The sequence below is a fragment of the Gossypium arboreum genome, chromosome 2, assembly GCF_025698485.1.
Source record: "Gossypium arboreum isolate Shixiya-1 chromosome 2, ASM2569848v2, whole genome shotgun sequence".
NCBI classification, from domain to species: Eukaryota; Viridiplantae; Streptophyta; class Magnoliopsida; order Malvales; family Malvaceae; genus Gossypium; species Gossypium arboreum.
In genome coordinates, this window is record NC_069071.1 from 6186047 (window position 1) to 6258135 (window position 72089).

General features: G+C 34.9%; 3 protein-coding genes and 1 non-coding gene across 5 annotated transcripts; 2 read left to right on the top strand and 2 right to left on the bottom strand.

Annotated features, from left to right (window-relative positions):
- Nucleotides 1-4352: 4352 nt before the first annotated feature.
- On the bottom strand, nucleotides 4353-6384 carry LOC108467258 (homeobox-leucine zipper protein ATHB-6-like). The gene is made up of 3 exons (XM_017767852.2): nucleotides 5780-6384; nucleotides 5312-5685; nucleotides 4353-5235 (listed from the first exon to the last, which is right to left on the bottom strand). The coding sequence occupies exons 1-3, from the start codon at nucleotides 5841-5843 to the stop codon at nucleotides 4723-4725; spliced, it is 951 nt and encodes a 316-aa protein (XP_017623341.1). The 5' UTR covers nucleotides 5844-6384; the 3' UTR covers nucleotides 4353-4722.
- A 20761-nt stretch (nucleotides 6385-27145) lies between these two features.
- LOC108464806 (ATP-dependent RNA helicase DEAH11, chloroplastic-like) lies at nucleotides 27146-34520 on the top strand. Its single transcript, XM_017765082.2, has 3 exons — nucleotides 27146-28170; nucleotides 29308-32446; nucleotides 33115-34520. Exons 1-3 carry the CDS (start codon nucleotides 27271-27273, stop codon nucleotides 34326-34328), a joined length of 5253 nt encoding a protein of 1750 aa, XP_017620571.1. The 5' UTR covers nucleotides 27146-27270; the 3' UTR covers nucleotides 34329-34520.
- Nucleotides 34513-35536, bottom strand: LOC108465592 (uncharacterized). 2 transcript variants are annotated; one of them, XM_017765959.2, is made up of 2 exons: nucleotides 35420-35536; nucleotides 34513-35327 (listed from the first exon to the last, which is right to left on the bottom strand). In XM_017765959.2, the coding sequence occupies exon 2, from the start codon at nucleotides 35259-35261 to the stop codon at nucleotides 34632-34634; it is 630 nt and encodes a 209-aa protein (XP_017621448.1). In that variant the 5' UTR covers nucleotides 35262-35327; nucleotides 35420-35536; the 3' UTR covers nucleotides 34513-34631. The 2 variants fall into 2 exon arrangements, with proteins under 2 accessions (XP_017621448.1, XP_052879939.1); XM_053023979.1 differs by having other exon boundaries at nucleotides 35424-35522.
- A 16784-nt stretch (nucleotides 35537-52320) lies between these two features.
- Nucleotides 52321-52427, top strand: LOC128289751 (small nucleolar RNA R71). Its single transcript, XR_008279395.1, has one exon. It is a non-coding gene; the product is annotated as a small nucleolar RNA R71 (small nucleolar RNA).
- Nucleotides 52428-72089: the final 19662 nt, after the last annotated feature.

Here is a 72089-nt window from a genome sequence, read left to right on the forward strand (position 1 = left end):
ATGTTCCTTTTTTTTACGTGTTGATCAGAGTGTTAAGTTTCTGTGTGGAAATATTTGGTAAGTACAATTGATTTTTAGTTGGTGATTTCTATTTTGACGCGCTTTCTCGTGGATGGTTAGTATTTTGTGTAGTTTTGTAACAACTCGTTTTCAATGGTATCAAAAATAGTGGTTTTAGAACCACGATTCCAATGAGTAGGTTAGTATTTTAATGTTTATTTAATGTCTATAGGGTTATATTAGGATCATATTCAATTTTTGTTAAGAAATTTTTAGGTTTAAATTGAAAAAGGTGAAAAAGTTGATTTTTATTAGTTAAAAGGATCAAATGGATGTGGAATCTTAATCTAATGGACTTATATGGTAAGTATACCATATAATATGTTAGTGGATAGTTATGGACAAGGTTTAGTTGAAATTTTTAATTATTAACAAGGGTAAAATGGTAAGTTAGTAATTAAACATAAAATTTAGTTAACTAAAATCATCTTCCTTATTTTGTTAAGTGAGAACCGAAACACGATTGAAATATAATGAGGAAGCTTCGATCAAGACATATTTCTCATGCATGGTATGTTTCTGAGCTTAGTTTTTAGTAATTTTTATGTTTTTGATATCATATTAGCTTAATCTAGCTAGCCTAGTAATCAATTTGTAAACTGTTAAATTTTTAGAGACTTTTTATGAATGAGTTACACGGTCGTATGTCTTTTTATCTTCTATTGCAAGGTGGTTCACATAGGCACAGTGAATTACACGGCCTTAGGACACGGTCGTGTGACCTTGAAGAACACGGGCATAGTTAGTTACACAGTTTCAACACACGGGCGTGTGGGAGTAGCCACACAGGCATGTGGAGGTAGCCACACACGGGCTAACCTTTTTCACGTAGCTTGGCCATATGGCCGTATGACCCTTGTATTCACTTTTCACTTAAAATTTAGTAAAAGTTTCAATTTAATCTAGATTTAATCCTGGTTTGTTTTAAATGTTCTGCAAGCTCAATTTAGGTCTCAAATTGTTCGAAAAGCATGGAAATGATTGGTGATGAAGTATGTTGATTATTTTTTACTTTAAATTTTGAATTGTGTTAAAGTTTTATAGCTATAGTATCTTATAGCTCGGAACGGTGACCAGACTAGGTATAGGGTGTTATAAGTTTTCGATTGGAGTGATCTAATTATGTCTGTGTTTCTGATAGGAGAAGGTCGTAAGGCGTACCCTCCCTCGGTGAGTTGAGGGCCTTTGAATTGTTTCTTCTGGGGGTAAGCATTCGAATTCTGAATTATGGATTGTTTTTAGCTAGGGCCGAATGCCCTATTGTTTAGGTCGAACAAGTGATGTTTTGGTGGATTGTTACTGATCGATTTGTTCTGGATGATATTCATAGGGTCTAGAAGTGTGTTGTAGTGTCGGTGTTCTAAAAATCATCAAATGTGTGACTCGAACTCGATTAAACTGTGAAACTGCATAAAACTGAATCTACTAATTGATGCCACAAGACCGTGTGTCTGGTTGTGTAGGCCACACAAGCTGGACATTGAGGGCGTGTAGGCCACACGGGCATTGGGCCCATTTCGTGGATTAAGTGGTCATAATGCGTGGTTCGTAAAATTCCATAACGGTTTAGTGGTCATATTGAAAATTGATTAAAACTATTAGGTTATGCATGATGATTAAATGCAAACATTTCGTAAGTACAAGCAATATGTTAAAACTGTATATTTGTTGCATGAGTATTTGGGTAAACATGTCTATATTGTATCTCTTTTTTCGTTGTTGTACATAATTCTGGTCTGTGATGTTGTATGCTTTAAAAGCACATATTTGATCTGATAGGTTAAAAAATGAGCATGTATAGTCTAAATAAATCTGTGCATACAGTATGTCTTTGCATATACATTGGGATAAGATATGATATATGATAGAAGAGGTTCTGGCAGACTATGTTTTGCAATTTCTGGCGGTAACATCGTAAATTTCTTTATTTAGTAGTTAAACACTTTATATATCTGATTCTGGCAATTTCCCATATTATATATCGCAGCTTGACTGCATAATTCTGTATAGTGACATACGATTACTAATTTGGTGTGTAGGGTTTGATAAGTATTAATTACCCTAATTGGTGTGTTGTGTGGGACGGAGATGGTGTGTAACGGATGGGGGTATGGTTTAATTTGGTTGTTATGTTGCATTGCATAAAACGCCAAGTCCTTTGTATCTGATCTGTATGTTATATTGTATCGCATGATATGCCATGTCATCCGTGTCTGCTCGGTTATTGATTTTTGTATGACTATCTGTTATCTAGTTTTGTATATGGGCTGAGTTGCACAATAAGTTTTGAAGATCACCCAATAATTTATCTTCTCAGGTAATTAGCGAACTTAGGATTGGACGGCGTACGCAAGCTCGGATGGGATTTTAGCTAAATAAAAAGATAGTTTATAAATTTAAACTTAATTCTGGACTTTTTTGGCTGTATAAATGTTTTAGACATTATTGTTTAGTTTCTTTTTGGATTTTCTGCTGGATTTTGATTTTGTTAAATTGCAAATTACATGTTTTCACATACTGGAATCACGGTTTTCAAACTAACAACTCTGAAATTTTCGTTGCAAAATTAAGTAACAAATTAAGTGTTTTCTTGTAAAATAAATAAGTTCTATGCGCATTTTGTAAAAACTTGCAAGAGATTTGCTAAAAGTAATGCTTTCGAAACTTTCGTTATCAAGGATTAAATCTAGAGTTTTAAAACGAATAATGCAATTGCTCAAGATTCGGCCATAACATCTAGGCCGAGTGTGGGGTGTTACACATGATTACTTTAATTAAGATAACATGATGTATATAAAAAATGGCACTCACCCTCTAATATAGCCAAAATTACAAACAATGTTAAATGTTTTAATTATTGTAAATTACAACCAACCCTCTCTATAACAGCTCTATTTGTCTACCCAAATTTTGCTTGTTATAGAAAGGTGAAAGGTTGTTATACACATATAACATGCTATTATCGAAAGATAATCGTTGTAAACTTATCATAAAATTCATATCGTGAATTTTCATCAAATAAAAAAAGTTAGAATCAAATCAACAAAATTAAAAACATACAACAGATGCATGCATTATTAGTTTTATGCATATTTTATTTTACATTATTTCACATGATTAATTATAAAGTTCATAAATATAATAAGTTCAATTAATCAATATGAGTTATAAAAAGAAATTAATTGATTTATCGTGAGTTACTAAATTCAAGTAATTAATTTATAAGTTTATGATATTCTAAATTCATAGTAAAATATTTAATTAGAGAACTTAATAGTTTATTGAATTGATATTTTTAATTTCACTCATTAAAGATCATTTTATTTAATAAAATATGATTAATAGATTTCTTGACGTGAAATTTAATTATTTTAATGAAATAATATTAAATAATGATTAATAGACTTACACATATGAAATAGTTATACTTTTAGTTAAAATTTTAGACCATATGATATTATAAATAAGCGAATTTAATAAAAATATAATTCATAACTATGAATATTAGAGTTATAAGTGAAATTTTATTACAAAGGTTAAAATAAAATATTTTTTATTTTCTTCAACAGAAAAGAAAATAAAAAAAATCATCTAAAATTAAATCTACCAGAACGATACTTTTGTCAAAACAAGCACTCCTTTTCATGTAAAGCAAATATTCCGCAACATTAGAATTTTGGGTAAAACCAATCACTTTAACCAATTCCCCGCCCCCTCCCCCTCCCCATCCCTTTCCGTCCCCCGGTAGGATGATTGTTTTTCCAAATAGACATTCGTTTCTTTAAAAAAAATGCGTTTTCTCCTATTAATTTAAAATAAGTGATAACGGTGAAATTAAGTATTATTATAATACTATAACATAAAATAAAAATAAATTAAACACGTTACACCATTCATCCAATAGAGTATTTAGTTTCTATATATTTATCCTTCAAAATTTATTCACTCTTTTTAAATTTAAAAACTTTAATTTTAAATTCAATTGATAACACTGATTAAATTTAAATATGTTACTAATTTAATAAAAATTATTAATAGTGGTATAAGCTCAACTTTTAGTTTTCAAATAAGATAACTAGATTGATTAAATTGAATTAAATTTTAAAAGTTCAAAAGGCACAAGGACTCATAGCAGATTTAAACAAAAAAAAATGAAAATGCTAGGAAAAACCACAACTATGTTTTTTGACTACCAGGTGAATATCATGTCTTAAAAGATCCCTCCATTTTCTGGGTTCTGCACAAAGAAACTAAGAAAGAAAAAGAAATAGAAAAGATTAAAAAAAAGAAGCTAAGGAACAATGATGATTAATGTTCATTATTAATAATAATATTATTATTATGGGTTCAGCTTCTCTCCATTAAAGGAAGTTTCACTTTCCACCAATGGATTATGGAGAATTTTCCATTTACAGCAGAAGAGAGAAATTAAAAGGTCCCAATTACGATCTAATCATTCCCGCACGCCCCTTCTTTTTGGTGTTTGTCACCTTTTGCCCCCATCCCACGTGAACCCCCCCCCCTCTTCTTCTTCTTCTCCATATTCCCTTCTTTTCTTTTCTGCATTATTGACTTCCATCACAGGCTGAAGATCATGGTATTGGGTACTAGTTTTTAACTTCTTACATAATTCCCATCTTACAAAAATCTTGGAGCTTCATTTTAGTTCCATTGTTCAGGAGAATACCAATGAAGACTTGGAGCTTGTTCATCTGAAAAGAAATTACAAGCTTCATCTGCAGTGAAGAAATTATGTTCTTCCATCTTCACGTACTGGTGGGGTTGATAGCTTGTTTTTGTGAAATTGAAGCAATCCATGGAGGATGTTGGTGACGAAGAAGATGATATCAAAAGGTGGTGTTGGCTGTCTAGCTCTAACACCCCAGATGATGAAAAAGCTGCGTTGTTAGGGCTATTGTCCTTGTTGGTTTTGGTGTTGATGATGATGTCTTCATTTAAGATAGCACTGGAATCACTGTCCGATGATCCATCTTTCATGTCTGGAAAAAGGGTTGCACCAACAACAACTGATCCATAGTTGAGATCTGCAGCTGGTTCACTTTGTTCAAGTGTTTTGTTATCAGTATTTTCAGATATAATCACTTCTTCTTTCACTGAAACATTGCTCTCTGTCTCAGTGCTTTCTCCACTTTGCTTTGCCTGCAACTCTCTTATCTGCAACAAATCATTCCATGTTCAAACAAGATGTAGGAAAATTGAACACTTTGGGTTATTAATTATTAATTATTACCTCTTTGAGAAGAGCTTCATTGTCATGTTGTAGGGCTTCATAATTGGCCTTAAGAGTTTCATAACTGGTTTTAAGAAGGCCATAATCCCTTTCCAATTGCTTGGTCTTCCACCTAGCACGTCGGTTTTGGAACCAGACAGCTACTTGTCTTGGTTGCAAACCAAGCTCTTGAGCCAACTTCACTTTCCTTTCAGGTTCAAGCTTGTTTTCAACCTCGAAATTCTTTTCCAAGGCCTTAACTTGATCTACACTTAATCTTCTCTTCTTCTCAGCAACATGACCTGATTCTTCTAAACACCCTTCTTCATCTAATCCATCTAACATCGACTGAAACTCCCTGCTGTAAACATGGTTGTTCCTAGGACTATGTTCATCTGCACCAAAACACAAGTCATTCATACCCCAGTCGTGGTTAGAGTAGATCCGAGAGAAATAAATAAAGTTTCAAAATTGGGATTTGTATTAAACCTGTTGTGGGACAGATAGACATCAAAGCACCCAAAGAATCTGAGCTGCCAAGTGACCTCTTCATAGTTGAATCAACCTTTAGGTAAATTTCAAACAGATTAAAAAGAAAAAGAAAAAAAGAGAGAGAGCCTTAATTGTGTATTGTTTTGGGACAGAAGTTTTGTTTTTATACAAGATTTAAGAGATGCAAGATGGTTGTAGTATCACTTGTAAAAAGAGTAACACCCTTGTCTAAAACAAGACCAACTTGTACAAGATTGTAGAAATTTACAACTGCACAACAACAACCATTGCCCTCTCTCACTTTCCCCACCATTATATTTCTTCTGTTTCTTCAACACAGTTTCTTCACTTCTCTCAGTTCCCATCCAAAAACAAAACACAAAACCCAACAAGACAAAGCTTTCAAGAAAACCCAAAAAACATGTAATATGAACAACTCCCCACAATATGTTTTGTTTTTTGTGTTTACATCAGTACACAACCTCAAAATTAGAATATAGTTTGAGAGTGTTGAAATGGAAGAAGTGAAGAATAGATATTAGTAATTGAGTATTGAGAAAGGAGAAGAACCCAGCAGGGGTCATAACCAGTTCCCATCACTTTAAATAAAACAAAAGAGGGGTCACATTTGGGTTAGAATTTGACTGGGGTTAGGTACCCACAGTTGGCCAAAATGCAAATTAACATAAAATTCATTCCAAATGCACAATTTTGTTTTTCTTTACCGGTTATTGGCGTACCCGGTTTTTCGACCGTTTATTTTTTTTGGTGGGTAAAAAGTAAAAAAAAAAAAAAACTACTACGAAATTGGAAAGCGGTGGTACGGCTCGGCTCCTATTACGGCTTGGCGCTGTTTATTTTTTTGAGCTTAAAAGATTTGGTTGGTGTCAGCGTATCATGGCCCTCTCTACTCGGGTCGGTGCGATTAATCGCCTATCTTTTTACCATTTTATTTTCATAAATAAATGATTAGTTCTCACTTATCATAAGATATTTCATAAAATTATAATTTCATGGAAAAACTTGTGTGTCTCTGAATTATTTTGAAATTCAAAACCTCTTTATTTCTAATTTTATTCCATTAATTGATTGATTCACAATGCTACTTTTTTATTTTTATTTTCAAATTACACATTTTATGTAATATTTTATTAATGGTAAGGAATTCAAATCTATCTTTTATGAATTCTATCTTTACCCTAATTTATTAGAATTTTTTCTCACAGCAGTTATTGGTCAACATGTGTATTTGAAGAAAAATATTATATAAAATTGTCATTCTATGATCACGATTTTATACGGTCTCTTCTTGTCTTGAAATGTTATTTTTTTGTCAAATTATTGCATATAATTTATTAAATGGCTGGTTTTAACGAATTGTTAATTTTAAATTAATGATTTAATGGTGATTGGATTGATTTTTAAATTTTTATAAAATATGAAAATCAAATTATAATATATTAAAATCGAAAGACTAACTCTTTGAATATATAAACAAAAATACTTCATAATTTTATATATATTGAAATGAATTTAAATAAAGAATATTTCAGCCAAAAGAAAATTAGGGCACAAATATAAATGTCAATTTCTAGAGGACAAAGAAAAAGTACACAAAAACACTACAGGCCAAAAATTTTTTTTGGGACGGGGACTAAGTTACAAGTTTTTTTTTTTTTGAGTTAAATTGTTGCTTTCCTATTTTATTAGTTTATAAATTTATTTTTAAAAGATTAAAAATATTATTTTAAAAGTTGAAGTGTAATTTTATTATATATTAATTTATAAATTTATAAAATTTATAGGATGAAACATGTAATTATCCATTTTAGGAGTATTTATAATAAAATTGTTGATACAAGAGAAAGTGATAGAAATGAATGATTCACCCTGCTTATTACTGAGCAGAGAGTTGTTGAGTAAGGCAGTTAAAATAAAAAGAGAGGGGAGATGAGGATGCTAGAAGTAAGTTGGGAGGATAGGAGAGACAAGTTGCTTAGTCTTATCCTTAAGCCTTATGCCTTATATACATGTCGTCCTTTATCTTAAGGTGCCACATGTTAAGCTATTATTGTCGGGTCAAAGGCAAATAGTCTGGTGTCATAGGTTTAGGGAAAGTGAGACTATGACATGCCTTGGATTACCTTAAATAGTTGTGATAGTTGATAACTCATGTGATAATTACTGAGTAAATTCATTTATTAGACAAGTTGTAAGTCTAAAGGTTCGTATGAAGGGTTTGTTGATATTACTGGTGAACTTGGTCACTTGAGCTATTGTATCTGGGTGTAAAATAAAAAAGAAATTAAAATGATATACAATATTTTTAATTTACTTAAAAAATTAAATAAATTTGAAGGTTAATATTAAAAAAAGAGCTCATATATGCACGTGTAAAATACTTTTACTTGCATGGCTTTCAAAGGTAGAACCAAACCCGAAATTACACTTACGATATCTTTTGCACAATTAAACACATCATTATATACATTTTGTTGCTTACATCTTGGTTGAAATGTCATCTTCATTTGATATAAATTAAATTAAAGTTTATATATATTGTTTTCCTTTTATATTTTCTATTGCAACTATTTTTAAAATCTAAATTGATTTTACATAATTTACAAGTAATATATATATATATATATATATATATATATATATATTCTTATTCTTGGAAGCAAACAGTCAATATGTTTGTGCAACGTGTTTCTTGCCCACTTCCATTTAAGTCATCAATCTTATAGCTTAACTCTAAGCAGGAGATTCTCCAGAAGATTTTGGTCTCATTTTTTCTTAATTAATTCATTTGAAATGTATGTCTTTTAAAATTTATATAATTTTATATTTAGATAATTTTTCATATATTAATAATTTATATTATCAAGATTTCATACCATATTTTTTTAAGGAACATGGAGTTTTGAATTATAAAATTATGAGAGATTAAAGAATGTAATTTATATTACATAATTTTTTTATATTATTTGGATTGTTTTCATTTTTTTTTTTGGGTATAATTAACATATTTTATGTCCTTTTACTATTTATAACTATTAATTCTTTCGAGTATGTGATTTACTTTTATCAGTAGTCACTTTTTTTTGCCTTAGATTACATTTTAGTCACTTATGTTTGAAATGTTATATTTTAATCACTTACGTTATCGTTTTGTTACAAAGTAAGCACTCTACGTTACTTCTGTAATGGCGGTCCTACATAGCAGTCTAAATGAGTTTTAAATGTTAACTTGGATATCCTATATGACAGTTTAAATTAAATTTATTTAATTAAAAACATAGTTTCATTCTAATTGGATATCCAAGTTGACATTTAAAACTCATTTGAACGGCGTTAGGGAGGTAATAGAGTTTAACTGTAGAATGACAACTTCGTAACAAAATGATAACGTAAGTGACTAAAACGTAACATTCAAACATAAATAACTAAAATATAATTTGAAGGAAACAAAAGTGACTATTTTTATAGTTTATCCTAAAAAAATCATAATTTGTACTCGAAACGTAAACATGTCCATGAATGAGATTAATTGTTTTGTGATGACTGGAATTAGCCCATTAGCCATGGAGCTGGTGTCATAAAGGTTTTGCTATTATTAAACGCACTTTCAAAGAATTAAACTCAGCATACAAATGAGTGCAATCTGCTGGATTAATACTTGGGTTTTTTTTTTTTTTATATAACATGAAGGTATTTTGATTATAATTCATAAACATTAATTCTTTCAAAAGTTGATATCTGTAGATGGAGATGGTTAAGAAACTCTCTTTAAGACGTGAAAGAGCAAAAGAAGAATTACAGCAATGAACACACAAAACTCAAGAGTTGTTTCACCACAGGGCCACCAAAAAGAATCAAAATCATGAGAGCTGCACTCACTGAGTTAAAGTGAAGCCAAAAGCTAGGCCCTGATTAATAAAAAAAAGCTGATGAGACTTGCAGAATTATTGGATATTTTATCATTTATCATCAATTTCAGAGCATAATATCTGGTAAAACAAAAACCCTTTTCATTGGTGAAAACAGCAATTCACATACAGGGTCTGAACTGAATCAAAGCAAATTTTTTTAAAAGGATTCAATATTTTGTTGAATGCATGTTCAAAGCAAAGGGGATATGTTTTGAATCCAATTGATCCATTTGTGGTGAAGACGAATTGATGAGTTATTGTCATTGAAAGGCACTTGTTTTGTCAATTTTTTCACTATGTATATCAGCTTTCCCACCCCCTAAAATAAATTTATTAAAAAAACCATGATGGTCATCTATGAAAAACCATGAAAAAGATAAGTGGGGACGAAGGAATTATTTCTTTGATGACAACAACACGTGTGAGTTGGGTTTTTATATTTTCTTGGGTTCTCAAGGAAACCCACACAAAGAAGAAAAAATGATAGTTGTGTGCATGTGAGAACTACAAAAAAAAAAAAAAATAAAGTTGGAATTTTTGGTGTGAAAAAAACCAAAAATTTCCCTGTTTCCAGGGAAACAAAAGCATATCAGAAAAGAAAGGCTGTCTGCTATGATGCTATAAGATGGTTCTTCGTCATCTATACAACCCCTCTCTGTTTTCAAAGATTTAATCAAAGAGTAGAAGGAAACCTTGATGAAGAAAATAATGAGAAATCCTATATCAAACAGGAAATGATATGTTTTTGACACTTCTTTTTTATATATTTGGATCCCAGTATGGGGAAAGATTAAGGTATTGGGCACATTGATTGGTGTGGGTGACTGGTGTTAAAAAATAATAATAAATTTCACAGAATTTTGTTGGGATTCATACACTCATCATTGATGGATGGACATTATGACAAGGAGCTGTTGTTGAAAAGCTTCTTGATTTGGGTAATGAGGACTCCTTTGAAGAAAGTTACAAAAAGGGGGGAGGAAAAAAATGACTGGTGCTATGGATTAAATTGCCCCTTTAAGAGAATATGGTACTTGTGCAAGTGACCATAACTTGCAGTCTAATCATACGAGTCATTTGAGTTATCAGTGCATATCCAAAACAGGAACACATGAGAATGGGGGCATCTACTTGCTCATGTTTTTGCCCAACCTTATCTCCCTAAACAGCTCAACCTTATAAGCATATGGAACAATGTCAATGTGGAACTGTTTTAGAACTGAAGAATGGGTAAAAATAATCTTTACTCGTTTACAAGATCCTACAATGATCTCCATTTTTTTGTTTCTGGGTTATTTTCAATTAATTTTGAAACCTGTAAAAAGGGTTCATGTTTGTTTGGGAAACAGGATGTTGAAGATTTATAATAGCAGGTACAACGAATTAGCCTTTTCTCCTACTGTGCATGGAGACACCTTTTTGGTTTGCCCTTGCAAACTTAATCACTTTGATCTAGACCAAAAAGTCGCTCGGCCAAAGGTTCACTTGCTTGGGGAACTTACCATCATATTCTCCGCGACCCATCACATGCATCCTAAAAGCTTTATGATTAATTATCTACCGATGTAGTCAATCGCATTTTAAGAAAATTTAATTACATCTTATTACATCTTAACCGAACATCTCATTTGACCCTATAAATAATTCTTTGTTGAGATCCATGATCAACTCAGCGCTAAAAACATTGCTCATACAAGGCTCTGCTCATCACCAAAAGAAGGGGAGTCTTATCTTCCTACTTCAACCACTAGAATATCATTAGGGACCCCCAAACTTCGCATCTTTTATGTCCCATGACATGCATCAGGAAGGCCTTGTAACCAACTACCTACAACATAGTCAATCACATTCTAAGAAGATTTGGTCGTATCTTATCACATTCTAATTGGACACCTCATTTGACTCTCTACAAACATCTATTTATTAAGATCCTTGATCAACTCACCACTAAAACCACTACTCATACAAAGCTCCCCTCATAGCCAAAAGAAGCAAGTCTTTTTTTCCTACTTCAATCACTATGATATCATTAGCGACCTCCCAAAAAACCTCTCGGCATTGGTGTTCCCTTACAAAGACTTTATAACAAGTTACCTACGACATAATCACATTCTAAGAGGATATGGTCACATCCTATCATATCCTTACCAGACACCTCATTTGATTCTATCACCCGTCTTATACAGTAAAGCAACTATTCGTTGAGACCCACGACTAGCTCACCACTTAAACCACCACCTATACAAGGCCCCCCTCACGACCAAACCTTGCAACAACATAGTCGTGAACAAAAAACTAAGAGAATTAACCCAAAACTCAGATGCGACCATACCCACATGGCCTTTTGTGATAGATAACCGAGTTGAATAAGATGTTCTTAAAAGTGACAGGAAAGAGGCACTTGAAAATTGGGTTTTTTTTTCTTTGCATACTTTAGAGAGTAGTAGGAAAGAGAGAGGTCTTTTTGTCTTTGGATAGCTACCTATAAAGTCCAAAGGGGCTATATGAACAATTGTATACAGAATCTAACAGGGAAAAAAATTTAAAATAAAAGGAAAAGGAATATGAGGGGCCAAAGATGGAAGAAAAGGTTGAACGGGTGGATGAGCTTTTTAGAAATTAAGAGGGTAGAGTACCCTTAATGGTAGGCAGCTTTTCCTCTTTTGCTTTCTTTTATGTTTTGTGGGTGCTCTCTAAAAGGCAAGTTGATAAAGTTTGGGAAAGTGAATTTCTACTTACTTAAGTGGAAAAGGCTAAGTTATCTTTGTACAATATATATTTCTAATTTTGAAATTCAAATATCAATTTCTATAATTTTCTTGTTGTGATTACAATTTTTTCTTCTACTAAAAAAAAAGTATATTAGTTTAAAAAAGAAAACCGTGAATATAAAAAAATTAACATTTTGAATTCTATGAATATTCAATTAGTATAATGTGAAATGTGACACTTAACACAACAAATAACTTTTTAACTCTCAACAACATATAAAAAATACCTAACTTAAATTAAGAAGCATGGGCAACCTTACTCCCATGCACCCTTATGCAAAGGTAGCTCTTTGGTAGCTTGAAATCTTTACAAAAATATCTAACTACACCTTTATATCCATCCTCTCTTTCATTTTAATAGTATTTTATTAAAATTTCTTTTTGCTCTTGATGATTATTATTCTCTCACTGATTTTAGAATTGAAGAGTGTCACAAAGTACAAACTCCAATGCTTTTATGGTTTACCTTTCTTTTTGCAAAATGTTTTATCTCAACTAACAGCTTCTAAAGAAGATGTTAAGAAATCCTATTACATAAATATAGATCAGTTATCATAGAAAAGCAAACATATGGATATACATTATTACATAAATAATGTCTCATGGTGTTTTCAATTTCAAAGTAACTAATGTGAAATGATAAAAATGAACCCACTTTGGTAGCTAAATTTAATTTTAAATATTTGATAATTGAAAATGAATTCATGCTCTAATTTATCTTGAGATCAAATGTTTGATTATTCCCAACAGTTCAATGACATCATATAATTTCACAAAAAGATAAAAGATAACCCAAACAGTTGGATTCGCAGAAGTGCTTATTTTAATGGAGTCCCATATTTGATTTAAGATGGAGGTTTTTATTTTTTTTTGCGATCATAAGATCGGAGTTTTTGACCTTTCAACTGTTTTCTAACTCATATTTTATATTTCATTATTAATCAATAACTTATATCATGCATCGACTTTTATGAGATATTAAATATATGAAAAAACTAATTAAATACTTATACAAGATACATATCTCTATATTGAAGAAGGATGAAATAAAAGCTCTGAACATGAGATTTTTTAGCTATTGAGATTGGTTTTTAGGAAGTTGGATTCAAAGGAGAAAAAGTTGTTTATACACTCATATTTGATGTGATTGTAGGAACCAGTTTTGTATTAGCAATGAAGCAAATTGAGGCAGCACCCGTCATGAATAAGGTTAAAGCTCAACATTGAAAAGAGCCCAAAAATAAAATTAAAAAATTGCTAGATTGTGTAAAAAAGAAAAATAGAAGAATTTTTTAGTCTCTTTCAATTTTAATATTGAGAAAAATGGTCTTTTTGAAAAGAATCAGAGTAATTTAATTCATGTCAATTTTAAAATTGAACAATTAAGGACAATTAATCAAAGTATTAATATTTTTTCTGTCAATTGTACATTATTTTTATTGTTATAATCGCATATTTAGCTCTTGATGTTTATATATTCCGTGTAAATATTGTGGGCTAAATTTGTTAAACAATAATCAAGTTGACAAAATGTGTAAATGTTACAAGCTAAATTTGTTAAATCAAGACCAAATTGACAAAATGTGTAAACTTTAAAAGTTACATTTGATATTTTACCAATAAAAATCATGTACAATTGACAAAAAGTATTAACATTGTGATTAACTGTCTCTAGTTACTCAAAGTTAAATTGTTTTTAATTTTTTCAGAGGGACAAATCTATTTAATATTGAATTGTGAATGATAAAAAAAAAAAAAAACTTTTACCAAGCTGCCCACTCTTGGGCTAAGTAAGCTCGTCTATGGCTGGCCGCTCTTTGGGCTTATTGATACCCAATTGTCTTGCATTGTAGGCTCCCAAGCTGCCCAATACATTTAGGATTGGTTCTCTCACATAATCATTAATGGCCTACAAAATCCAACAATAAAATTAAGTTTAAGATTAATCAAATTAATCCACGATGGGCGACATAATCATACCCAAAACACATTCTTAATCTTTGTAAAAAGGTCTAAATCTTATTCCATTTGACGTAATGCATAGTTTTCTAAATCTTAGTAAATTTTACTTATTATAAAAGATTTTTATTTTTTACAAGAGTTATTACTCATTATTTTTTTAATTTCAAATTTAAACTCATACTAGATATTCTTTATTTTATGCTTAACTAAACAAAATTTTTCATTATATTAGTAATCAAGCTAAATATAAAAATATATATAGTAAGAATGACTTCTTTATGTGCACGAGATGAAAATTTCTTGCAAGAAATAATCCCAAAGTTTCAAAAATAAAAATGACCTAAAAATAAAGTGTAAAGAAAACTAAAATTAATGAAAAATCCAAAAAATAGAAAATACTAAAAATTGGTAGCTTCTTAAAAGGAAACAGTTCCACAATTCTGTCCCTGCCAATTTCGAATTAGAAAAATTGAGCCATAACTTTCATTTATTATTATTATTATTATTATTATTATTATTATTATTATTATTTAAATACCTTTTAAGGTGCCATTAATTTCAAAATTAAGTAAATTAGACCCAGTCAATTATTAATCATTAAATTGATGGCTTAGCAATTAGGATTTTAAAAGCCCTTTTTAATTTTTAATTGTGCATTATATTTCTTCTTATTTGCCCATTTTATAATTTTGAAATTTAATCATTTTCAATTTTCAATTTTATTGATAAAAGTTAAGGGTATACATAATATTTATATAGCAATAATTACATAAGAATAGAAAATATATATAATATATTTATAAACATATTTCTAAATATACGGAAAGATATATAATAATATACAATATATTTAGATATTACTAAACGATAATATATCATAATAATATTTTAATAATATATGATTTTGTTTTACTAATGTTTAATTTTCAATTGTTAAGTGGCGGTACTAACCTTAGCGTTGGCTGTCGCTCGCCTTTTTCTACCTCCTATTAACCCTTTCTTTCTTTCTTCTTCTCATTCACTCTATATGTTTTCTATCTTTTTAATTTGTAAATTTATTTTGTGGGTATCTTTGTTATCTTCACAAGTTGTGATGGGCAGATGATAGGCCCTGTCGTTCATTAAAACTCCACTAGCCACCAGTAGTTTTTCTTGAAAAGTGAATGGTTCTCCTTCAGCTTCTTAATCTGTTTCTATTTTGAGAGAATTTCATAATAATAAATGATTTCACAAGTTGATTTGGACCCTTGTTGTCTTAATTTTTATATTTTTTTTGTTTCTTTTTCAATTGTTTAATAAGTTTTCAATTTTAAAAGTTTTTGCCTCCTCTTGTAACACGCTTTTTAGTCTTGCTTATGCATGTAACCTTAGTTTTACAAGTGATTTTAGGGATGGTCTCGTTGTCGTCCTCTCTAGTTTGGTAAATGCTCAACTCTTTTATCGATTTTTGTTCGCCGCTTTGGACTATCCGAGGTTGATTTTCTTACTGTATTAAGTGCTTGCAATCATTTCATGTAACACCCCTAACCCTTATCCGTCGCTGGAATAGGGTTACAAAACATTACCGGACTTTTCAGATCAAACCATTCAAAACATGTCAGAACAACAAACCTAGGTATCTAACCAATATACGTTTAGGTTCCACAATTATATCATCGAAACACATCAATAAGACATCATATAAATCCAATTTGTAAAGATGCCAAATTCATTCTAATTTGCCTATATCATGTTCAGTTATGCACTAATTTAAAACATGTCATATTATAGCCTTAACATAATGTATACTCATATGTATATAATCAACTAATATTAACTTATAATCTTATTTACAATCAACTCACAAAATAGTTAACATTTAGACGCCCTAGGTACATGCCGACACAAAAAGAAAAACATCACCACGTTTTGAGATCAGAATCGTTGATGGATGCTAAATCGGCGATCAAACTTAAGTACCTAACCTACGCACAGAAAACAAAACCATGCGCTGAGTATAAACTCAGTGATATTTCTATAATCCGAATATTAAAGGCAAGATAATTTAATATATACATTTAATCACACAATAACATTAATTATTCAATTAATCAATTCATCAACACATCATTTATAACATATTCAATTCTCATCTCTTGCTATTTCAAATCTCATACTTGCTATTCAAAGAGCTTTTCACATTCAATGTTTTCTAATACCAATCATAGTATCATTTCATTTAATCACCCCTATTAACATAACTCGAATTATGACGGATACACGGATCCAATCGAAACACACCAGTTTGGTACTCAGTACCTCATCGGATAATTCAAAGTAATAATTTGACACCCAGTGTCTCATCGGCTAAATCGAAGTAAATTGGCACCCAGTGCCTCATCAAATTAATCTGAAGTAATAGATTGATACCCAATGTCTCATTGACTCGAAGTTAAAGAAATCCGTGAAGTCTTCCAATCCTATGGCATGTCATCTATATCCGTCTCAGCTTGATACAGTTAATAGGGTTTAATTTCACTTTCCAATAATAATATCCAATATCATATTTGCAATAATATTACATTTACACATATATATTCATAATAGATATATTCTAATTCAATTCAATCAATATAAATTCAATAATTTCATCATATACCAAATTAATCCATTTCAATTGCAAAACATAAATATTCTCACCTCAACACTTACCATATTGATGGGTGTCAAAACCACCAAAAATAATTCCTACTAAATTAACTCTAAATAGTAGTAAAGAGTGGTAGTAGGGTCGAGTCCATAGGGATTGGATATTGTAATCAACTTCTGCGTTCACTTATGAACTGAATATTCTTCGCGTCAAACGTCGTGTCAAGAGTCGTGCCCATGACTCCAAACACACCTGCAACAAAAATAAACAATTAAACCGGGGGAGTTTGAGAATGTTTAAGAAGGTAAAATAATCTAATCAACTTAAATAAACGATTGAATACTATTGAAAATAAATGTAAACTGGAAATAAATTCAGACTTGTGTAAACAGATAAAATAAGCCTTAGCCTTAGACTTGGTAAATTTCGTATCAAGAATCGATCCTTGAAAATTAATCTTCTCCTCCAAACGATAAGCTGGTTATAGCAGTTAAGAATGTCCTAACCACTAATTCCTCCTCTAGTAGCTGGTTCCAGTACGACCTGCAAACCAACCCTTACCGATTATCTAACCGAGATACACGTGTTCCAGATTCAAGATTCCGGTAGCCTTGCATTCTGAAGAACCCAACTCGAATTAACGGCCTCAACCACGTGGGTCGTTTAAGCAAACTTCTTCCTTGATTTGTTCTCAGAGAACCGAATACAGCACGGCCAACTCGTTTCTCCAACTGTCAGCAAACACGACTTCAACCCAACATGCACTTTGACTTGAAATTGAGTTTAACTTTAAGGGATGATTGGTCTATCCTGATACTTAGGAAAAAAATATATATCGATTGGAAGGATTTTTAGCACGAATACGAATCTCACAATTCCCGACCGAAAAGAACACCGGCCTAAAGCTAAGATGAAATTTAGTGAAGCATGAATTTATTCATGCTTGTAAGTTGTGAAAGGTGATAGAATTTGAATAATAATGGAATAAATTAGGGAACAAAAAGGCTTGGAAAGCAATTGGACGAATTTAGAAAGAACAAAGAAATTGAAATGATTATATACATGGGGTTTACAAAATTTAGCCTAAACTAATTTAACATAAAATCAAAAATAAAAATAAATAAAAATAAATAAAAATAAATAAATAAAATAAAATAAGATTTTCCTATATTTGGCTTATACAAAGTTAAAATATTTGATGTGTCCTTGGCTTCCTCCACCTTTTTGATTTGGCCCCATTTCAATGATTGTCTTTCAAATTGGCCCTTTTTAGCTTGTTTTTGACTAATTGCATCACTGACAAGATTAAATCATAAAAGCAAAAGTACTTAATTAGTAGGGTTCGATTAAAAAATAAACCAAATTAAACACAAAAATATGCAAATTAACATGTTTATCACATATACATTAAATAAAAATTACAACAATTAATAACTAGCTTCGGACCAGAAATTTTGAGCTATTCCTCGTCGACTTTATCTTTCCCCTTTTTAGTCGAGAGTTCCGGTACGACGTAAACTACATAATTAAAACAATTAAAATTTATCAATACAATACAATTTAAATTTCATATTGAATATTTCAACTTTTTACTCAACATTTGTCTAAATTCCAATTTAGTCCGTAAACCGAGACTAACTTTTATTCTTCACATTTAATTCTTTATTTTCAGGAAAATTCCATTTTAGACTAAATTCAACTCCCTATTTTCTAGTAAATTTATAAATTTTGAATTTTCACAATTTAGTCCCTAATACTCAAAATTTACAATTTATTCTACAATTCAATCCTTTTCATTTCTAACTTAAAAATCTATCAATTTAATCTCTAATACTAAAATTATTTAACATAGACAACACTTAAAAGCTCAATAATTTCTAAAATTTTGACATGGGTCGAGTAATATTTAATACCGAATTCTAAAAATATAAAATTACAAGAAAATGGACTAAATTGACTAACCAATTGAACTTAAAACCTTGAAACCCTAATTTCTTATTTCTTTTCTTTCTTCTCTTTCTTTTCTTTCTTTATTTCATTTACTTATTTATTTTATTATATTTACTTTATTATTATTATATTATAAATATTTACTTAAATATTAAGTAATACATATTTTATTAATATATACATATGTATATTATTTTTACACATGTAATCACTATTATCATCCACTTTTTGAAATAAGGCTTAATTGCTTATTTAGTTCCTTTACTTTTCTTTAATCTATAATTCAACTTTCATCTTTTATGTAATTTAGTCCTTATACCTAATTACTCTTAATTCATGCAAATTTTCCTAACCAAACCTAATTAACTACACAACTAACTTCGTAAATATTTATTATTTACGAATCCGTTTTATGAAAACAAAATCCCGAAAATGTATTTTTCGACACTCGTGACTATCGGGTCGTTACACTTCAAATATATCGTGCTTGAGTTGTGAGAAAGCCAATTGTCAACGTGCTATGATGCTCTATTGATGCTGAGACTAAAGCTTTTGTTGTGTTGATTGAGCTTGTTCTTCACCATTTACAACGAGTGTTTGTTATTTTTTGTCATTGAATTGTATGGTTTCATTCATTGAATGAATTAATGAATTTACTTTTCAAAAAAAAATTCAATTGTTAGTCCTTTTGACCGAATTCTTTTTAAAATAGTTAAGATAAAAATTAGAAATTGATTTGAAATATTAAAATATTATATCAACGGATCTGATTGATACATATCAATATAAATCGATATTGATCAAAATATATCAATAAATATATATATCGAGATACGAGAGTAATTTTTGTTTGCCACATTTTCACATCATTTTTTTATTTTGAAAGATGTTTAGCATCATTTTATGTTGTATCTGTTAGAATTAAGTGACCCAAATTCTTATTTAAATAAAATACGATGGAAAATAAAATAAAAGTAAAATCTATATAGAACTAGACTTCTTTTATTTTATTTTAGAATAAGGTTTTTAAACCTTATTAAACTCCATCTATTTTATATTGATTAGGATAAGGTGTTTCAATCCTACTAGAATATGGCTTTACAAGCCTATAAATAGACATAGTCTATTCCTCTTGTATTGATTCAAATTTTCGACATAGTGAATTTTCTTCTCTTACTTTGTGGTTTTTCCGAAAGGGTTTCACGTAAAATTTGTGTGTTCTTTATTTTATTTATTTTATTTTATTTTATTTTCATAAATTGGTATCGAGCTTCGGGTTATTCATTTCGATCACGGTAATGGCGTCTTTGAAGTATGAAATTCCTTTGTTGGATCGCAACACAGATTTGCGTTGTGGCAAATTAAAATGCAAGCGTTCTTGCAGATGGATCTCGGAGGATGCCTGCTAGGATAGATAAGATGCCATCGACATTAACAGATGAAGAGAAGAAGCGTAAGGATCGAAGGCATTAACACAATTACATCCGCATTTGTCCAACGAAATTTTGCGGGATGTGATGAAAGAAAAACTGCCATTGCATTATGGAAGAGGCTAGAACAAATATGTATGTCGAAAACTCTAACAAGCAAGTTGCATATGAAGCGGCGTCTTTATGCTCATCGTTTGGAAGAAGATGCGTCGTACACGAACACTTAAGTGTTTAAAGAAATTCTCTCAAACTTGGAGGCCATGGAGGTTCGATATGATAAGGAAGATCTAGGGTTGATTCTACTTTGTTCGTTGCCCGTCTTATTCAACCTTTAGAGACACGATTTTATATAGCATGAGTCTCTCACGGTTGATGAGGTTTATGATTCTTTAACCTCGTATGATAAGATGAAGCATCTTGTGGTTAAACCCGACTCTCGGGAGAGGGTCTCATTGTTCGTGGGAGACAAGATCGAAATCTTGATGATGATCGTGGTAGGACACGAGCGGAATCCTCGTGGTAAATCTAAGGGTAGATCGAAGTCTTCAAGCAGAGGTAAAACTTGCAACTTCGCAGAAGAAAGGGCACATTAAATCTGAGTGCTATAAGCTACAAAATAAGATTAAAAGGAGGTGTGAATCAAAAGGAAAACAACCGGAAAATTTCGATGAAGGCGATGTTGTAGAAGACTACAGCGATGGTGAACTTCCATCGCTTCATCAATGATTCTAAAGTGGCGAGTGGATACTTGATTCAGTTGCACCTTCCACATGAGTCCCAATCGGGATTGGTTTACAACTTATGAAGCGATGTCTGAAGGTGTTGTTTTGATGGGAAATAATGCTTCATGTAAAATTGCGGTGTTGGAACAATTAAAGTTAAGATGTTTGATGGAGTTGTCGAATACTTAGTGACGTCTTTGCATGTTCGAATTGAAAAGAAATTTAATTTCGTTGAGTACTCTTGATTCAAAAGTGCAGATACACAAATGAAAGTGGGGTTTTAAATATTTCAAAGGGTCCTTGTTGTGATGAAAGGGCGGAGAAAAATTGCCAAGTTATATGTTTTTCAGGGTTCTCTCATTCTTGGTGATGCAAATTGTCGCTTCCTCTTCCTTGTCAGATGATGATATTACTAAACTTTGGCATATGCGCCTAGGGCATATGAGTGAGAATGGCATGACTGAATTAAGCAAAAGAGGACTTCTTGATGGGCAAGGAATTTGCAAATTGAATTTCTGTGAGCACTATGTTTTTGGGAAGCAAAAGAGAGTTCGATTCACTAGAAGAATCCATAACACGAAGGAAGCGTTGGAGTATATTCATTACGATCGTGGGGCTATCCAGAGTGCCTTGAGAGGTGGAGCTAATTATATGCTAACCTTTATTGATGATTTTCCGAAAAAAGTTTGGGCGTTCTTCACGAAGCGAAAAGCGATGTGTTTTCGCATTTAAGTCTTGGAAAATTATGATTGAAAAAGCAGACGGAAAATAGATAAAATACCTCCGTCTGAGACAATGACTTAGAGTTACATTACGATGAGTTTAATAGATTGTGCAAGTTAGAAGGATCATGAGACACTTGACGATTCGTCATACTCCACAAAGACAACGGTGTTGCGAGCGAATGAACGAGCGATCATGGAGAAGGTTCGATGTATGTTGTCAAATGCCAACTTACGAAGTCATTTTGGGCGAAGCGACCTCTCTCGCATGTTTTTGATCAATCGATCTCCATCCGTTGCCATTGAGAAAAGACTCACAAGAGGTATGGTGCGGTAATCCCGCTAATTATTACGATTTAAAGATTTTTGGGTGTCTGCGTATGCTCATGTTGATAATGGAAAATTGGAATCGAGATCCATTAAATCGTTTTCTTGGTTATAAAGTTCGTGTAAAATGCTATAAGTTATGGTGTCTGAAAATAGAAAAGTTGTGATTAGCGAGATGTTGTTTTTGATGAAACTGCTATGCTAACTAACTTATCTCTTAAAGACTCTTCCAATAAAGAAAACCACAAGGGTGGAGCATCAGTTAATCTGAATCAACTCCTCAAGCCAAGATAAAAATTGAGAATAGAGTTGCTTCTTCACCGCAATACTCTATCGCAAAAAAGCAGAACAAGAAGAGAAATTAAACCTCCAAAGAAGTATGCCGAGGCGATCTAGTTGCTTATGCTTTAAATGTGGTGAAGATATAGATGCGAATCAAGAGCCATTTAATTATTACGAGGTGATTAGTGTGAAGACTCGAAAAAGTGGATGTTTGCTATGCAAGAGGAGATGGAATCACTCCACAAAAAGCAGAACATGGGATCTTGTAAAACTTCCTAAAGGTAAAAAGGCATTCGTTGTAAATGGGTGTTTAAAAGAAAGAAGGGACTCGGAGTTGAAGAACCGGATATAAAGCAAGGCTTGTTGCAAAGGGTTACTGATCAAATTCGAGTGGACTTCATAGATGTGTTCTCCCGGTTGTTAAGCATAGTTCGATTCGAGCTTTGCTTGGTATTGTGGCCATGCATGATTTGGAGCTTGAGCGGTTAGATGTAAAAGCGCATTTACGCATGGAGAACTTGAGGAGGATATTTACATGCAACAACCAGAGGGTTTCTGATCTCGAAAAAAGAGGACTATGTTTGCTTCTGAAAAAGTCCCTTTACGATTTGAAACGATCACCAAAACAATGGTACAAGAGGTTTGATTCCTTTATGACTTCTCATGATTTCAAAAGAAGTAGTTTTGACAGTTGTGTCTACTTTAAGAAAAAGCGTGATGGTTCTTTTGTGTATCTACTTCTTTATGTTGATGACATGTTGATAGCAACAAAAGATAAAGTAGAGATAAGAAAGGTCAAAGCCCAACTAAGTGAAGAATTTGAGATGAAAGATTTAGGACCAGCAAAGAAGATACTTGGTATGGAGATCCTTAGAGATAGAAAAGCAAGTAAATTGTACCTAAGTCAGAAGGGGTACATTGAGAAAGTTCTTTGCGAGTTCAATACGCAGAGTGCTAAGCTCATTAGTACTCCTTTAGCGACTCATTTTAGACTTTCATCGCTTTGTCTCCACAATCGATGATGAGATTGAGTACATGTCACATGTTCCATACTCTAGTGCGATGGGATCTCTCATGTATGCTATGGTTTGTTCACGTCCGATTTATCATATGCAATCGGTGCGATTAGCGGATACATGGCGAATCTCGGTAAAGAACACTGGAAAAGCAGTTCGATGGATTTTAAGATACTTACGAGTACTACGATGTTTGCTTACAGTTTGGAAGAACTAGAGATGGAGTCATTGGGTATGTTGATGCTGATTTTCTTGGAGACCTTGATAGAAGAAGATCTCTCACGAGTTATGTCTTTACAATCGGAGGTTGTGCAATCGGTTGAAAGCCACTTTGCAAACTACGATCGCTTTGTCTACCACTGAAGTTGAGTATATGGTGATTCTTGAGGCTTGTAAAGAAGTCATTTGGTTGAAGGGACTCTTTAGTGAACTTAATGAAGACCTTCAAATCGATCAGATATTTTGTGACGATCAGTGCCATCTTTCTTACAAAAGATCAAATGTTTCATGAGAGAACAAAACACATTGATGTTCGGTATCATTTTGTTCGTGATATTATTGCTCGTGGTGATATTGTTGTGAGCAAAATTAGTACTCATGAAAATCCTGCAGATATGATGACTAAGTCACTTCCTATAACCAAGTTTGAGCATTGCTTAGACTTAGTTGGTGTTCATTGTTGAAGTTAAACCCTTAAGGGGTTTTATGGAAGAGGTGGAGAACTTGTTTATTAAAAGTTCGCGATGAAGAACTTGTTCATTGAGAATTTGTGTCAAGGTGGAGATTGTTAGAATTAAGTGACCCAAATTCTTATTTAAATAAAATATGATGGAAAATAAAATAAAAGTAAAATCCATATAGAACTAGACTTCTTTTATTTTATTTTAGAATAAGGTTTTTTAAACCTTATTAAACTCCATCTATTTTATATTGATTAGGATAAGGTGTTTCAATCCTACTAGAATATGGCTTTACAAGCCTATAAATAGACATAGTCTATTCCTCTTGTATTGATTCAAATTTTCGACATAGTGAATTTTCTTCTCCTCTGCCCGTGGTTTTTTCCCGAAAGGGTTTCCACGTAAAATTTGTGTGTTCTTTATTTTATTTATTTTATTTTATTTTATTTTTCACAGTATCAATGAAACCAGATCGATAGATATTGATATAAATTTATATTGATCAAAACATATCAATAAATACATATATCGAGATACGAGAATGATTTTTGTTCCCCTCATTTTCCCTTCATTTTTTTTTTGAAAGATGTTTCGCATCATACAATAAGCTAATTCAATTGGTTATATCTAACCACTCTTATAACTTGTTTTTAGTAGGAAAAAGGTTAAAATTTTGCTTATTTTAATGACGTTTTAATTTTTACAAGAGTTATTACTTATTATTTTCTAATTTCAAGTTTAAATTTATACTAATTGTTCGTTATCTTATGCCTAACTATCGTAGTCATATAGGACTAGGAAAAATATAATATATTCCTAATATATGAAAAATATATAATAATATACAATAGATTTAGATATTTATAAAAGATAATATCCCATAATAATATCTTAACAATATACATATTTTACTATTATTTAATTTTCAATTGTTAGTCTTTTTAATTGAAACTCCTTTTAAATAATTAAGGCAAAAATTAGAAATTGGTTTGAAATATTAAAATATTGTATCAACGGATACATATCGATACATACATATATAAATTGATATTGATAAAAACATATCAATAAATACATATCTCGAGATACGAGAATGATTTTTGTTCCCGCATTTTCTCACCATTTTTATTTTATTTTGAAAGATGTTTTGCATCATTTTATATTGTATAAATGGATACAGATTGATATATACCGATATTGATCAAAACATATCAATAAATACATATCTCGAGATACGAGAATAATTTTTGTTCCCTGCATTTTCTCATAAAATTTTTTTATTTTGTAAGATGTTTCGCATCATTTTATATTGTATTAACAGATATAGATTGATACATACCGATATAAATCGATATTGATCAAAACATATAAATAAATACATATCTCGAGATACGAAAATAATTTTTGTTCCCCGCATTTTTTCATCAATTTTTTTTTATTTTAAACGATGTTTCGCATGATTTTATATTGTATCAATGGATATAGATTGGTACATACCAATATAAATCGATATTGATAAATACATATCTCGAGATACGAGAATGATTTTTGTTCCCTGCATTTTCTCATCATTTTTTTTTTATTTTGAAAGATGTTTCGCATGATTTTATATTGTATCAACGGATACAGATTGATACATATAAATATAAATCGATATTGATCAAAACATATTAAAAAATACATATCTTGAGATACGAGAATAATTTTTGTTCTCTGCATTTCCTCATCATTTTTTTTTGAAAGATGTTTTGCATCATTTATATTGTATCAACGGATATAGATCAATACATACTGATATAAATCGATATTGATAAACACATATCAATAAATACATATCTTGATATGCGAGAATAATTTTTGTTCTCTGCATTTTCTCATCATTTTTTAAAAAAATTTTGAAAGATGTTTCACTTGATTTTATATTGTATCAACGGATACATATTGACAGATTCCGATATAAATCGATATTGATCAAAACATATTAATAAATACATATCTTGAGATACGTGAATAATTTTTGTTCTCATCATTTTTTTTTTCATTTTGAAAGATGTTTCGCATCATTTCATATTGTATCAACGAATAAAGATCAATACATATCGATATAAATCGATATTGATAAACACATATCAATAAATACATACCTTGAGATACAAGAATGATTTTTGTTCCTTGCATTTTCTCATCTTTTTATTTTATTTTATTTTGAAAGATGTTTCGCATGATTTCATATTGTATCAACAGATACAGATCGATCCATACCTATATAAATCAATATTGATCAAGACATATTAATAAATATCTATATTGAGATACGAGAATAATTTTTGTTCCTGCATTTTTCTCATAAATTTTTATTTTATTTTGAAAGATGTTTTGCATCATTTTATATTGTATCAATAGATACAGATCGATGCATACTAATATAAAATTATATTGATAAAAACATATCAATAAATACATATATCGAGATATGAGAATGATTTTTGTTTTCCATATTTTCTCATCATTTTATATTATTGAATTTGGGGTTGTATTGGTGCAGCTGGTAAGAGATATTGGTGTTCATACAATGAGGCTGATGACAAACAACCATACTGAAAAATGCTGGTTTACCATATGTATTCCATGACATGTTTTTACTTTTTATTTTGCTAGTAAAGTTTTATATATTCTCTATGGTCATACTTTGCGAATGATTAAAATTTTATGTATTAGCATACATTTTTGGTAAGTTGACTCGAAAAGGAAATTTACAAATAGGGCTGATATCCAGCCTAATCAGCATTAATAAAATTAACTATTTTAAATGGATGAAAAACATAAGGATAGTTACATTACTTGCGGTGGAAGTTACCCGTTAAAGCTCAAACACTAATGTTAAAATTCTAAAAGCTTACAACAGAAATATATAAAGACTTCCTACGTTCGATATTCCCTACACTTCCTACTTGCTTATCGTCTCTTTCACTGTTCTTCTCTTCTCTTCTCTTCTCTTCGCTTCTTTTCTCTGCAACCAAGTCTTTTCTTTTTATCCTTTTGATTTTTATTAGTTTCTCTATGCCATGATGGATCTCACTTCATCCTCCAACAACCGCCACCCGTCGCCTCCATCGGATGGCCATAAATCCTTCCAGCTCCACTGCTACTCTAACAACAACCATCAGAAACCCACATGTCCGGCTGTCAATAACCGATACCCTCCTTCGCCATCAACTGCTGTTTCTTCCACCGATAACAACACTCTCCGACCCCCAAACTTCATGATTCAACTCTTAAAGGACTCTCCTCCCTTCCGATCAGAACCCAGCAACCTACAAACTCTACTTTCTCAACTCAACCCATCCCCGGAAAAGTTCCACATTGACCCTACTGGAAAAATCGCTGCTTCCTTATATTTCCAGGAATGGACTACAACCCTCTCTTCGATTATTTCACTCTGGCGTTCCCGCCTTGAGGGGTCTCACAATTACACTCCCAACCTTATTTCCAACGTCCTCGTACCTTCCGACAGTCTGGAACTCCAACAAGACCTGAAAACCCTTTTCTCGAACCATATAAAGGGATTGATGGAAGGGGAATTGGTTAAGGAATGGCAGAAAAAAATCGATGAGAAGTCTGATCAGATTGCTGAAGTATCGGGACAAATGGGTAAGAGGCATTATTCAATGGGAAGATTTTTCATGCTGAATGACAAGAAGAAAGCTTTGAATGAAGAGAGCCTGATGATCTCGAAGCGGTTGAATGAGTTTAAGGGAGGGATGAGGAGTTTGCTACGGTGTTTGGAAGATGAGAAAATCGGGAAGGAGGAACAAGAGGAAAATATCGATGTTTTCAGGGTTGATGGAGAGCTTGATTGGGAGAGAATTCATCGGCTGATTTTGAGGGAATGTAGGAGATTGGCCGATGGTTTGCCTATTTATGCTCACAGGCAAGAGATTCTCACTAGAATACATGGTGAACAGGTGAAAATTTATTCCTAAACCCCCTTCATTTATGTTCTATATTCAGCTCCTTTTAGGGTTTTATGAAGTAGTTTAGAAGATGAGTTTAATCTTATATATTGGAGTGCAGTATAGATACTTGGTAATACAAGTCGAAAACTTGAAATGTTGGTTATACTCATATATCTTGGAGATTAAAAGCACTAGTGTTTTTGCTGTGTCCTATTGAAGAGGATTATCGGGTATTTATTTACACGGTTACTGTTTATGAAATTGACATTCTAGGTTGACTTCATTCATCAACTGGTAGGGCCATGTACGAGTCGCTGGTGGTCTTTGGTTGGTAATCATAAATACATAACACCTTTATATGCATGAAATGCTATTATTTAAAGGATTATCATATTATATATTGAGACCATGTAATTAGAGTTCAATAACTTGAAGAGTAGGTTGAAGTACACTCCAATACAATAGAGAGTGAAAGTAAGTTCATATCGTCGCCTTGTAAAACCATTGAAGAATTAATATCTTGTCATTGACTACTCGTTTTTAAAAGAGAAATTTTAAATTCATTATCAGTGGAGTTTTTAGACTCTCCAATAAGGGGTTAATAGGGTGATACACACCTATCCATAGTTGGGTTTATAATAAGTATCACGTTCATTTATTTGCAAGTAAAGAAATTTACAACCTTTTGATAGGCTTCGTCTATTTATCTTTTTCCCTAGTGTTATGAGAAATTAACGAGGATCTCAGTACTAAGTAGCTAACTCCTAGGTTAATCTTCAGAGGATAGTATGGAGAGGCTGTTCAATTGCTTGAAATGTGATTTAGGATAAAGTGGATTTGAACATTGAGATACCATAAAGGTTGAAAATTAACATAGGCTAGTCATTGCAAATGAGCAAGTAGGGAGCTGCAGCTAAATTGGAAGAGAGCCCTAAACTAAATCCGATGGTTGTTATATACCTTAGAAAGAAATTAAAAAAAAAAGACTCTTTTATTGTCCCATGCAATTAGTATATAGTAACTGCAAGATGATTAGGAAATTCTCTTTGCTATTTTATTTATTTTGTTCCTATACTACTTGAGTGTTTAACTTTAGTTACAGTGTAGTATTTTTCAATGTGTCTCTAATAACTATTAAATGATCAGATAATTGTATTGATTGGGGAGACTGGTTCTGGAAAGAGTACGCAGCTGGTTCAGTTTCTTGCTGATTCAGGAATTGCTGCTAATGAGTCTATTGTATGTACTCAGCCAAGGAAGATTGCCACCGTCTCATTAGCACAAAGAGTCACAGAAGAAAGCTCTGGGTGTTATGATGATAATTTTGTAACATGTTATCCAACATTTTCATCTACTCAGCAGTTTGATTCCAAGTTAATATATATGACTGACCATTGTTTACTGCAGCATTATATGAATGATAGGAATTTGTCAGGAATTTCTTGCATCATTGTTGATGAGGCCCATGAAAGAAGTTTGAATACTGATCTTCTTTTGGCATTGGTTAAAGATTTACTTGTTCGAAGACTTGATTTAAGGCTCATAATAATGTCTGCAACGGCTAATGCAGATCAACTGTCAGACTACTTTTTTTGTTGTCCGATACTTCATGTGATTGGGAGAAACTTTCCTGTTGATATTCAATATGTTCCTTGTGCAACTGAGGGAACTTCTGGTTCTGGTATGGTTGCTCCGTATGTTTCTGATGTCTTGAGGATGGCTGCTGAGGTTCATAAAACGGAGAAAGAGGGGAACATTCTTGCATTTTTGACATCAAAGATTGAAGTTGAATGGGCTTCTGAGAATTTTGAAGCTCCAAATGCAGTTGCTTTACCATTGCATGGAAAGCTATCCTTTGAAGAACAATTTCGTGTTTTCCAGAACTACCCTGGGAAACGGAAAGTCGTATTTGCAACAAATATAGCAGAGACATCACTTACTATTCCTGGGATAAAGTATGTGATTGATTCTGGTTTGCTGAAGGAGAGTAAATTTGAACCTGGCACTGGAATGAATGTTCTCAAAGTGTGCTGGATCAGCCAGAGTTCTGCCAATCAGAGGGCTGGACGAGCTGGGAGGACAGAACCTGGAAGATGCTACAGACTATATGCAGCAAGTGATTTTGAGTCAATGCCCTCTAATCAAGAGCCTGAGATTCGCAGAGTTCATCTTGGTGTTGCAGTTCTGCGGATCCTTGCTTTGGGAGTCAAAAAAGTTCAGAGTTTTGATTTTGTTGATGCACCTAGTTCTAAAGCCATTGACATGGCCATTAGGAATCTTATCCAGTTGGAAGCCATTGTAGAGAATAATGGAGTTTTTGAATTAACTGTGGAAGGGCGGTACTTGGTAAAGTTGGGGATTGAGCCTCGTCTTGGTAAACTGATTCTCAGTTGCTTCCATTATGGTCTTTGTAGAGAGGGTCTTGTTCTTGCTGCTGTTATGGCAAATGCTAGTAGCATATTTTGCAGGGTGGGAAATGATCGTGATAAGGTAAAAGCTGATTGTCTTAAGGTGCAATTTTGCCACAGAGATGGCGATCTCTTTACTCTGCTCTCTGTGTACAAGGAATGGGAAGCCTTCCCGGCCAATAGAAAAAATAAATGGTGCTGGGAGAACAGTATAAATGCTAAATCAATGCGGCGATGCCAAGACACAGTTACTGAATTGGAAATTTGTCTGCAAAAGGAGCTTGCTGCTGTTATTCCAAGTTACTGGTTATGGGATCCTCATAAGACTACTGAGCATGATAAGTGCTTGAAGGCAATTATACTTTCTTCCCTTTCCGAAAATGTAGCCATGTATTCTGGATATGACCAACTTGGTTATGAAGTGGCATTGACTGGACAACATATTAAGTTACATCCTTCTTGTTCATTGTTGATATTTGGTCAGAAACCACATTGGGTTGTTTTTGGTGAAATTTTATCAGTAACTAATCAATACTTGGTTTGTGTAACAGCTTTTGATTTTGAATCTTTAGCCATTCTCCGTCCTCCGCCCATGTTTGATGCATCTAAGATGGAAAGCCGGAAGCTGCAAGTAAAGGCAATGGCTGGTTTTGGCAGTACTCTGCTAAAAAAAATTTGTGGGAAATCCAACCATAATCTTCGATCACTTCTGTCACGGATTAGGACTGCCTGTATGGATGAACGAATTGGTATTGAAGTCAATTTTGATTATAATGAGATTCGACTGTTTGCCCCGTCAGTGGACATGCAGAAGGTTCTGGCTTTTGTAAATGAGGTGCTGGAATGTGAAAGGAAATGGTTGTTTAATGAATGCATGGAGAAATTTTTATATCATGGACCGAATGCCTCGTCATCTATCGCACTTTTTGGAGCAGGAGCTGAGATTAAGCATCTTGAAGTTGGAAAGAGATGTTTGACCATTGATGTTTTCCATTCAAATGTTAATACCCTTGATGATAAGGAGCTTTTGAAGTTCTTTGAGAGATATTCAAATGGCAGTATTTGCTCTGTTCATAAATGTCAAGCCAATGGACAGGAGAGTGATGACAAGGAAAAGTGGGGCAAGATAACGTTCCTAACTCCTGATGCTGCCCAAAAAGCTGCTGAGCTGGATGGAGTTGACTTTACTGGCTCTGCACTAAAGGTACTTCCTTCAAGAACACCCTTCGGAGGTGATCATAAGATGATTTCCTTCCCTGCTGTCAAAGCAAAAGTTTATTTGCCTCGCAGACAGAGTAAAGGGTTTGGATTTGTTAAGTGTGATCTACTTGATGCTGGTTTCATTATTGATGATCTCGATAATCTGGTAGTAGGGAGTAAAACTATTCATTGTGATGTTAGCTCGAAATCCGATGATGCCATACTGATACGTGGAATTGATAAAGAGCTTTCTGAAGCTGAAATTTGGGATACCCTACTGGGGGCAACAAACAGAAAAATCCATGATTTTTTCCTGGTGAGAGGAGATGCTGTGGAAAATCCAAGTTGTGGAGCTTGTGAAGAGGCACTCCACAGAGAAATATCCCACTTTATGCCTAAAAGGTATCCCCATACAAATTGTTGCTGGGTTCAGGTTTTCCAGCCTGAACCAAACGAGACTTTTATGAAGGCCTTGATCACCTTTGATGGAAGGTTACATTTGGAAGCTGCAAAAGCTTTAGAGCATTTAGAGGGGAAAGTGTTACGGGGATGTCTGTCATGGCAAAAGATAAGGTGCCAGCGACTGTTTCATAGCTATATATCCTGCTCCTCGTTTGTGTATGCTGTTATTAAGAAGCAGCTAGATTCATTACTTGCAAGCTTCAAACGTGTAAAAGGTACTCATACTGACAGCACTATTATTTGTTTATTTATTTAAAAATTTTCATTTAACAACCATGTACAAGTTCATCTTGGTCATATTTGCTTACTTCTGCTTGTGCTGGGGTCTCTAGATATGCGTGTTGGTGGCCAGAGCTCGTCATTGAAATGCTTATTCTGTATTTCATGTTCCAGTTATATTATTTTATGTTTCCTTCCACTTTCTGCAAAGTGGTAACACATAGATATATGTGCGTTTGTTTACGAGACTCTAGTTATAAGTACTAATTCAAGCTTGGATAAAAGATACAATGCTGACATGAGCAACTATATCATGAGATAGGTGACAACCAAAGCAAAAGCTGGTCGTGTTAGTGTCAAATGTTGGTCCTCCTCTTAATGGTGACCAACAGAAGTACTTAATCATATTATTTTGTGTACGTTTAATGATTTAAATGGTTATTTTCAATCCCATAAACTTTAGGAATTTTACTGCTGTTGTGCTGATTTTATGATGAAAGGTTTATTTTTAAAAAATTTAAGCACTTCCCTCCTATAACGGTAACAGACTGGAGGTTGCATGTTCCTTTTGACAACTAAGTATTTCAGCAGTATAATTAAGGAGTTTGTTTGTTTTCTTTTGAAATTGTCAAAGGCTGATGGGCATGAAATACATCTTTTACAGGTGCAGGTTGCTCCATAGAGGCAAATGGAAATGGTTCCTATCGGGTGAGAATATCTGCCAATGCCACCAAAACTGTTGCAGAGATGAGAAGGCCACTTGAAGAGCTAATGAATGGTAGAACCATAAAACATGCCGGCCTCACCCCTTCTATATTGCAGCATTTGTTCTCTAGAGATGGCATTCATCTTATGAGGTCATTGCAACGGGAGACAAGAACCTACATTTCTTTCGACAGGCATAGTCTGGGTGTAAGAATCTTTGGCTCTCCAGATGCTGCTGCTGTAGTGGAGCAAAAATTGATTCAATCTCTTTTGTCGTACCATGAGAGCAAGCAGCTTGAGGTCTGCCTTCGTGGTCCAGGTCTGCCACCTGACTTGATGAAGGAAGTGGTTAAGAAATTCGGGCCAGACCTTCATGGGCTGAAAGAGAAGATACCTGGGTCCGAGTTTACACTTGATTCCAGGCATCATGTTATTTCAATCCATGGGGACAAAGAAACAAAGAGAAAGGTTGAATTGATTGTCCTTGACATTGCAGAGACAGGTGAAGATTTAGCCAAGAAATCTGATGGTGATACTACCTGCCCCATTTGCTTGTGTGAAGTAGAAGATGGCTACTGGCTTGAAGGTTGTTCACATTTCTTCTGCCGTCCGTGTTTGGTGGAGCAATGCGAGTCTGCAATCAGAAACTTGGATAGTTTCCCTATATGCTGTGCGCACCAAGGGTGTAATGTTCCCATATTGCTTACTGATTTGAAGTCTCTCCTTTTGTCGGAGATGTTGGAGCAACTCTTTCGGGCTTCTTTAGGGGCATTTGTTGCATCCAGTAAAGGCACATACAGGTTTTGCCCGTCTCCCGATTGCCCTTCAGTTTATCGTGTTGCTGATCCCGAGACTCCTGGTGAGCTATTTGTCTGTGGAGCATGTTACACAAAGACTTGTACTAGGTGCCATGGGGAGTATCATCCTTATCTGTCATGTGAGAAGTACCGGGAGTTTAAGGAAGATCCAGATTTATCTTTGAAAGAGTGGTGCAAAGGGAAAGAGCAGGTTAAAACTTGCCCCGTCTGCGGATATACAATCGAGAAGATCGATGGGTGTAACCATATCGAATGCAAGTGTAGGAGACATGTTTGCTGGGCCTGTTTAGAGGTCTTTACCTGCAGTGATGATTGTTATAACCATTTGAGAGCTGTTCACATGGCGATCATCTAAAACTCGGTTACAGTAATACAATTTAAATAGAGATACATCTAGATACAGACAAATAGATCTTTCATGTCAAACAGATTGGTGCCGGTGCTGCGGCTCCAGTCAATGATTTAAACCATTTCACAGTTCCTATCCATGTCTGCATCTCTGTTAATGTTATTATAAACTCTATATCATAGAAGTTGACTTTCGAAATGATGTTCTTTCTAGAATGGGATTATCATTCATATATATATACACATATATATAAATGACAAAAAGAGAAGAGAAAAACAGATGAAAATACCCATTTTCTTCCTATATCATTCAAAACAAATATCTACAACCAAATGCTAAACCAACACTGGCAATCCCAAGGCAAATAGCCAAAGCAACAATCAATGACATTTCATCCCCATTATTGTTTCCACCCTCAATTCCCTCTTCTACCACTCTTTGTCTCTCTGTTTTATCACAAAAATTCTGATCTTTCTCCACCATTTGTGATTTCAGAACCCAGACTTGAATCTCAAGCAATCTCACCCATTGCCGATAAGCAAACAACTGCAACGATTCTTTCATAAAAGCATCTGATACCCGTTGTTTCTCCTCCGCCAAGTCCGCCGCCTTCCTTTCCGCTTCCCTCGCACGCGTTTGCGACAACCTTAAAGCCTTGAAAATCTCCAACTTCCCATCATCGTTTTTATCGTCCTCTTGTCCCATGATGCTATAACCCGCCCTGTTATTCAACGACATCAACTCCACCGCCTTATCCAACCCAGCAAACACCTTGAGAGGTGGAGGGAGATCACAGTTTTGCATCAAATCAATACCAGACTTCTTAGAAATTAGACCACCTATCATCATCATATCATTCTCTTTACCAACCATGGAATAATTCAATTTCTGATTAAGTTTTGGTGCCTGCGTCTGCGTAGCCATGGCGGGTGTCTCCATGCAGGCAATACACAAACCTCTATCAGTCCCACCTGCGATTCCTTTAATTGGTTTCGATCAGAATAGCTGTGGACCAAAAAAAAAAAGTTAGTGGAATAGAGAGAGAACCGCAAGAAAGGGGAAGTATGTATAACTTTTTTATTGTTGAAATTCGTTACTTGCGTGCTTAAACTTGCCGTAAGCTGCAATATATGTTATGTATGTAGCGTTTTGGGGTTGGTGAATCCACCACTCCACCAATTTTCCAATATTATAATTCACTTTTACTTTCCAAATACCCTTTGATGTTTTAGCTTACTCACCAAGACTTGGGGCTTTGCTTTTTATTTTAGCTTCATATATGCAATTATTCCTTATATTCTTCTTCAATTTTAGCTTTTCTTTACTTTTTAACTTTTAATTTTTAACTACAACTATTCATTTTATTTTATTAAATTTATATTCATTATAATTGTAATGTTATTCACGCGAGTATTTTTTTTAAATTTTAAAATCTCACATCAATCATTTTAATAAAAAATTAATAGGTTAACAATTAAATTTAAATTTTAAAATTTGAAAGATAATTTTTTTTAAAATTAAAGTATAATGACTAAATTTTAAATTTGTAAAGAGTATAAAATATATCACCTATTTTAACCTTTATTTTATTTTTCCATAAGAGTTATACCAATTTCTAATTGTTCCAACATTTATTCTTTTGTTGGTGCTAAAATTTTGTGCGATCAATAATGTTTAAATTGGATTGGACCATGGATAAATTGAGGTATCGGTTTAGAGAAGGTCAATAGATCAGGTGACTCGAGAATCAATATAGACCAGTTAAATTAGGTAAAAATCGATTGAATCTAATTTTTCTAAATATTTGTTATTTTTTAATTTTTAATAATTTAATTAATTGAATCAAACATATAAGTAATACTAACGAACTGGTGGCCAAACCAATTCAACAACCAATTTGTTTTTAAAAACCTTGGGTAGGATTGTTATAAAAATAGCTATCTTAAGATTAAATATTATAAATCATAATTTTTTTTATTTGTTACAAGTCAAAACTTTAAATATAAGATTGTTATCCAATACATCATCAATGAAGTAAAAAAAACCTACAAATTGATTTAAGCAGTTCCCATTTGTTTTTTTAGAGGTCATTTGTTATTTTAGGTGTAACAAAAAAAAACGTACATGTTATACCCCTGCAAGAGTAGGACATGTGGTAGAACATGGAACAACCCGCAGATGACCCTCCGCTGAGAATAACACAATCTTATGTTGGGAACCATTCACGATGACCTCTCGCTTAGGGTGATCTGTAGAAACCCTCCACATATCCTAGTTGAACCAGTTCATAAATGATTTGCTACATCCCCCATCATGGGGACCACTAAGATACAATAACTTCATACAACCTTATGGTGGAAAACATCAAAACAAGACCATACAGTACACCATATGGTGACAATTAACTTGGAATGACTCTACCACCTGGTTGACTACACGATTATTCCTACCTTCATATTGTCAGCTATGTGGTACTACAAGATAAGGGGTAACCCCCCTATATATGCCCCGAAGCAGGAGAGACTAAGGATCTCCTTCCTCCTCAAGAAAAATTTAAGTATCAGCCTAACCTCCTCGTTTTCCTTCCCTTTCTTCTCTTTTCTCTCCTTGAATACCTTAACCCCAGCTTTTTTCCTATTATAGGTGAACTAGTATTCCTATCTTCATCACCTTTTCCTCATTATTGAGAACCAATATCAACAATTGGTGTGGTGAGGGGAGCAAGGTCACTTTATAATCCTCCCTTCGACTAGGAGAAGACAATTGTTATATATAAATATCTTGCCCACAATGTGGATTCCACCAAGGACACTTTTATATACACTTCTTGGGATTAGGGCAAAAGGAAGTCTTTTCGGGAATTCTTCCTCTACTCCATTCTTTAGTCACAATACATATCTCTTTAGCTCTTTCTTCCACTATGAGGGCTATCCATTACTTCTTCCTTTTATCTCAATCATTGATGGCTCTTTATTCTACACATGTGAATCGTTTCAAACCCTACCATTTTTTCTTCATTGTAATATTCCCTTGTTAAAATCTTGTATCAATAGTATTAAATGTGCTTATCATATTTAAAATAGGGTTATTATTATATACCCTCCTAATGAAAAGTTTTTTTCAAAAGTTTATTTTTATAAAATTCAAAAATATTTTAAAAGATACATATCATTATCTCAAATATGTTTATGAAATTAATCGCTTGTAATATAGCAAATAATAATCCATTTAAATATGTTATATATTATAATCATAGGTGACCTCGTTAACAACTCACAAACCCAATCTGAAGGCTGTGGGAAGTGAAAAGGTGGAGGGCTACATCCCTAGTTTAGGTTGCAACATAATCAGCAATTAACCAGGTTTTCTCCACCCCACCATACACATGTTGCTGTACACGGATTCCTCATTGTCGATTGTAGTGTTCACCTACTCATGCAAGTGAGAGCTGATTCAATTCATGACAATACCTATTTTTAAGGATTTCCACTGCCATCCCACTATCACCCTTCTATGTCCTTGTAATTACCAATCTGTAACAGCCCAATTTTGGGCCTAGTTGGAACAGTGGTTTCGGAACCAAAAATTCGAGATCGGAGGAATTATTTTAATATTATTTTATGTGTTATAGCATGATTATATGAGTGTTTGAAATTTTTGGTGAATTAATTTCAGTGACTGCATGCTTAATTTTGAAAAAGGACTAAATCACATAAAGTGCAAAAATTTTTGTTCTACTAGCTAAAGGTGTCAAAAAGTTATGGAACATTAAAGTAGAGGTCCTTATTGAGTAAATAGACTAATAAAATATTAATGGCTGGTCATGGAGCCTTAATTCAAGGAATGGTCAAATGTTAAGTGACTTAATTGATAATAAAATAATAAACCTAAAGGACTAGCTATCATCTTTTTCATTCTTTCTTTTCACCACCGAAAATTACAGCAAAAAGGGGGATTTTGAAGCTTGAAAATTTTATCCATTTGGTTTCTTTACAAGTAAGTGATTTTGATGGTCATTTTTGTTGATTTTTGTGTTTTTGGAACCTTTATAGCTTAATCTAGCTAATGAGGGGACTATTTTGCAAAAATGGTTAAAAGTCTAGGGTTTTTCTATGAGAGTATTCATGTTGTTTGCTGAATTCTTATAAAAGAAATATATCATGGTTGTTAAATAAACAACTTTTGTGAAGTGACTTTCATGAAAAACCCTTAAAAGGGATCATATTGTAAAAGTTATAAAATAGGTGGTAAATGTGTGAAATAATTAAAATTATGAGATGCTATAGGCTTAAAGTAGATTCGGCTAGGCTTGGTTAATGAGGAAATGTGATGAAAATCAATTTACGAGCCTAGGGACTAAATTGTAAAAATGTGAGAGTTTAGGGGCAAAACGGTTATTTTGACAAATATGAATTTTGGAATATCTTGATTTATGTGATGATTAAAAAAATAAATGTTGTCATTATAGATCAAGAAATACGGAATTCAAAGCTAACCGGGGGAAAATCAAACTAGTGGATTAAATCAAACTAGTCGCCATATTTGTATACCGAGGTGAGTTGCAAGTAAATATCACAATTCTATTGTTATTATACATTGAATAATTGATATTGCATGGAATGTTTGATTTTTGTTATGAATATGCATGACGAGATTTGATGTGGTAAAACTCCCGGTTGAACCGTAGAAATAGATCAGATATTCATGCCATGATACTAGGGTTATATGTGAGCTACTGTAAGACCATGTCTGGGACATGGCATCGGCCTCAATATGTGAGCCAGTGGAAGACCATGTTTGGAACATGGCATCGACATTATTATGAGAGCTAGTGTAAGACCATGTCTGAGACATGGCATTGACCTTGATATGTGAGCCAGTTTAAGACCATGTTTGGAATATGGCCTCGGTATTGTTATGAGAGCTAGTGTAAGACCATATCTGGGACATGACATCGGCCTCAATATATGAGCTAGTCTAAGACCATGTTTGGAACATGGCGTCGGTATTGTTGTATGAGCCAGTATAAGACCATGTCTGGGACATGACATTGGCACCGATATATGAGAGCCAGTGTAAGACCATGTCTAGAACATGGCATCGGCATCTTACCCTTTTGTATGAGGCTTATCAGGTATCCTTTATTATTCCAATTGGTTCAACGGGTGGTTCAAAAATTATGCCACTATTGAGAAAGGTTATAATTATGTTGCAAGTGGTACAGGTACCTACACGAAACCCATGAGAATGAGCTCAAGTTGTGTATATGAGTAGTAAGGATGAAAATAAGTAAGTTATATCTATGGTCATTCGAGAATCTTGTGCAAGTGTATAATATGTTATGAGTATGATATTACTTGGTAAAGTGTTGTTAATTGTTTACTTGTAACTTACTAAGCTTTATGCTTACTCCCTCTCTTTTCTATTTTCTTATAGCATCACCAAGCTAGCTCAGGGATCAAAGGACGTTGGAGGCTCGATCATACTATCAATCGGAACAATTGGGTATAGTTAGATTTATCATTTTAAGTATGGCATGTATAGGGACTTGGTCTTTTTGTGAAGTGTCATGTTGGTTTAGCCATAAGTGTTGGCTCATATTGATGTGATATTCTTTTTGTATAGGCTATTGATGTTGGCTAATATTGATTATTGCTAAATGCATTTGATGAGAATTTTCATGGATGTGGTTGTTGCATGGTTTGTGTTGATAAGTACGAGGTGTTGTATGTGATAGGAATAGCTTAGAAATGATGTGTGGATGCCTCGGTATTGGCTGATATGGTCAGGCGTCTATACGGTATTAGTATTGTTTGATGTTTTGTAGGTTGGTGTAAGTAAGGGTGACAAAAAGGCTTGGTAAATAGCCTTGTTTTTGTCCACAAGGGTAGGCACATGGGCGTGTGGTCCAGCCGTGTGTCCCCTGCACCTTAATTTTTCAAAACAGAATGCCCAGTACTAACCACATGGCCACACGGCCGTGTGTTTCAATCGTGTGGAGGACACAGCCATAGCACATGGGTATATGCCCAGGCTGTGTGAAGTCTGCACCTTAAATACGAAATTAAATTTACTATACGGCCTAGCACACGGGCGTGTGCTTTGGCCGTGTACCCCTAAATGGTTGATGACGTCAAAAACAGAATGTCAAGGTCTTAATACACAGGTTGAGACATGGGCGTGTCATGGCCGTGTGAGGGACACGGGCCATGGACACAGGCATGTGCAAGGCCGTGTGAAAACTCCTGTAGGTTCGAATCGAGAAATGAATCCACACGGGCTTGTCGCCCTTCCACATAGGCATGACCCCTGTTTACATTAAAATTTTTCATAGTTTTCTTAAGTGTTTGCCTTATTCCCGAACCGTTTCCAAAGTGTGTTTTGGGCCTCGTAGGTCCATATTAGGGACGTTAAGAGAAAGTTTGAAAGCTTTAAATTTGAGCGAAATTTTATAACCCGAAAATGTTTATATGCATGTGTTTAATTCTAGTAACACTTCGTACCCTATCCCGGCATAAGATACGGGTAAGGGGTGTTACAATTGTGGTAACTGAGCTATGGTTTAGTCGATTCTCAGACTAACCTAGCGTGTGTACGAGTCAAGCTATACATGCCATATAAGTAATATGATAGTGTGACGACTTGTGATGAACTTAAATTGTGCTTTCATATAGTAAATAGATCCCGACGGAGTAGTGGCAGATGATATAAAGAGTAATGCACTGGCTTTCGTTGAAGGGACCGCGCCAGTTGAAAGTGGGCTTGTGACACTTAGTCAGGGCTGAGGGGCTAGAGAAGCCTTCCTCCACATAATGAGTGCTTGGTATTCGGAGTTTGTTTACACAAATCCGAATGCTCCACCTCCTCCACCCTCTCTAATCCCTCCACCTACCCCTATAGCTCTTCAAGTGGAAATAATTAGAAGGGAAAAGCGTCCGGTTGATAGAATTCGGAAGTAAGGGGCCGAGAAATTTTGAACGAATATAGATGATGACCCAGAAAGAGCAGAGTTCTGGCTTGAAAATACCATCAGGGTATTTGACGAATTGTCTTACACATCTGAGGAGTGCATGAAGTGTGTTGTGTCACTTCTGCGAGACTCAACTTACCAATGGTGGAACACCCTTGTGTCGGTTGTATCGAGGGAAGAGATAACTTGGGAATTCTACTAGGAAGAGTTCCAAAAAAAATACATTAGCCAAAGATTTATAGACCAGAAAAGAAAGGAATTTCTTGAATTAAAGCAAGATCGAATGATAATAACGGAGGATGAGCGTGAGTTTGTGAGGCTCAGCAAATACACTCGGGAGTACATGTCCACCGAAGCCATCATGTGTAAGAGGTTTGAAGACGAATTAAACGAAGACATCCGACTATTAATTGGTATTCTAAAATTAAAGGAGTTTGTGGTACTTGTTAAGAGAGCTTGCAAGGCCGAATAATTGGCCAAAGAGAAGAGAAAAGCTGATATTGAATCTCGTGACTCAAAGAAAAGACAGATGGGAAAATCATTTCAATCATCGTCTAAGAAATCGAGAGAGTTTACTACTCGATCCAATGCTTCAGTTAGGTTCTGGAATAGAAATACAAGTAAACAGTACACGGTATTTAAAACTCAAACCCCTTCTATCGCGAGTGTTGGTAGCGCTCGACCGAATATATCAAAATGTTCACAGTGTGGTAGACATCATTTCAGTGAGTGTCGAGGGAATGATAGAGGTTGTTTCAATTGTGGATCACTAGATCATTTCTTTTGGAACTGTCTTGATATGGTTGAAAAATATAGGAATCAAGGTGTGAGATCGGGTAATACCCCTTTGATACGTGATATCCGTGACAGGTTTTAAATATTTATAATGAATCATTCTTGAAACTAACTATTATCACAATGAAAGCAAGTGTACCTATCGAACAATAGTATAGCTTTAGCAGGACCGGATTATCGAACCCAAAGGAACTAAAAGTACTAGTAATGGCTGTCTTTTTATTATCTAACTTAAGAATAATGAAGTTTGTTTTAAATAACTAATTAACTAAACTAAGAATTCACAAAAAATAGAATTGGGAAATTACTTTTGGAAAAACGATTGAATTAAGACAATACCTAAGGAAAAATCCACCTAGACTTTACTTTTTATTTGACTCTGAATCGGATGATTTATTCATTTGACTTGATTCGTAGAAATCCCTAAGTTATATTATTTCCCTCTCGAGACTAACAACATCAAACCCTAGGTTGAATAAGTAAAATCTGTTTCTAATTAACTCCCTAAGGTTGCATTAACTCGATCTATGGATCCCCTTATTGGGTTTCACTCTAATCCGGTTAAATCTTGTCAACCTATCACTAGGTTCGCAATCAACTCCGCTTAATTATGACAAATGTACTCTTAGACAGGGTCTATTTCTCCTCTGAATAAGAGCTTAACTTGAATCAATATCCTGGAATATCAAAACAAGAATTAAGAACACATAATTAAGAACAAGTCAAGTATTTATCATACAATTCAGATAATAATAACAATATCTGTCTCAGGTTTCATTCCCCTTAGGTATTTAAGGGTTTTAGTTCATAACTAAAAAGGTAAACATCTCAGAAGAATAATGAATACAAAACATAAAGAAAAACCCAAAACTCCTGAAGGGAAATTGAGGGGAAATCTTCAGTCTTGATGATGAATCCGGCTTCTAAGATGGATTAATGGGCTTTCCTTGAGCAGTTCCCTGCTTCCTTCTCTGTGGCCCCCCTTCTTCTCCTCTTCTAGGTGTATTTATAGGCATTGGAATGCCTAAGAGCCCTCAAAATTGACCTTTTCCGAATTGGACTTAATTTGGGCTCGATAGGGACACGCCCGTATGTCACGCCTGTGTGCGATTACTTCAGGCCATGGTCAAGCTTGTTAAATAGGCACGGGCGTGTGGCCCACCCTTGTGAGTCGTGCTTCGATTCTGCCAATTTGACACGACCGTGTGGTCTGCCTGTGTGAGGAGGTCCAGGCCGTGTGATTTCGTACGTTGGCCCATTTTCTCCGTTTTTGGCCCGTTTCTCGTTCCTTTCACTCTCCTATGCTCACCTAAGTATAAAATATGAAATTAAGGCATTAGGAGCATCGAATTCACCAAATCTAAGGAAAAATCATTCATAAAATGTACTAAGCATGGGATAGGAATATGTATAAATTATGGTTTATCAAATACCTCCCACTTAAGCATTTGCTTGTCCTCAAGCAAAATCCTCAACTCATAAAAAAAATAAATTCTTCTCAACTTATAATTCCTATGAATGATGTCTCAAACTAATCCATAAGTAGTCATACATTGAGAATTCAACTAAAAGAACATTAGTGCTTCAAACATTCCAAGTTGAGTATTTAATCACGAAAAACTTAGGCATCTCCCATTATCTAGGTGGTTACCCTCGATTTGAAATCTCACGGAGTTTAACATCCTCACTAAAGATTCACTCAAATCACTCGAAGTCACTCATCAGTCAATATGAAAAGTTATTACCATAGGCTTGTATGAAAATCAGATCTCCACCACTATAAATTGAGATGATACATCAATCAAAACGTCTTTAGAGGGTTGTAATGAGGCTTGGTTAAGGGGTGTGGTCACAAGCTGAAAGAAAAGGTTAAAATCGAGATTGAATTGAAAAATTGGCTAACTAGAAAAATGACTAGTCATCAATTGCGTACAACAAAGTTTTTTCTCAGAATATGGAATTTAACTTCTTTAGCTCAGAAGATCACTACTACTAATATGTATACATGTATTTTTTAATTTTTTATTTTTTTAAGAACACATAATTACAAAATAGAATAAAACATAGCTAAGCAACTATTCCAACTCAAATCTCGACAAAAATAGGGATCAAATTAATTTAGGGGATTTCAACAATAATGAGTTATGGGTTAATATTGAGGGTAAATCAATGAATAGGTTGTTAGGCTTAAGGGGGTTCACTAAGTGTTAATTGTGAAGGTAGGCCTTTATGGAGTGAGTAGGTTAAACCTAACTGCCTTTATCATTTTGACATATCAAATCAAATGGTGTGGTCTTGACATGCTTAATCAAGCAAGTTCTAGAATAACAATTCAATACTGACGCACTGATAGCAATAATAAAAGTGAGCATGAAAGAATGAATAGATGCTTTTGAAGGCTCAAGATCTCAAAAAAAAATTATGGCTTTTTACTTGTGGATTTCAATTCAAGATAATACCTAAACTTGGGGAAACAACCTAAAATTTTAAATTCTTAAAAATCAACTTATCATGTTTAATTCTCTAATGTCTTAAAGTTTAAATAATCAATGCATGAACGCCTATGTTTGAATTTAAGATCAATAAAAATCATAAATTAATCAAAATCCATTCTAATCATGGCATGAGAAGATCACATGAAAATAAGACAAAATTCAGGAATTTCTAATGATGATATAAAAGACCCCCCACACTTAAGATGTACATTGTCCTCAATGTACAAAGATAGAAATAATGAAAAGATAGATTGATAATCAAAAGATAGGGAGAGAAGTGAAACTTCCTGAGTGATGAATGAATTTTCTTGAACTAGAGTTTTGGAGAATAATCAGCGTGAGGGTGGAGGAGGATACTCCGGCGGTAGTAGAGGTTCATTAATCCATAAGTCCTGCACCAAAAGAATATTATATCTCAAGTTGGCTATGGTCGTAGTCGAGCAGGACATGGCAGTTGTGGAGAACCTTTCCCAGTGGAGTTTCAAGTTCCTGAGTAATAGTGAGCTTTGGAGCTCTTTATAACTGTGATAGAATCATGAACATTTTTAGGAAATATATAAAGAAGACTAAGTACTCATAATAAAGTAGCCGAAATTAAAAATTGTAAAATAATAATTATAAAAACTAATAAAAATAAGGTGAAAGAAAAATAAAAAGTAGTCTTAAAATAAAATAAAAGTAAAAATATAAAATAATAAATAAAAAATTTTAAACATCTTCATCGCTAGATGGTTCGTGAGGTGGGGTTGGCGATGAGATGTGGAAGTGCTGACAAATCTACTGTAGAGTAGCATCAATGTTATCGAAGCGCTGAAAACACTGTTGCTCGAATAGGGTAAGGCGCTCAGAGATGTCAGCGTATGAAACTGCCGCATGAACTGGACGAGAAGGAGGTGGTGGCTAAGATGGTGGGTCTTTGTGACGTGGAGGGACATTATCAGTAATGTCCTCAGGGGCTCCCTCCTCGGCTGATTGGGCGAGGCGATACTGAGGAGGGTGGGTTCCTTGGCGCTTACCAATCATCCTTCTCCTAAGCATGCTCGAGATGCCTTGTGGGGACATCTGGCCAATAAGAGTAAAGGAGGATGATTGGGCTGCTATGTTGAGGAGCCCAAAGTGTTGTGCCAATCGAGTCACGTAGGGGACAATGGAGATGACCCCCTCCGATACCGCTCCGTCTGGTGGCAAATGGCAAGGGCAATAAAGTAGGCGAGGTCGAGTACATGCCCGTTCGCTATGCTCCATAGAAAGTAGGCATCGTGAGTGTTGACAACGCCGGTGCTCTCTCGATGTCCTGTCAAAGTGTGTGCCAAGATGGCGTGTAGATACCTCAAGGAGGGAGAGAGAGAGCCAATGCCTTGGAGCGGCTCAGGTCATAGATGGCTGAACCGGCGACCAAATTATACCAACACTTCGAGGGAGATTAGTGGATGTGGCGACGAAGGGTGTCAAGTTCGTTCTCATGCATGAACTCCTCTGTGTACAGGCCCAAAGCTATACTGAACTCGGGCACACTCAACTGGCAGACTAAACTGCCGTGACAGAACTGGACTGTTCCAGGATTATCTAAGTTGGTCATGACGTCTTGAACATGGAATGTCGAGCAAAGTTCAAGTGTGAGCTCAAGGTACGTCGGTTCGATAATCGCAAAGAAGAGGTCCCATAGATCGGTTGTCAGGAGTACTCATACGTCGTCAACCAACTAGACTTGTTCAAGCGCGGTCCAGCCAATGCAGCGGCCCACACCTAAAGGTTGGGCCTGTAGAATCTGAAACAATTCCTCCTGATTACCTGGTGGAAATTGGAGGAAGGGGTGTCAGATTTCCGAAGTGGGGCCTGAAGAAGATGATGTCCCTTTCTATTTTTTCGAAGTGGGGGCGGCGGTTCTCTTCCCACATGAGCTTGACATGGTATACCTGCAAGGAAAACCATTATTCTGTTTTGATGATTGGATAAGATAAAATTTAAACAAATTCAACAAGGAAAAGGTCATAAATAATTTCAGGCACAACTACTAACATTAACAGACCTAACCAAAATAATAAATTTTATGGCATAATGCCGTGGTGTTAGTATGAAAATCACAATGGAAAAGAGCTTGATGGAAATGTAAAAAGCATGAATGTATCACAATGCATGGATTATAATGGAAAAGAATAATAAGCAAGTGAATATTGACTTAGAGCACGTAAATGAGGCTTGAGAAATCATGAAGTCATAAAGAAAAATGTCACATGAAATAAATGGTAGCTAATCTAACAGTGGAACTTGAATGATAGCAGAATGGAAATAGTGTGGTATAAATGGAGATTAACATGATAATTAGCATTAGAACTAAGTAAAATAAAAGAGAAAAGAGTAAACAAATGCTAAAAAGATGAGAATGGGCATCGAAAATGGAGTTAGAGGCAGCGTACGGGCATGGCAGGGAGACCGTGTGGACTTGCAGCGGCTAGGGTTAGGGATTTTGGGTGAAGAAGATGATAAATAGTGAAGGGTATTTATAGATTTTGGGGACACACGACCAGGAGCCACGCCCGTTTTCCCCAATTTCAACCCGTGTGTTTCGCGTTTTGTCGAATTTCAGTGCGTCTGACAATTTCCCCATGCCTGTGTACCTTGGGCGTGTTGGTGCACACGACCGTGTCTCATGGCCATGTTTGTCTTTGTTCGCTTCTCCCATGCCCGTGTATGAAGGTCCACGCCCTTGTTGTTTTGGCAGGTTCGCCCATAGTTGCTTAGCACGGGCGTGTCGCATGCCCATGTTAATTTGATAGGTTCAGCCACGGTTTCAAGGCACGAGCGTGTCGCATGCCCGTGTCGTTTTGGAAAGTTCGCCCACGGCCATGTCGCACGGCCGTGGCGATTTATCATAGCCCGTGCTAGGGAAAATCTTTGCCTTGTTTCCACACGGTCCTAAGCACGCCCGTGTGCTTGGCCGTGTCTGTGTGGTAAACCTGTATTCAAGAGCTCCGTTAGTAAGTTAGGTACTAAAATTTAAAGAAGTTAATTTAGTTAGTGCTTGGGTTTCCTCCCGAGAAGCGCTTATTTATAGTCTAAGCTCGACTTACCTTTCCATTGAATGGTCATGGTGGTTTGAGGAGTTTATACTCCTCATTCCTGCTGTGAATCTCATCAAAATAAGGTTTTAGGCGGGTATTGTTTACCTTAAAGGTGCCGAACTTGGGATGACTTACCTCAACTGTACCGAATGGGAAAATGCTAAGTACCGTAAGAGGAATTTCTTTATTTGGTTTGGTAGTGACCATGTGAGGATCTGTGACATCTAATAAAACTTTATCTCCAACCTTAAGTTGATTTGGAGAGGTATTGAGCTTCTTCTGGCGTAGTTTTCGTTTATCGTGTGTTCTCGGTTTATGTGTCAGCCATTCATCAAACTCCTCGATTCATAACCTTCGTTCTTCATGAATAGGTCCTCTACTATTGCTTGAAAATGGATCATGTACTTCCTTCAAACTCATTTTCTGCAAAGTAGGTTACATCATATTGTCAGTTTTTGTAGAATGGTTTAAATAATCACCTTCAATTTTCGATGTGTTGCCGAAATTGTGAGCTTGAAGGGTGATTGTTTCGTCTCCCTGTAACACCCCTCACCCGTATCCATTATCAGGATAGGGTTCAAGGTATTACCGAAACTTTACATTTAAAACATACTGAATCGACTTACCAGATTTAACTCAGACTTAAAACTTTCAGGCATTCGCATCTTGTCCCTTAAATGGACTTTCAAGGCCCTAAATATACATAGAGATAGTTCGGGATAGGACTGGAAACATTTAATAACTTTAGAAAATTTTCTTATTTAGAAGTGTCACACGCCCGTGTATGATGGGCCGTGTGGTCACCCACGCCCGTGTGGTCTAGGGCACGTCCATGTCTCTAACCCGTGGGCAACACTGACTCTTAGGCACGGTCAAGACACACGCCCTTGAGCTCATCCCGTGTCCAAAACTTGAGCATTCTGTTAAATTAACACGGCTAAGACACACGCCCATGTGTCCTACCCGTGTGCTAATTTAGCTTAAAGTTTTAGGTGCAGGGGACACACGGTCATACCACGCGCCTATGGGGATGGACCGTGTGTCTCACACGGCCTAGACACACGTCCGTGTGTCTGACCATGTGGACCTTAATAGGCTATTTTCCAAGCTTTTAGTCACCCCTTTCTACTACTTTTTCTTAATAGATACCAAATTCAAAGTAAAACATGATTATACACTTGCAAATGATCTCGATGAAGTTAGTTGTATGGAAACCTCATATCATTGGTTTCATTCAAAAGATTATTTCCCATCTAGTATTTATGGGTTCTTATGTTATTGTATCACATTCAAAATTTGGCTCATTTTTGAACTCATTGCCAATTGTAGCAACCCATCATATAAGAACACAAACATGCATATAAAGGTAGGTCATAGCCTACTTTCAAATATGCCAATTTTCATCGCCTTATACAAAAAGATGAATACATCTTTACATGCCTTCGTTTGGCACTTCAAATGACACATATGATAAAATACTCAAAATCCTATTCATGCCATTAACAAAGTAGAAGTGTCCTTATACCAAAGCTTGGCTAGTTGATAGTGTGTTGCTTCTCCAACTGTCTTCCAATCCTTATAAGTCCTCGAGCTCTGTAAAATAAGAAAAAAGAGAGGGGTAAGCATTTACATGCTTAGTTAGCTCGAATAACCGGAAAGTAAACTTACCGAGTAATTAGCATACATCTATGCGTAATTCATGAAATCATCCATTATGAAATGATTTCCTATCACATGCACTCAAACAATGAGTTAGTCACACATTCATATATCATGTAATTTAACTAGATGAGCTCATTACTTAACATTTCATTCACATATATATATCCAATGTTAATCTCGTTGAGTTTCTAGGAAATATCGATAGAATACCCATTATCCGTCAATTCATACAAATGATCATTCCATATATGCACTCCCGCGGACCTCACATATCATGGTAGGATTACCAGTCCAGGCTAAATCCCCCATATCATAAACTCATAAGGTGATGTTGGGATTACCAGTCTAGGCTAAATCCCTTATAGAGACAAAAACCCTTAATGAGCTCGGATCTAAATTACCAGTCCAGGCTAAATTCAGACCCTAATAGGATTATCCGTTCGGGCTAAATCCTTAATGCACATATATTCTTCGAGAGGCTCGATCATTCGAGGAACACCCGTCCGGGCTAGATTCCTTTCCATACTCGAGATCACAGATTACCCGTCTGGGCTAAATCCTTACTGCAACAAATGCAGGATCTCAGTTTACATGTGAAATATGGTTTATCCATCGAATCCCTCTTTTTAACCTTAACTGAGATAGTTGTCATCAAGTCATTTCCAAGGTGCATTTCATGCATTTTCACACCATTGATAAATGCAGATATCATGCATTCATGATTCATACAATTATGCATTCATGATCACAGATACCTTGCGTTTACCTCGATCGACCTCTGGAATTTGTTCCTCGGGGTCTATAACAACAAAATTAACTCATTAATACACTACATTATGCATTTTGAGTTTAATATCTACCCCCGATCCAAATGACCATTTTTTCCCTAACCTTTCATATTTTTACAATTTAGTCCCTATGCTCGGATAATGAAACACATTCACTTTCTATCTTACCCAAGCCTAGCCAAACACTTTTCCTTTTTATGGTATCCCACATTATCCATTAATTTCTCATTTCTACCACACATTTACATCTTTCGCAAAATGGTCCCTATAAGGGTTTCTTATGAAAATCAGCTAGAAAAAAAATGTTTAACACACATTAATCTTTCATATTCCTCCATAATCTATCAAAATACAAGCAACTCATGCATGGGTAAATTTTTAAACATGAACCCTAGCATGAAATTTGGGTAGAAATGGAGAAATCAAGTTACCGAATTTCAAAAATACAAAGAACGTTAAAAACGAGACTTAAAATGACAAATGACCAAAATGCCCTTCTGCCATTTCCTTAAAATTTCATCCATGCAAGCCCATTTTTGTCTAAAAATTTAGAATTTGGGAAAATTGCTCTCCAAGACCTTCTAATTCATAATCTAAAGCAATTTCATACAAATTACTTCTAGAAACCAAGTTTTGCAATTTATTCAATTTAGTCCCTAATTTCCAATTGGATATCTTATACTCAGAATTTCTTCATGAAACTTTAACACATGCATATACTCATATTCTAGGCCTCATAATAATCATAAAATAAATATTTTGATATTAGATTTGTGGTCCCAAAACCACTATTCCGACTAGGCCCTATTTCGAGATGTTGCACTCCCAAATGAAATGTGAGCTCACCTGTGCCAACAAGTGTTGCTATCCTCCTCTATGTCTAGAACAACGAAATCAATGGGAAATATAAATTTATTGATTTTAACTAGCACATCTTCAATAATACCCTTAGGAAATCTTATAGTTTTATCTGCTAATTGAATGCTCATCCTAGTCTGTTTGGGTTTCCCAAAACCTAGTTGTTTAAACATTTTGTAAGGCATGACGTTAATACTAGCCCTTAAATCAGCTAATGCATTATTAACATCTAAACTACCAATTAAGCAAGGAATTGTAAAACTCCCTGGATCTTTCAATTTGTTGGGTAGCTTATTCTGTAGAATAGCTGAGCAAACTGCGTTTAGCTTCACATGCGAAGCCTCGACCAACTTTCGCTTATTTGCTAAAAGCTCCTTTAAAAATTTTATTGCGTTTGGCATCTGCGATAGAGCTTCAATAAATAGTAAGTTAATATGTAATTTTTTAAGAGTTTAAGGAATTTACCAAATTGTTCATCTGTGTGGTCTTTCCTTGTCGCATTAGGGTATGGCACACGAGGTTTGTATTCTGTACTTACTGGTTTCTGCTCATTGTGGTCTACCTCACCTTTACCTTTGCTTATCTCAGTTTTTTGCCTTGGTTTTGGTTAAGGTGTGACTAACCCTTCCTCATCTTGACTAGTAATCGCGTTGAGTTGCTCCCTTGGGTTAGATTCTGTGTTGTTTGGCAAGCTATCTTGTGGTCGTTCAGAAATCAACTTGGCAAGCTGTCCAATCTGAGTTTCGAGCCCTTGGATCGATGCTTGTTGATTCTTAAGTGCTATCTCAGTATTCTGAAAACGAGTTTCTGACACAAACTTTGAGAGCATCTCTTTAAGGTTTGGCTTTTTTTCCTGTTGGTAAGGTGGTTGTTGGTAGCTTGGAGGTGGTCTCTAATTTCCTTGGCCTCTCCATGAAAAATTTGGGTGATTCCTCCAACCTGCATTGTAAGTATTGCTATAAAGATTGTTTTGAGATCGAGAATTGTTACCCATGTAATTTAACTGCTCGTTGTCCATGTTGTGGCCATAATGTTGGTATTCTGAACTACTTGATCCACCTCCACTTGCTTCAAGATCAGACTTGGGTGAACTCAGAAGAACTAAGAAAACCATCAATTTTCTTATTCAAGAGTTCTACCTGATTAGAGAGTATGGTGACCGAATCGACGTTATAAACACCGGCTGTTTATGTTGCCTTTGTCCTCATGACTTGCCACTAATAGTTATTCAGTGACATCTCTTTTATAAATTCATACGCATCTTCAGGTGTTTTATTATTGATGGTTCCGCTAGCAGCTGCGTCAACCATTTGTTGAGTCGAAGGATTCAGGCTACTATGAAAGGTTTGAACCTGTAGCCGGAGTGGTAACCTATGGTGAGGGCATCGTCTCAAGAGATCATTGTATCTCTCCCATGCATCGTAGAGTGTCTCTAAATCCATCTGCACAAAAGAAGATATATCATTACGTAATTTAACCGTTTTAGCCGACAGAAAGTATTTTAATAGAAACTTTTCGGTCATTTGTTCCCAAGTAGTAATTAACCCTCGTGGTAACGAGTTCGACACTGTTTAGCTTTGTTCCTCAACGAAAAAGGGAATAACCAAAAGTGAATAGCATCATCAGAAACACCATTAATTTTAAATGTATCGCATAGTTTCAAAAAGTTTGCCAAGTGAGCGTTGGGATCTTCGTCCTGCAAACCATCAAACTGAACAAATTGCTGTATCATTTGAATTGTCTTAGGTTTTAGTTCAAAAGTATTTGCAGCTACAGCAGGTCTAACTATGCTCGATTCAGTTCCTATTAAAGAAGGTTTAGAATAATTATACATAGTGCGCGGAGCAGGATTCTGATTTAATGGATTAACAGCAATCACAGGAGGTAGCAGATTTTCTTAGTTTTCAACCATCTCCTCAGTTGAAGTATCGTCCTCTTGCTCATTCTCTGTGTATCTTAAGGTTCGCCTTATTTCTCTTTGGTTTCTGCGAACTGTGCGATCGATCTCACTGTCAAAAAGTAATGGTCCTGACGGGTTTCTTCTAGTCATAAACTATAAAAATCTGCTAGAAAAAGGGAAAAAGAAGAATTAGTAATAAAAGTAATAAAAATCTACCAGTAAAAGTAAATGGTTAAAGTGATAAAAATCGAGTGTTCCTAATATCTTAGTTTCCCGGCAACGGTGCCAAAAATTTGATACGTGATATTCGTGACAGGTTTTAAATATTTAAAATGAATCGTTCTTGAAACTAACTATTATCACGATGAAGGAAAGTGTACCTATCGAACAGTAGTATAGCTTTAGCAAGACCGGACTATCAAACCCAAAGGAACTAAAAGTACTAGTAATGACTGTCTTTTTATTATCTAGCCTAAGAATAATGGGGTTTGTTTTAACAAACTAATTAACTAAACTAAGAATTCATAGAAAATAGAATTGGGGAATTACTTTCGGAAAAACGATTGAATTAAGATAATACCTAAGGAAAAATCCACCTAGACTTCACTTGTTATTTGACTCTGAATCGGACGATTTATTCATTTGACTTGATCCGTAGAAATCTCTAAGTTATATTATTATTCCTCTCGAGACTAACAACTTCTAACCCTAGATTGAATAATTAAAATCTTTTTCTAATTAACTCCCTAGGGTTGCATTAACTCGATCTATGGATCCCCTTATTAGGTTTCACCCTAATCCGGTAAAATCTTGTCACCCTATCTCTAGGTGTGCAATCAACTCCGCTTAATTATGAAAAATGTACTCTTAGACAAGGTCTATTCCTCCTCTGAATAAGAGCTTAACTTGAATCAATATCCTAGAATATCAAACAAGAATTAAGAACACATAATTAAGAACAAGTCAAATATTTATCATACAATTCAGATAATAATAACAAGATCTGTCTCCGGTTTCATTCCCCTTAGGTATTTAGGGGCTTTAGTTTATAACTAAAAAGGTAAACATCTCAGAAGAATAATGAATACAAAACATAAAGAAAAACCCAAAACTCCTGAAGGGAAATTGAGGGGAGATTTTCAGTCTTGATGATGAATCCGACTTCTGAGATTGATTAATCGGCTTTCCTTGAGCAGTTCCCTACTTCCTTCTCTGTGGCCCCCTTCTTCTCCTCTTCTAGGGTGTATTTATAGGCTTTGGAATGCCTAAGAGCCCTCAAAATTTTCCTTTTCTGAATTGGACTCAATTTGGGTTCGACAGGGACACGCCCATGTGCGATTTCTTTAGGCCGTGGTCAAGCCTGTTAAATAGGCACGGGCGTGTGGCCCACCCGTGTGAGTCGTGCTTCGATTCTGCCAATTTGACACGGTCGTGTGGTCTGCCCGTATAAGGAGGTCCAGGCCGTGTTGATTTCGTATGTTAGCCCATTTTCTCCGTTTTTGGTCCATTTCTCGTTCCTTTCACTCTTTTTTGCTCACCTAAGTATAAAATATGAAATTAAGGCATTAGGAGCATTGAATTCACCAAATCTGAGGAAAATCATACATAAAATATGCTAAGCATGGGATAGGAATACGTATAAATTACGATTTATCACCCTTCGAGGGGTAGACCACAAAAAAACCTGTGAAGTGGGGCTAGCAGTAGAGGTGCGCCTAGAGATTCCACTGTAAGGTCCGAGGGCAGAGCGCCTGCAAGGACTTATACCATTCGTTCTCGCGAAGAGGCTTCATCCCCAAATGTGATTATGGGTACTTTTTCTCTTCATGATGTCTCTATTGTTACTTTGATTGATCTGGGAGCTATCCATTCGTATATTTGTATGAAATTGGCGTCTAGTATGAATATGCCTGTCAAGTCTAAAGAATTTGTGGTAAAGGTGTCGAACCCATTAGGCAAGCATGTGTTAACTGACCAAATATGTAAAAATTGTCACTTGATGGTTAGAAGTCATTGTTTTCTTGCTAACCTCATGTTGTTACTGTTTAATGAATTTGACGTAATTCTTGGTATGGATTGGTTGACTGCTCATGATGTGATAGTAAATTGTGAAAGAAAATTCATTGAACTGAAATGTGAAAATGGGGATATTGTTTGAGTTGAATCAGAAGAATCGGATAGCTTGCCTGTAGTGATATATTCTATGATAACACAGAGATATATAAGAAAAAGGTATGAGTCTTATCTCGCATTTGTGTTGAATACCCAAGTATCAGAAGTAAAGATTGATTCAGTGCCGGTAGTATGTGAACATTTGGATGTGTTTCCGGAAGAGTTGCCCAGATTGCCTCTAACTAAGAAAGTCAAATTTGATATTAAGTTAGTCCCTCGTACGGTGCCTATATCAATTGCCCCGTATAGGATGGCTCCGACAGAATTAAAGGAGTTGAAGGTTCAGTTACAAAAATTAATGGATAATTGTTTCGCGAGACCTAGTTATTCCTCGTGGGGTGCTCCAGTACTTTTGGTGAAAAAGAATGACAGTTCAATGAGACTATGTATAGATTACCAGTAGTTTAATAGTAAAGAACAAGTATCCCATGCCAAGGATCAACAATTTGTTTGATCAATTAAAGGGAGCCACGATGTTTTCTAAGATAGACCTGAGGTTCGGTTACTACCAGTTGAGAGTTAAAGAGCAAGATCTGCCGAAAACTGTATTTCAGATGAGGTATGGGCATTATGAGTTCCTTATCATGCCTTTTGGCTTAACAAATGCTCCTGCAGTGGTTTTCATTGATGATATATTAATTTACACTCGTGATGAGAGTGAACATGCAGAGCATTTGAGAATTGTTTTGCTGACTTTGAGAGATAAGCAGTTGTATGTAAAGTTTAGTAAAAATGAATTTTGGCTTTGAGAGGTTGGATTCTTGGGACACATTGTGTCGGGTGATGAGATTAGAGTTGACCCGAGTAAAATTTCAGCTATTGTTGAATGGAAATCACTGAGGAATGTGTCGGAGATTAGAAGATTTTTAGGATTAGTTGGATACTACAGATGGTTTGTTAAAGGATTCTCCATGATTGCTACTCTGATGACGAGGTTGCTATAAAAAGATGTCAAGTTCGAATGGACAGAGAAGTGCTAATAGAGTTTTAAGAAATTAAGAGCACCATTGACTGAGGCGCCAATCCTAATGCAATCGGAACCGGGAAAAGAATTCGTAATGTATAGCGATGCATCCTTGAATGGATTGAGATGCGTGACAGCTGAAACCACATGAGAAAAATTATTCAACAGACGACTTGGAGTTAGCCACAATCGTGTTCACATTAAAAATATGGAGACACCATTTGTATGGAGAGAAATACCGAGTATTAATCGACCATAAAAGCCTAAAGTACTTGATGACTTAAAAAGATTTGAACATACGGTAACAAAGGTGGCTAGATTTGATGAAAGATTACGAGTTGGTAATTGACTATCACCCGGGAAAGGCGAATGTGGTCGCAGATGCATTGAATAAGAAGTAATTGTTTGCCTTGAGAGCTATGAATACTTAGCTGTCTGTAACCGAGGATGGTTCGATTCTAGCCGAGTTAAGAGCTAGACCAATGTTTCTTCAAGAGATTTGTAAAGCTTTGAAAAGTAATAAAGATTTGCAAGCCAAGATGGCTCACTGCGAGATAGTTAACGAATCAGATTTTCAGATTAGTATTGACAGTTGTTTGATGTTCTGAGATAAGATCTGTGTACCTAGAGATGACGTGCTTATCGAGAAAATTCTTCATTAGGCACATAATAGTTGTATGTTCATCCATCCGAGTAGCACCAAGATGTATAATGACTTGAAGAGATTGTATTGGTGGCCAGATATGAAAAGAGACATCTCAGAGTTTGTTTCGAAATGTTTAATTTATCAGCAAGTGAAAGCTGAGCAACAACTACCTTCAGGTTTACTTCAGCCTGTGTTGGTTCCCAAGTGAAAATAGGACTTGATTACTATAGATTTCGTGATGAGATTGTCGTTTTCATTGAGAAAGAAGGATGTTTGGGTCGTGGTCGATCGATTAACAAAATCAGCTCACTTTATTTCAATACGTACTGACTACTCACTTGATAAGCTAGCTGAGCTGTATGTTTCTTAAATTGTTAGACTTCATGGAGTACATTTGTTGATCATTTAGGATAGGGATCCGAGATTCACATCGCGATTTTGGAAAAAGCTACATGAAGCGTTAGGTACAAAGTTGAATTTTAGTACCGTTTTCCATCCGCAAATGAATGGTCTGTCAGAGAAGTAATACAGATACTGGAAGACATGCTCCGGTGTTTTGTTCTTGAATTTCAGGGCATTTGGGAAAAAGCACTTGCCATTGGTGGAATTCGCCTATAATAATAGTTTTTAATAGAGCTTGGAAATGGCGCCTTATGAGGCATTGTATGGGCGTAAGTGTCGAACACCATTATATTGGATAGAACTCAGAAAGAATTAGATTCATGGGGTTGACTTAATAAAAGAAACCGAAGAGAAAGTAAATGTGATTCGTAATTATTTGAAGGCCGCTTCGGATAGACAGAAATTCTACGTAGATTTGAAACGGAAAGAGATTGAGTTTTAAGTCAGAGATAAGGTATTTTTGAAAGTATCCCCGTGGAAGAAAGTCCTCAAATTCGGTAAGAAAAGAAAATTAAGTCCACGTTTTATTGGACCCTATGAAGTGATTGAGAAAATCAGACCGGTAGCATACCGATTAGCTTTACCGTCTGAGTTAAAGGATTTATTCCATATGTCAATTTTACGCTGTTATCGTTCTAACCCTTCATACGTTCTTTCACCAACAAAGATTGAGATTAGGTCAGATATGACTTATGGCGAAGAACCAGTTAAGATTTTAGCTCAGGAGTTTAAGCAATTGAGAAATAAGAGTATAGCACTTGTGAAAGTATTATGGTATAGACATGGGGTAGAAGAGGCCATATGGGAGCTAGAGGAGACTATGAGAGACCAATACCCAAACCTTTTTAACAGTAAGATTTTTGGGGACAAAAATCCCTAAGGGGGGAGAATTATAACAGCCCGATTTTGGGCCTAGTTGGAATAGCGGTTTCGAAGCCACAAATTCGAGGTCGGAGGAATTATTTTAATATTATTTTATGTGTTATAGCATGATTATATTAGTGTTTGAAATTTTTGGTGAATTAATTTCAGTGATTGCATGATTAATTTTGAAAAAGGACTAAATTGTATAAAGTGTGAAAATTTCTATTCTACTAGCTAAAGGTGTCAAAAAGCTATAGAACATTAAAGTAGATGTCCTTATTGAATAAATAGACCAATAAAATATTAGTGGTTGGACATAGAGCCTTAATTCAAGGAATGGTCAAATGTTAAGTGACTTAATTGATAATAAAATAATAAACCTAAAGGACTAGCTATCATCTTTTTCATTCCTTCTCTTCACCACCGAAAATTACATCAAAAATGGGGGTTTTGAAACTTGAAAATTTCAGCCACTTGGTTTCTTTACAAGTAAGGGATTTTGATGGTCATTTTTGTTGATTTTTGTGTTTTTGGAACCCTTATAGCTTTTTTTTGAAAGAAAAAGACTCGAAGGTCAACCTCAATTTATTGCATCACTTAAAATAATATCATGGATTTCCAAAGGATAATCCATATCAAAATCCGTAATACAATTTTGAATAGCATCCCATTTAAAAAGGTAATCAGCAGCTTTATTACAATAATGCGGGGCCCAAACAATACTAACAGAAACACATGAATTTAACATTTTAAGACTTTCCCGAATACGGTAGCCCATGGTTGAAAAGTCAACCTTCATCCTATTAAGCCGATTCACCAAGCTGATGCAGTCAGACTCAAATTCTAGCTTAAGCCAATTTCTTGTCCGCACAAAACTAAAGCTTTTTTCCAGCGTATGTAGCTCAGCCCATTCGGCTTGAACGTTCTTCTCCAACACACCCGTCTGACCGCCAAGGACAAAGCCGTCATGATCCCTTGCCACAAGCGCAAAACCCATTTTTCTTCCATTCATAGTAGCGTCAAAATTTATCTTAACCACTCCCTGTCCTGGCTTCTTCCAACCTTTCTCCATAGTCGGTTCTAGAAGCATCGGTTTTTCCAGGAAATTACAAATGCGAAAATCCTGGCTTAACACAGCAGCCCTATCCCATGTCACTTTGGCTTTCTCCTCCATGTCTCGAAAAATTTTATTGTTCCAGCTGTTCTAGATATTCTATAGTATCATGATAAAATCAGAAAAAGCCTTCTTATCCAACGTACGAGCCACATCCTCAAGCCAGTCCACACACCGACCGTAGCAACCCTCAAGCAAATTATTATTCAAATCTTCATAAGCCAGCACTTCTCTAGCCTTTGGACAATCTTTCATCGCATGAATCAGGGTATCCATAATCGTCCCACAACTAGGACAGTTGCTGTTGACCTCCTTTCTAATGCCGAAAATATTCTCGTACGTAAGCAACCCCAGACACAGCAAAAAATCTTAATCTTTGGGAGAGTTTGTAATTCCCATGTAAGCTTTCAGAAAACCCGATGAGGGCCGAACCCTACATGCTTAAGAGTCAACCATGAATAAGCTGACTTAGTCGAATAATAGCCAAGGGGATTATAGAACCAGATACGATAGTCTTCAGGGCCATTATGAAGAATGGGGATTTTACATATTTGGTCCTCCAAGTCTTCACCGTAGATCTCAATAACCCTTCTCTCGTTCCAGCCATCTTTCTCATTGTTCAGCAGATTGTGCACTTTTTCCTCTTGGACCTCTCTCTTGCTCAGCCCAAACGAGTCACCCGAAAGCCCTTCAAAACCCCACTTGTCGTGCCAAATATCAAACTTGCTTACTCTACCCACATTCCAGCCGAAACCCTCGTACAGTAAGCTAGCAGCTTTAGCAATGCTTTGCCAAGTAAAAGAAGGCTTGTCAATATGCTCAGGGTGAAAAAAATCCCCATCCGAAAAATATTTGGCTCTCAAAACTCTGAAACATAAAGTGTCTTTGCAACTAATAAGGCGCCACACTTGTTTGCCTAACAAGCAACGTTAAAGTGCCTTAAGTCCCTGAACCCAAGACCCCTCATTCCTTTAGAGAAACACATACAGTCCCAGGATAACATATGCCAGCCTCTGTTCTTATCTTTTCCCCCCATCATACACGAAAAATCATAGATTGAAGCTCCTCAAGGACGCCGTTAGGAACAAAAAAGACCGAGAACGCATAAGTAGGAATAGATTGAAGGATAGACTTTATGAAAATCTCTTTCCCTCCTTTAGATAGTAAAAGACCAACTATCAATCCTATTAGTGGCACAATCTAAAATGCTTTGGAAAGCCACCGACTTCTTTTTACCAATCGGGATGGGCAGACCAAGGTAACCGTCAAGGTTGGTCACCACTTTCATCTTAAGCAAGCCACTTAAAGTCGTGCGTTGAGTAACGGGAGTGTTAGGGCTGAAGTAAACCATTGACTTGTCCAAGTTGATACTCTGGACCGACATCCTCTTAAATGATTCCAGGATTTGTGTAAACACTTTCACTTCACTTCGTTTGTTCCTGACAAACAAGAGGGCATCGTCAGCAAAAAAGAGGTGATTAATTCTCGGGCCATCCTTACTAGCCCGAATGCCTTTAATATGGTTAGTCTCTTGGGCATTAGTCAGCATGCGGGATAGGGCATCCATGCAAAGAAGAAACAAATAAGGGGATAACAGATCTCCTTGTCGGAGACCCCTTTCTGGGATAATGATGTCGGACAAAGTCATATTACATTTAACTTTATACTGGATAGTGCAAACACAATCCATAATCTTATTAATCCAAACATTAGAAAAACCCATTTTCGTCAGCACTTTCTCAAGAAGACTCTACTCCACCCGGTCGTATGCTTTGCTCATATCGAGCTTGACCACACAACCCTTGTTCGGACCATTTTTAGAACTACGAATATAGTACATGAGCTCATGGACAACTAAAACATTATCATGGATCATCCGATTGGGAACGAAGGTACTCTGGTTTGGCTGATGCACAGGGGAAGAGCCTCCTTAAGCCGATTAGCAATAGTCTTAAACTTAGGAATCAAAATAATCAAAGTTTCATTAATACACTCAGCACTCTTATTGCCCTTAAGGATATCATGACACATTTTTAAAACATCTTCACCCACTGTAGGCTAATGATCCTTGAAAAAGCTCCCCGAAAGCTCGTCAATCCCTAGCGCCTTATGCAGATCCATCTGTTTAAAAGCCATTAAAATTTCCTCATCCGTAATCTCTTCGTTCAACCTCCTGTTCAAATCCTCATCAATGCAAACGGGAACAAAATGTAAGCCACTGTCAATATCCAAATTAATAGAAGTCTTAAAGAAATCATTAAAATAATTCCAAGCAATGTTGAAAATCTCTTCTTTGTTATCATGCCAATCACCATGCGCATCTTTAAGTCTTTCAATGCTATTCTTTTTTCTATAACCCGAAGCCCGAACGTGGAAATAATGGGTGTTCCTATCACCTTCCTTCAACCACCGGGACCTCACCCTAAGCGCCCAATATTTTTCCTCCACATCATAAAAATGGCCCAGCTTGCCACGAGCATGCTTAAGAAGGCTCATAGACCTCTCATTTTTTAGACCATCCATAAGCTTGCTGATCTCCTTTTCCAGCCCTTTAATCTTATACTTCATCCTCCTATAGCGTTAGTATTGCCACGGGCCAAGCTTTTCACGGATCAGCTCCATATTTTCCAGTGAGTTGCGATCCTCATTTGACCAAATACTTATGATGATATCTTTAGCCTCTTACTCCTATGTCCAACAGATGTCATATCTAAACCAAACCCTATGGTCAACACTCTTATCTTTTGGCTTACTCTTGTGCGTATCCATAAGGATAGCCTCATGATCAGATTTAAACTGGCGCACAATTTGGGAAATAAGGAACGACATTTTTTCCATGAAAACATCGGAGATAATAAATCTATCCAGCCTCTCTTTAACAAGCTGAGTCCCTTCTCTGTTGTTAGTCTAGTGGACCAGCCGTTGCAAGTTTTAACATCAGTTAGGTTTAACTCCTCTAGAAAATCGTAAAAATCATCCATCAGGATTCAATATGGCATTAAAATCACCTCCCACGATCCAACCTTCATTAACTGTACTCTTCACCCTTCTCAGCATATCCCCAGATTGTTGCCTTAAGCTTGGATCAGTCTGGCCATAAAAGCGAGTGAACCTAAACTTCTCACCATCATTCATGCTAACCAGTGAGTCAATGTGATATTTAAAATAGTTTTGCATCGAGACGTTCACGCCTTCCCTCCATAGCAAGCCAACCTACCACTTTTCCCTTCCTAATCAACCGCTAGATAGCCCTCCATCCTGCAAATAGTGCAATACGATGGAATTCATTAGAATAAATTTTAGTCTCACAAAAAAATAATAATATCAGAAACATCTGCAACAAGGAGTTGCTTTAGTTCGCGAGCTGGTGCAGGGTTCTCAACCCCACGATAGTTTCAGCTAAGAATTTTCATGGCTCTTGGCCAAGTTGGTCACCAGCCACCTCCTTAAAGGGTGAGACATTTTCTAAGAGCTTTCTTTTAACAAATATAGCTGGACTCTCATTCGTATATTTGCCATATTGACTCCTCTTCACAAGCCTTCTCCTTTCCCTTATTACCATGCTGCTCACTTTTAGCCCTCGAGTTAGTTTGACTCTATTCTTTTTCTTTATTCACTCGGGCATTTGATATAACCATTTCCACACCGTCTCTTCTCAGGCCCCTCTCTTGGTTTGGATTCACGACAGGTGCCCTTATCCAGCTTCTATACTGAAGGTTTGAGTTGTTCAGCCCAGCACCTTCCTTGTTGTTTTTGCAAGTCTTCATGGTATGACCTATCAACCTACAAGCATAGCAAAAGCCTGGAAATCATTCATACTTTATTACCCCTATCTTTTCCGCTCCATCCTTATTGAAAACTCTCACAACCCTCATCAAGGGTTTTAACACATCGATGTTGACTTTAATCCTCATAAATTCTGTCCACCCTCCATATCGGTCTGTCCAATCGATCGCCACCAACTCCCCTATAGCATTCCCAACATCTAAAGCCATTTGACGATCCATGAGTTCTATGGGAATGTTATAGATTTTTAACCAAAAGAGTGACAGCCAGAATTCATAAGATTCAATATCCTTCTTATTTTCGAAAGGCAGCATTGAGAATAGGCATCTATTAAATAGCCAGGGCGAAAAGTTTAAGATTCGACTTTGATCCTCCAGGCACCCGAACTTGACAATCACGATCCTTTCTTTTAGATCAACAAAATCAATCTCTTCTTCTTTGTACCAAAGCGATCGGAAAACCCTGTACATCGCCTCTCTATTCGGGGCCTCTGACGCCATGATCTTGCCCATAGCCCATGACTCAAAGCCCTGGATATGCTTATCACCGTTTGTACTAATGACTTGTACAGCTTCTTCCGAAAAATTCAGCCTCTCTTGGAGCTCATTAATCTCCTTCGTCATTGTTGTCGTATCATTCTCTGGCCTATTCTCCATAGTTTGACCGAAAGATCGAAACTAAAACAAACAAGAAAAAGAAGGCAAGAGGTTCCAAAACAAACTCACAAAATAGAGGCCCTGCGCATGTAGGAGAAAAGACAAAAGGCACAACCAAAGATTCTAATCTTCAAAAAGGAAAAAAAGATAGACAAATCTTACGAAAACAAAAAAAAAACAAAACAAAAACAAGAAAACACATCAACAGGAAAGCCAGCAAAGGCAAAGAATTGCAAGAACACTATAGCCCCGACCAGCAGAAAGGCAGCCACAAAAAAGAAAACAAAAACCCATAAAAAATCAACAAAGAAAAACACAATAAAAATAACATATCTCTTGGCCAAAGTTAGGTTACTGAACAGAAGCAAAACATGAAAGAACCATACATGCATGAAAATCTGCACACTATATGAAAGAAAATAAAGAAACCCTTCTTTCATGCAGAAACGGCTCAATTGGGACGTAGAAAAGTCAAAATAGATATAAAATTTTTGGTCACCGTGGGGCCCGTAACCATAATCAGCTTAATAAATCGGAAAACATGCAAGATACGTACTAAGTCAACAAGAAGCAGAACCATACCAAACACCAAAAAAACTAAAGAAAAGAAATCGAATAGAAATCACCATAATAATTAAACGAGTAGCCCTACAAGAAACGTCTTGTCCGACCAGAAACACCGCCAGACCCTATCACATCAAAATAAAAGCACCTTACCACCACCAAACGAACCAAAAGATTAAAAAATTAATAAAAAAAAACTCACAATCAAAGCAACACACTCAGAGCCCTCCTTACTGCCATAATATTCAAAAGAATAAGGCAGACCCACAAACAAAAAAAAGAAAATAATTTGCCAGAATCTTCACTACCAGGCGACATTCATCCTACCAGGCAACACTACTAGGTGACCACTACCAGGCGACGGAACCCTTGTAGCTTAATCTAGCTAATGAGGGGACTATTTTACAAAATGGTTGAAAGTATAGGGTTTTACCATAAGAGTATTCATATGTTTTGCTGAATTTTTATAGAAGAAAATGAATCATGGTTGTTAAATAAACAACTTTTGTGAAGTGACTTTCATGAAAAACCCCTAAAAAGGATCATATTGTAAAAGTTATGAAATAGGTGGTAAATGTGTGAAATAATTGAAATTTTGAGATACTATAGGCTTAAAGTAGATTCGGCTAGGCTTGGTTAATGAGGAAATTCGATGAAAATCATTTTACGAGCCTAGGGACTAAATTGTAAAGATGAAGAAATTCGGACCTAAATCGGGGGAAAACCAAGCTAGTTGATGAAATCAAACTAGTCGCCCATATTTTGCATACCGAGGTAAGTTACACGTAAATATCACAATTCTATTGTTATTATGCATTGAATAATTGATAATGAATGGAATGTTTGGTTTTTGTTATGAATATGTATGACGAGATTTGATGTGGTAAAACTCCTAGTTGAACTGTAAGAATATATCGTATATCCATGCCATGATACTAGGGTTATATGTGAGTCAGTGTAAGACCATGTCTGGGACATGGCATCGGCCTCGATATGTGAGCCAGTGTAAGACAATGTTTGGGACATGGTCTCGGCATTGTTATGTGAGCCAGTGTAAGACCATGTTTGGGACATGGCATCGGCCTTGATATGTGAGCCAATATAAGTCTCTGTTTGGAACATGGCCTCGATATTGTTATGAGAGCTAGTGTAAGACCATGTTTGGGACATGGCATCGGCCTCGATATTGTTATGAGAGCTAGTGTAAGACCATGTTTGGGACATGGCATCGGCCTCGATATGTGAGCTAGTGTAAGACCATGCTTGGAACATGGCATCGACATTGTTGTATGAGCCAGTATAAGCCCATGTTTGGGACATGGCATCGACACCGATATATGAGAGCTAGTGTAAGACTAAGTCTAAAACATGGCATCGACATTTTACCCTTTTGTATGAGGCTTATTAGGTATCCTTTATTATTCCAATTGGTTCAACGGGTGATTTAAAGGTTATGCCACTATTGAGAAAAGTTATAATTATGTTGCAAGTGGTACAGGTACCTACACGAAACCCATGAGAATGAGCTCGGGTTGTGTATATGAGTAGTAAGGATGAAAATAAGTAAGTTATGTCTATGGTCATGTCTATGGTCATTCGAGAATCTTGTAGAAGTGTATAATATGTTATGAGTATGATATTACTTGGTAAATTGTTGTTAATTATTTACATGTAACTTACAAAGCTTTATGCTTACTCCCTCTCTTTTCCATTTTCTTATAGCATCGACAAGCTGGCTCGAGGATTAAAGGACGTTGAACGCTCGATCACACTATCAATCGGAACAATTGGGTATAGTTAGATTTATCATTTTGAGTAAAGCATATATAGAGACTTGGTCTTTTTGTTAAGTGTCATGTTGGTTTAACCATAAGTGTTGGCTCATATTGATGTGATATTATTTTTGTATAGGCCATTGATGTTGGCTAATATTGATTATTGCTAAATGAATTTGATGAGAATTTTAATGGATGTGGTTGTTGCATGGTTTATGTTGATAAGTAGGAGATATTGTATGTGATAGAAAATAGCTTGGAAATGATGTGTGGATGCCTTGATATTGGCTGATAAGGTGAGACGTCTATGTGGTTGTAACACCCCTACCTGTGTACGTCGCTGAACTAGGGTTAAAGGCGTTACTGGACAAATTGGACTAATTTAAAAACATTTCACAATCATCATATTAACATAATCACACATCATGACAGAGTCCCTTATATAGGTCAATGAGACCTAAAACATGTATTAGAAAGGGATCGGGACTAAACTGAACACGTACAAATTTTTTTTGAAACTTAACATTTTTCAAAGTCATAAAGGTCACAAGCCCGTGTGAACAGGCCATGTGCCTTGCATAGTGTTAGACACGCCCGTGTGTCTAGGCCGTGGCAAAATAGGGCATACATACTAACTTAGTCACACTGGCAGTCACACATGCCTATGTGTCTAGACCTTGTGGTATAAAATTTGGCTTGATTTAAGCCACATTTCTTCCCCTGCTCATGCATATCTAATCCATCTCATTATGAATCATTTCAAACCAATTAATAGGCAACCATTCATATATTTCCCAAAGTAATATTCAAACATTATTTCCAATGAATCACAACTATCTAATGCTTAACCTATATCTGAGCATATAACATTACATATATTTCATAAGCTAATTATTGAACTTATTACTTCAACTCATGCACATATCAAACAGAATAATTCATATCACATGGCTTATGGTCCTTTTTGCATATTTGGAAAAACCAACTTCACAAAATAGTCAAGTTCAGATTGTAAACAACATAGTCATATGTGCATTTAATATTAAGTCAAAATCAAAACATAACATATAGCTTAACAAGCATCCATACATGAACCAAAAACCAACCTTACCAAATGGACAAATATGCTTTTAATACCATATATATATATAAGTGCATAGTTTCCATGAATCATACCTCTTAAATTAAGCTTATAATGTGACTGAATATAAATACCAACATTTGTATTATGAATAAGCCATCTTCGCATGGCTATATCCATATACTAATTCCAAAATCAACTATATCAAAACTAGCCTATACATGCCACATAACTAAAATTAAAAACTTTAATTTACCGAAATAATAACCAGATAGTGTGATCAGATCTCCTCCGACTTCTTACTTAAGCAAGACTTCGAAACTCTATAAACATAGGAAAAATGAACACAGAGTAAGCTTTAAAGCTTAGTAAGCCTATATCTTAATAAACTTAACATAACAATAATTTCATTACAAAGCCATATGTATAATATTCTATCTCTTACAACTTTTCCAAGTTATAAAACATATTCTCATATCGAATTATCAACATCCAATATTATACTTGCTTACTGCAAAAACTTTAGCTTTCACAAGCTTATTCAACCCAATTCTCTTGTATCATTCAATTCAAAATTTCATATAGCCAAATGAGCACATTATGGAAATAACACATCTAATCATATATGTATACATAAATCTCATATTATCATTTATATTCAATATCGCCTTTCATACATATAACATCTAACAATTTCACGTATGCCACTTTATAAAACATATCTTATTCATTTATTCATGTTTCATTTATACATATTCACATTTCATTTCCATATACATTACATAACATTCTTTGCACATATATACTTACCTTTCGTTTTCAAATATTGTATACATTTCAACGTACCTGAATCAGAATGTTTTTCACTTAATCATTTGTTTCTCAGAATGCCAGTTGAACCGCTCGGAATCAATTACAATACTCGGATAACTCATAAGCTCGTACAATGCCAACGTCCCAGACATGGCCTTACATGCAATCAAGCATCGATGCCACTGTCCCAGACAGGGTCTTACACGAAATCATATACGATGCCAATGTCCCAGACATGGTCTTACACATAAATCACAAATCGATGCCAATGTCCCAGACGTGGTCTTACACAATAACACATATTGGAATCCTATGTCATGGCATATGTATCCTAACTATTCCTATAGTTCGTACGGGGCTTTTCAGACGTCGTCACATTATCGGAACTTTCTCGTATTCATATATTCTGCTTCTCGAACAATTCAATATCATAATAACATATATAACTTATTCAAAATACATATATTTGTATTACCATTCGGAATTGAATTCAATCATATAAATAGTAAACATTTATAATATTATTTTGTACCGTTTATTAAAATACGAACTTACCTCCTTTGCAGTAATGACAGATTAAGTCGACTAATCCGATAATTTGATTTTCCCTCGATCTATATCTGAGTTTCACTTTTTCTAATCTAATTAATATCAAAATTAACTTACGTATTTAACATTTCATTAAATTTTATCCAAGAAAACATAATTTGGTCATTTTTCATTTTAACCCCTAACATTTCACATTTTTACAATTTAGTCCCTATTTCAAAATAACTCAAATTACTCAAAATTTCATCAAATCCATGTTAGGCTGAATTTACCTTAGGTCTCTAGCAACCCATTTCTTTCATTTATTTCACATTTTGACCCCTTAATTTACAAATTTCTCAATTTAGTCCTTAATACACAATTTTATCAAAAATCACTTAATTAAACATGAAAATCAAACATCAAAGATTTATTATTCATCATCAAACAACAATTTCATCACATTATCAACAATGGCAAATCTCTAATTCATCATCAATTCTGAAAATTGAAGCATGGGCTAAGTAATATTCGAAGCAACGATCTCAAAAACGTAAAAAATTATCAAAAATCGAGCAAAACACATACCCGAATTAGGCCTCCTAAGTGCCGAACTCCAAAATTTCAAGATGGTTTCTTTCTTCTCCATATTCGGCCATCAAAAATAAAATATGAACATGCAAAAATTTTCTTTATGTTTTATTTTATTAACTTTGATACATAATTTACTATATTAACCTTAATGAATTAATAATAAAACCATATAATGGTTGTCCATTACCGTCCATCCCATTATCCAATGGCTATTTTACGGACTTCATAATTAATTATTCAAAGCAAATAGGTACTTTAACATATAGCGCGCTATTTTTACATTTTACGCGATTAAGTCATTTTTCACAAATAGGCACTCAAACGATAAAATTTTCGTACGAAAATTTCACACATATCAATTCACATACTTTAAGCATAGAATATAATATTAAAATATTTTTCTGACTCAAATTTGTGGTCCCAAAACCACGGTTTTAATTAGGGTCTAAATTGGACTGTTACAACTCTCCCCCTTTAAGGATTTTCGTCCCTGAAAATCTTACTAGAAAGTAGGTTAAGGATTTGCTTCCATACTGCACATTTTAAATTCACACATAACATCAGATTTCAATCTCTTTAATCTCACAATTGAAATTTTGATCTGTCTTTCGCTATACGTCATATCAAACTGAAACTGTTTCTAACTGTACTGAGTTACTTTCATTCACTGCTTAATTCCATTGACGAATTTAAACCCATAAATCCTTTTTCTCACAAAGGTCTATCCTGAAACAATGGTGTTCGGTAACTGCAACCTTGTACTCACAGATTACCGTAGTTTCTCCCAGAATTACCATATAAATTTTAGATTTTAATCTAAAACAATGATATCTGACACCATGTGCAAACTGACAGTATCTGTACGAATAACTCAATTGATTTATCAAAAGATAAATCTATGCATACTGAAAGTCATATTCAGACAATCAACAATAATTTAGAAAACATCTATCTTTTTCAATAATAAGAGATAATCCCGATACAAAATTCACCAACATTCTGTTTCACCATTACTCATATATCAAAACATGTTGAATTAGTCCTGAAGAAGCTTAATAATTAACTTTAACTTGTTGATAGTTCAGAAATCTAATGCGAGGTCAGAAATATTACGTTTTGTACCCATTTATTAATACCACTTTTTCAGATTATCATGTATCTTGAGATTCCTGTATGAACAGTTTCACTGACACTATAAGCCTCTTGCAACAATGGTTATACAATCTCAGAGCTTCTTGGTATACATACTTTATCTCGAAGCAATAAACAATTATCAATTCCACATCTAAAATTCTGAATCAGAAATCAATTTATGCTAAACTCTTTTTAAATTATAATTTGGTAACACATTTCTAAGTTTTACAAATTCACTTAATAAGCATCAATTTAACTTCTAATCCAGCTAACATATAATCATCCTCTAATAAGATCAATCAAATATTCATCGTTCATAAACACACAAAAGCTTCTTATCCAGATTATTCGAAACTATAATCATTTCCCTTGAATAATAATATTTACTTATAGAATCAAAAGTTTTTTGATGATTCAAACTAGCTTTATTGTGCCAAGTTCGGATCTCGCTCTGTAACGTCAAACATTTTAAATTCTTGTAACTATCAAATATGTCACATAACTCTTTTCATACAGCTTTACCGTATGGAATCTCATGATATCTCTGTACACTCTATTATTAGAACACAGTTCACATTGTTCATTGACGCATTACTGAAGGTCATAAACTATTCTTTCAAATTAGACTGAACCAGTACTGATGTTTCGATTGACAATATGAAAACTTGAACAATCGAACTATGAAAACTTGAACAATCGAACTAACTTTAATTTACCACAACATTTCTCAGATAGAATTGTTTCGATAGATATAATTCTATATTAGGTCTTCAAAAATACGAATTCTTCCTCCAAAATATCCCTCAACTCACACATGTGCGTTCATATTTTATTTCCAATCCGATGAATAGATTCAAACACATATAACCCAATTGTCTTTTCAATCAAATAATTCAAATCAGACTAACCACTGAATTGGTCTTTTTAAAGAAATCTTTTCTTCTTATTAAAAGGATAACCCTAAAAATATCATTTTACAAATTTGATCTTAATCTTCTATCATTTTCACTTTTCCCGATGTCAAACCTTTCACAAGAATTAGAAAAGAGTTTATAATAAAGTTGTCCCATCTATTAATCATCGAAGTTCTGAATTGTACTGAAGTCGCCTTTTTTAGATAGAAATCATAATATCATAGTAAGACTGATATCTCACCCATAACAATAGATAATATCCCGGCTATTAATAAAGCATTTGAACCCAGAAAAAAATCAAATATGATTTGAACAACAACCAATACTGAAACGAAACTTTTATAACTCTGAAAAAGGTACTACAGTACTTCCCAAATTTCAGAAAAGAAATTATTTTTATAACAGATAGAGCCATTTCTGTCAAATAGATATCTCTTATAGTTAATTATATAGAATTATAATAAAACCAGAATAGCAAAATTTTCATCTGTAACTACATAAAATATCAGAAAATTACAATCCATATAGAATGATATCAACTCCGATAATATCCCAGAAAATGTTTAGAAATAACAATATTACTCATAAATACTGAAATCCACAATAATAGAAGCAATATAATCTTTGCATATTTTCAATAGAACAATAGCCAGCAGAAACAGAGTATTACCATCATACAGATTTTACCGTCGACTTTTATATTCACACAATGGAATAAATACTAGAGAAAGATATAACAATGTCGAACATAACTCAAACAGACCAACGATACTTTCGTCTATTTATATGATTAACTATTATTCTCATACGATAAGTATTCTTTCTGAAACTAAACAGTCACATATACTTCTGAAGATAATTGTACACACAGAATATTGAAGGGACCGCGCCAATTGAAAGTGGGCCCGTGACACTTAGTCAGGGCGGAGGGGCTAGAGAAGCCTTCCTCCACATGATGAATGCTTGGTATTTGGAGTTTGTTCGTAGAAATCCGAAAGCTCCACCTCCTTTACCCCCTCCAATCCCTCAACCTACCCCTATAGCTCTTCAAGTGGTAGAAATGATTAGAAGGGAAAAGCCTCCAGTTGATAGAATTTGAAAGCAATAGGCCGAGGAATTTTGAGCGAATATAGATGATGACCTAGAAAGAGTAGAGTTCTGGTTTGAAAATAACATCAGGGTATTCAACGAATTGTCTTGCACATCTGAGGCGTGCATGAAGTGTGTTGT

Bases quoted from the DNA above. Each gene is read 5' to 3' on its own strand.
- LOC108467258 (XM_017767852.2), bottom strand. From the start codon at position 5,843: ATGAAGAGGTCACTTGGCAGCTCAGATTCTTTGGGTGCTTTGATGTCT. The intron at 5,686-5,779 runs GTTTAATACAAA...GTTTTGGTGCAG, and splicing joins GTCTATCTGTCCCACAACAG to ATGAACATAGTCCTAGGAAC. The intron at 5,236-5,311 runs GTAATAATTAAT...GATTTGTTGCAG, and splicing joins ATGAAGCTCTTCTCAAAGAG to ATAAGAGAGTTGCAGGCAAA.
- LOC108464806 (XM_017765082.2), top strand. From the start codon at position 27,271: ATGATGGATCTCACTTCATCCTCCAACAACCGCCACCCGTCGCCTCCA. The intron at 28,171-29,307 runs GTGAAAATTTAT...TTAAATGATCAG, and splicing joins CTAGAATACATGGTGAACAG to ATAATTGTATTGATTGGGGA. The intron at 32,447-33,114 runs GTACTCATACTG...CATCTTTTACAG, and splicing joins AAGCTTCAAACGTGTAAAAG to GTGCAGGTTGCTCCATAGAG.
- LOC108465592 (XM_017765959.2), bottom strand. From the start codon at position 35,261: ATGGAGACACCCGCCATGGCTACGCAGACGCAGGCACCAAAACTTAAT.